This window comes from Coregonus lavaretus (assembly GCF_964263955.1).
Source record: "Coregonus lavaretus genome assembly, chromosome: 23".
Lineage (NCBI taxonomy): Eukaryota > Metazoa > Chordata > Actinopteri > Salmoniformes > Salmonidae > Coregonus > Coregonus lavaretus.
This window is the reverse complement of record NC_140010.1, coordinates 4,354,374-4,426,462: the sequence shown is the minus strand read 5'-3', so window position 1 is coordinate 4,426,462 and position 72,089 is coordinate 4,354,374. Positions and strand designations below refer to the sequence as shown.

The 72,089-nt window shown below is 43.0% G+C and overlaps 3 protein-coding genes across 7 annotated transcripts in view; all 3 read right to left on the bottom strand.

Moving 5' to 3' along the window:
* The window catches only part of LOC311150626 (epidermal growth factor receptor substrate 15-like 1), a 45,778-nt gene extending 38,193 nt beyond the window's left edge, over positions 1-7,585 (bottom strand). For all 4 annotated transcript variants that reach the window (XM_084188113.1, XM_084188114.1, XM_084188112.1 and 1 more), the window contains exons 1-6: positions 7,471-7,585; positions 6,707-6,748; positions 5,395-5,484; positions 2,476-2,523; positions 2,289-2,384; positions 1,755-1,826 (exon numbers count right to left, since the gene is read on the bottom strand). In XM_084188113.1, the coding sequence (XP_084044239.1) occupies positions 1,755-1,826; positions 2,289-2,384; positions 2,476-2,523; positions 5,395-5,484; positions 6,707-6,748; positions 7,471-7,497 (375 nt within the window). In that variant the 5' untranslated portion in view covers positions 7,498-7,585. The remainder of the gene's footprint in view (positions 1-1,754; positions 1,827-2,288; positions 2,385-2,475; positions 2,524-5,394; positions 5,485-6,706; positions 6,749-7,470) is intronic.
* A 6,316-nt stretch (positions 7,586-13,901) lies between these two features.
* On the bottom strand, positions 13,902-21,479 carry LOC311150428 (calreticulin-like). 2 transcript variants are annotated; one of them, XM_084187911.1, is made up of 9 exons: positions 21,294-21,479; positions 20,573-20,677; positions 19,590-19,793; positions 19,085-19,179; positions 18,748-18,957; positions 18,151-18,264; positions 16,230-16,373; positions 15,378-15,470; positions 13,902-15,097 (listed from the first exon to the last, which is right to left on the bottom strand). In XM_084187911.1, exons 1-9 carry the CDS (start codon positions 21,379-21,381, stop codon positions 14,891-14,893), a joined length of 1,260 nt encoding a protein of 419 aa, XP_084044037.1. In that variant the 5' UTR covers positions 21,382-21,479; the 3' UTR covers positions 13,902-14,890. The 2 variants fall into 2 exon arrangements, with proteins under 2 accessions (XP_084044037.1, XP_084044036.1); XM_084187910.1 differs by having other exon boundaries at positions 20,573-20,674.
* A 9,634-nt stretch (positions 21,480-31,113) lies between these two features.
* LOC311150776 (retinal homeobox protein Rx1-like) lies at positions 31,114-55,228 on the bottom strand (the record flags this gene model as incomplete). The annotated part of the gene is made up of 3 exons (XM_084188304.1): positions 54,952-55,228; positions 52,138-52,394; positions 31,114-31,608 (listed from the first exon to the last, which is right to left on the bottom strand). Exons 1-3 carry the CDS (start codon positions 55,223-55,225, stop codon positions 31,114-31,116), a joined length of 1,026 nt encoding a protein of 341 aa, XP_084044430.1. The 5' UTR covers positions 55,226-55,228.
* Positions 55,229-72,089: the final 16,861 nt, after the last annotated feature.

Here is a 72,089-nt window from a genome sequence, read left to right as displayed (position 1 = left end):
TTATTATTATTAAATAATTCGCTCATTCAATATATCAAAGATCAAATGGCTATGGTAGGCTACAAATCATTTTATTTAGCTGAAGCAAAGCCCACAAATTTACTTCAGGAAATTTACTTTTTTCAAGTTTAGTCATTTACAGAGTGGCGCAGTGCTCTAAGGCACTGCATCGCAGTGCTAGCTGTGCCACTAGAGATCCTGGTTCGAATCCAGGCTCTGTCGTAGCCGGCCGCGACCGGGAGACCCATGGGGCTGCGCACAATTGGTCCAGGGTAGGGGAGGGAATGGCCGGCAGGGATGTAGCTCAGTTGGTAGAGCATGACGTTTGCAACGACCAGGGTTGTGGGTTCGATTCCCACGGGGGGCCAGTATGATTTTTTTTTAAATAATGTGTGCACTCATAAGAGCGTCTGCTAAATGACTAAAATGTAAAAATAAAAAAAAATCTTGGCTACCTTATTGAGTTGCAATGTCGCATACATTGGATGCCCAAATCAACTGGCAAAATCTACAAAACAAGTTCAAGCTACATAATACAAAAGAAAGGCGGCATCTAATCTTTTTTCATAAAATTACTGTTTGTGATTCACAAATTATTTAGATTTACCGCGATTGAACCAAATCCCAGCTAATACAATGGTGAAGTGAATCGTTAGTTTAGTCAAAAAATAATCATTTAAATGAATCATGAATAGTTCAAAAAAGTATGACCTTATTCGCAAGTGTCGGTGGAAAGTGTTTTGGGACATGACGAAAACATGACTACATGCTAATAACAGCTAAACCCGTTAACTAGACGGTAGAAGATATGTTTTGAATTGGCTTCCTAGTCAGTCTGCTCTATCATAGTTTATAGGATAGGCCTACCTGCTGTAATGGCCTACTGTCTGTCTCTCCTTGGGAAACGGCCCACTCGTCTCACATACATGCATGTGATGCGTGCAAAGTGACATTACGATGCTGGCTGATATGTTGATTTTTATTTTATTTATAAAATAAAATAAACTGTGCCTAAATAAATTACATTAACAAAAATTCTGAAATTCATTTCCATTACTTTTCCAAAACATTTTTGATTTTATAATTTTCCAGGCATGGCAAACACAATACAAAAATTCCATGACTTTTCCAGGATTTTCATGACCGTAAAACCTGGTTCAGTCTCCTTTCCACCAGACACTGGGAGTTGAATTCACCTTTCAGCAGGACAACAATCTAAAACACAAGGCCAAATCTACACTGGAGTAGCTTACCTAGAAGACAGTGAATGTTCAGTTTTGAATACCAAGAAGACAGTGGACGACTTACAGTTTGGACTTAAATCTGCTTGAAAATCTATGGCAAGACTTGAACATGGTTATCTAGCAATGATCAACAACCAATTTGACAGAGCTTGAAGAAAATGTTTACAATCCAGGTGTGGAAAGCTCTCAGAGACTTACCCAGAATGACTCAATGCTGTAATCACTGCCAAATGTGATTGATTCTAAGACGTATTGACTCAGGGGTGTGAATACTTATGTAAATTAGATATTTTTGTATTTCATTTTCAAAAAAATTGCTACAATTTCTAAAAACATGTTTTCACTGTCATTATGGGGTACAGTGTGTAGATGGGTAATCCATTTTTAATTCAGGCTGTAACACAACAAAATGTGGAATAAGTTATAGGATATGAATACCTTCTGAAGGCACTGTATATCTATCTATCATTGATTGATTCATTTCTATGTACAACAGATATGAATGCTCACCCTAACAGCCCAGTGGGAATCAGATGAAGATGTACTTAGCGATGTGCTGAGCGACGGAGTATTTGTGTCTCTCTGCAACAATACAAATTCAACTTAGATTGTATCAATAAAGACCACAATAAATTAACCTATATGATGACTGAGATTACCCCCAATGAAGATTAGCTAAACAGAGGGGTATCAACGCCAGCTAACTTTAATAAACAACCAGAAATAACTGTTGATTTTCTGATACATGAAGAAAGCTAAACTTAGACATCTATTTTTTTTGGTCGTTTGCGTCAATTAGACCATTCCTATTTCAAGCTTAACCTTCTAAAACAAAGTTATTTCAGAATATTTAGGCAGGTTAGCTGGCTAACTCATTCATCCTGCTTTGTAGTTTACCCCTCTGGCCATTGCTGAAATGATTGAGAAGATAAAGTGCAAGTTTCTACACGCGTTTTAAAACATAATTATACATACGATTACTGCAAACACATGTTCCCTACGAGGACGATATAGTTGGTGGCAAGTAAGTAGAGTATCACTCACAAACTTTGGTGCTGCTAGAGTCTGGTTGAGGTTGTTGAGACTGATGTCGTTGCCACCCTGAGCTGAGGCCACCAACCTCAACGCTACAAAGAAACCCTGTGAGGAACAGAGAAACTGGTCAGTGTTTCATGTGGGAAATCATTAATTAATTGGTAGTAAGAAGTAATATAAGTTCATTTTTATTTACCCGTTTGTCCAAGAAGCCCTTCCTTTCTGGATCGGCCAAATCCCAGATCTGAAAATATATATGAGTCAATATCACTATGAGGTGCCTTTGGTGTCCTCATCAGACTCACTCAGTCATCATGAAAATGTAGCAGAATAATGAAAGTCTGAGGTCTTATTATAAGTGGCCAAACATTTGCACACATATCAGTAGAATGATAAGTCTCTAAAAAAGTGTTTCCTTCATTTTATTAAATTTTTTTCATTGGATGTCCGTGATTTTGGCATGTCCCACACACTGCTCTGCTAACTACAGTGTGTGGAATAAGTGGTTAAATGATACTAAATCCAAAAATTGTTTACATGGTTTTACTGTCCACAATAAGTTATTTGATAAAACAAGTAATTTTGATCATGTATATTGTATTTTCATAATCATATTGAACATTTTGCATGTGTCCCTGAAATTGCTGTCCACCCTGTCATTATGGGGTAACTGCCCCTTTAAGAAACCCACTGATGTTTTCAGTGACATCACTACGAGCATTTTGTCTTTCTTCAATGAAGGCTGAAGCAGTGTCTAGTTGCAGAGTAAGTATTTACACTTATGTTTCATAATTTTCATCATATTATGTGTGTAGTTGGATGTTGTCAAGCTTAACATGTCCACTCTGTCATAGTGAAATATCAATTGATAGAAAAACCTATCAGAACTTTGAAATATATTTGTAAAACAGTACACAGTCAGCTTGCTAACTGTAGTATGTTGCTAAGTGAAGGTCCACCATGTGCTCATTAAATGCTAACATTAGCCAAAAATGTCCACCCTGTCATTGTCCACCCTGTCAGCAAGCCTTCCATGACAGGGTGGACATGGTTCATGACAGGAAGGACATGTGCATAGTTTAGGCCACATACTGATAATGTTACACATATTACAACAGCTATTACACACATTTTATAACAGTACATGCTATACATAGTAAGAATGGACAATATGGACAATTTTTTTGGCGATATCGGTATCAGCAAACCTAGTTTGATAATGCAAGCCTAGTTTACCGGGACTGCCAATTAAAGTGTGTAAGGGAACATTTTGAATCGTCTTTTTCAAGGAATGAGATCAAAAGGAGCTGAGATAGCAAGGAGATATCGGGAACGTCGTGATGCTGACCCAGACAGAAGAAGAAAGTACCTTGAGAAAGAAAGGGTCAAATGGGAAAAAAGACAGAGAGACTGGAAAGAAGAAGGGTGTCAATGAGCTCAGTGAGAGAGAGAAGAGGGCAAAAAGAAAGAAATGGAGAGAGGCAAAAGTCAAGCCAGAGCCAGAAACAGGGCCAGTGCTTTGCTACAGTCAGAATCAAAGCCTGAGGTACCTGCAATAGCTGCCATAAAAGGCACTATGAGAATCCACCAAGCTATCAGTCTGACACCCGGCCAAATGAAATACAGAGACATTTCATGTCTGTGTAAAAGGGAGGAAGGTGTTTTGGACTGCCCCTGCTTTAACCTTCAAGAGGTCACTCTAGCTAATGTTCCTGTTTCATCTGACAAGTCCCCAGCATGTGGAAAGACACCAGATAATCCTAGGAGACCAGAAATGATTGAGGTAAAGCACATTGGAGAGTGGTGCGTTGTTAATTATGACAATGAAGCATACCCAGGTATCATCATGGATGCAGAAGGGCACAGTGTGAAAGTTAAGTGTATGCAACGCCATGGCATAAACAAGTTCAAATGGCCAAGTCTTTGGGACGACATCTGTTGGTACCATGACTGGCAGGTACTTTGCCTAATACCAGAACCACAGGCTCTGAACAAGCGCTCTGTACAGATTGAAGTGTCTGCATGGAAGTATGTGGAACAGCAACTGCAGAACTGAGCCATGTCTCTGCAGAAAGGGAGAGACTGTTTGGAGATGCGTCCAAGTGATCTTTCTGTAATATTCTGTTTTTTCAAATCAACTGTTCTCCACTTAAAAAACATTTTTCTTCTTGTTCTACAGTTGAATGTTTGACTTTCACTGTGCAGAATGATGTACAGAGTTTAACGCTAGAAGGCCACATTAATGTCTCATTTTGGGCATCTTTATTCAGTGGCTGCATGCAGGTAGAGTGGATCCAAAACAGTCTGTTCAACTTGTAATTTCCCCCTACATGGGAAAAGGCATTTTTTACATCATTTTCTTGCATTGTTCCTTGCATTTATGAGGCCATTCAATGACATTTCACAACGTGTCCACCCTGTCATGCCCAGGGTCCACCCTGTCATGTCACTGTCCACCCTGTTATTTTCATGTTCTATGAAAATAAACAAATTATTTTCACAAGTTAGCAAAATCTTTTGTGTGATTCCTTTATAAACAAATGAGGGCCAAACAGTATTGTTTGAAAGTTTGACCAGATATCTTTTTTGTTAGATTTTATTTAGAAAAGAAAGTGCAACTCTCGCAGATTTTATAGAGAAACAAATAGTTTGCCATAATTTCATTATTATCCAAATACTTTTCCCATAAACTAAAATATATTGTTGAGAAAGTGACTAAATAGTTTTCTGAAAATGTACGTTTTATAATCACTATGTAATTACAATGTATTTATTCTGCTTTGAAATTGTCCATGACAGGGTGGACATATTTTGCTGTTTGCATGTAAATTGTCTGCTTGCAGTTAATTTATAAAAAGTGTGGGAGCTTGACCAATATGCATTTCTAACAGCATAACATATACTTAATACAATGAATATGAGGTTCAATGGAAAATCTCAGCTTTTTGGGGGGGAAATGGGGAAGTCTCAAAGGCACCTTATGGTGATATTGACCCATATATATATTTTTTAAATATGGTGTAACTGTACTGTATGTAGTTGGAGCCTAGAAGTCTGCAGTTTACTGAGTGTGTGGTGTGTGTGTGTGTGTGTGTGGTGTGTGTCTCCTACTCACCTTTCCTAAGGTACTGTCTGAGAGTCCTGATTTCTTCAGGAACTGAGCAGCATCTGCAGCTCCTACTGTCCCTGTGTTTCCCAGATCCACCTTCAAAGGGGGAATGGAAGTAATGTAATCAGCTGGCTGTGCTTCTGTATTACTGCCACTCCGACCTGCATTACACTACATTGGAACTGCAACATTATAACTGCAACATTTATGGGGTGTAAACGATTAAACGTTGGGATCCTTAACGTTAACAAAAATCCCTAACCGAAAAACCATGTATTTTCCCCCAATTAATTATAAATCACAGTTTAGTTATAACAAAACATTATTTTCCGTGTTATAGCCAAATAGGCTATAAAGGCCTGGGGAAGTTGTGCAATTCAAATAAAACCAGAGAGGAAGAGGCGAAATGTAGGCTACTTGGTGAATTTGCAATGCATGACAAGACATTGCAAGATGCAGATTACCAAAACATATGAGCATGCTTCTGTCTCTCTCTCCCTGGCGCTGGCATGCCTGCTCGGTCTTCGCTAATGATGCAAGTGTGTGTTCAGTCTTCGGTCTGTTGCGTGTAGAATATCCTAGCCTATTCATGGCACCGACGTTTTAGGGCCAGTCTTGCGAGCACAGGGTAGCCTACTTAGTTTTGGTCTCATATGAAATGACAGTAGCCTGTATCGATTACGATTTTCAGACATATTGGGATGTGGCCCCTTGAAATCGCCTCGGCTACGGCATGTTTGATTGTCTGTTGGGGTAGGCTACACTACGGTTTTTAAAATGCCGACACCAAACCTTCTCTGGTGATATGAACGGACATTTTACTTGTCTGTAAAGGAATGCCGCTTCTTCACTAGGCAACCAGAACCGTCAATCAAATAATCTCCAACTGCTGCGCGCAAAGGTACAGACCTGATGCGGCACTTTTTTTCATTGTCTGAAAAGTTATCAATTGTCGCTATCGACATGTTACTGTAGCTGCGTTCTATGTCTGTAAAGGGTTGAAGTAGATAACTTAATTACCCTGACCTGGCGGTCAATTATAGGTAATAGGACCATTATTCTGCATTGTAAATTGACGTGGAATTTTAAGATTTTTTCTTATCGTTTTAATGGAAAACCGATTTTAAAAGATGCCCGTTTAAACCCTAAGCAAGATTGTCACGTCCCTAATTGGAACTGCAATGTAATGCATTGTAGAACGAAGGCGCAGAATGGCTAGCTTCTGTAGAGACATACGCATTAAATGTCAATGTATTGGGTAACAAACAAAAAAACATGAATGGCACAAATTATCATTCATTCAGCGGTGGACATTTACCTGTCTGTAGTAGACTTCGTAAACTGGGTTTCCACTCGATAACTACAGAGAAATCAAGAAAGGTCAGGGGAGATGTAGTTTTTAAAAAAAGCACGTTTTACTTACACAATTTGGGCGTACTACATTCAACACATTTAGGAAAGACTTGAAAGATGTAGCCTATATGCTGTCACGGGTGAAGTCATAGTGAATCGACAGTCTAAATCTGTGTCACTGTCAGTATGAAGTGGTTTCAAGTCTGCCATAATCATCTCTAACTGGAGCAACCCACATTACTTGTAATAAAATTGAGCAAGTCAATAGCCATAAGAAACAGTGTGAACAGTGAAGATTAGGAAGATCAACAATGAAATGACAGCTGAGCTAACAAACACTACTGCAGTTCAACTTTTGGTGACTTGCTAACAAGCTAACTCCAAAAAGACTAGTAGCTAATTGTTTGACAGTGTTACTGACACAACTACGATAGTGAACATTGTCAATGTGATTCGGGATATTAGCTAAATATAGCTACAGCTAGCTAGATAGCAATCACTTAGCTAACACAACTAGCTACATTGTCGGCTTCTTTCCTGTTGGCGAAAATGCTAACAGCTAGCTAGATAGCTAACAAGGGGACCTGCATCAATCTTTGACCTCTCGGCTGATGGCTACCATATAATTCAATCACTTTCAAGATTTGTGAAACACTAGCTAATGTACACCATTTAACCATAGCAAAAAACATCTGGAAAGTAAGATGTTTGGTAAGTAGTTGGAGTTACCTGGGTGAGAGTCATGAGCGCCGCCATGTTTCCTGCTGTCTCGAGAGCGCGCACACCCTTGAAGCTACAACGCGCCTCAACACTGACAGCTCGACATTGTTGACATCAGTGGTGTGGAGGAGCGTGAATGCATGGCGAGGGAAAACCTGTTCTTTTCAGTAACACCGAGGGAAAAAAAAGAATAGAATAGAACTACCTACACCCTTTTCTATTGCTCACCCTTTTCTATTCATTTTTTCCATTGTTATAAAGTGTCTGAAAAATCTGTTGGCAAATAAATTATGGTCATTAAAGAACACAGACATTCAATAAATGGGAATAAACACTCAAGGTGGATAACCTATTGCCGAGGCATTTTGCTTACTTACTGTACTCATTATTCAACAGGGGCACTATTGTTATAATTTATTGTCTGTCTTTATTACCGTTTTTATTATTGCTTTGGTGCTATTTTCACATGTACAGTACCAGTCAAAAGTTTGGACACACCTACTCATTCCAGGGTTTTTCTTTATTTTTAGTGAAGACATCAAAACTATGAAACAACGCATATAGAATCATGTAGTAACCAAAGAAGTGTTAAACAAATCAAAATATATATTTTCTATTTGAGATTCTTCAAGGTAGCCAAGCTTTGCACACTCTTGGCATTCTCTCAACCAGCTTCATGAGGTAGTCACCTGGAATGCATTTCAATTAACAGGTGTGCCTTGTTAAAAATTCATTTGTGGAATTTATTTCCTTCTTAATGCGTTTGAACCAATCAGTTGTGTTGTGACAAGTTAGGTGTGGTATACAGAAAGCCCTATTTGGTAAAATACCAAGTCCATATTATGGCAAGAACAGCTCAAATAAGCAAAGAGAAATGACAGTCCATCATTATTTTAAGTCATGAAGGTCAGTCAATACGGAACATTTCAAGAATTTTTAAGCGCTATGATGAAACTGGCTATCATGAGGACCGCCACAGGAATGGAAGACCCAGAGTTACCTCTGCTGCAGAGGATAAGTTCATTAGAGTTAGCTGCACCTCAGATTGCAGCCCAAATAAATGCTTCACAGAGTTCAAGTAACAGACACATCTCAACATCAACTGTTCAGAGGGGACTGTGTGAATCAGGCCTTCATGGTCGAATTGCTGCAAAGAAACCACTACTAAAGGACACCAATAATATGAAGAGACTTGCTTGGGTCAAGAAACACGAGCAATGGACATTAGACTGGTGGAAATCTGTCCTTTGGTCTGATGAGTCCAAATTTGAGATTTTTGGTTCCAACCGCCGTGTCTTTGTGAGACGCAGAGTAGGTGAACGGATGATCTCCGTATGTGTGGTTCCCACTGTGAAGCATGGAGGAGGAGGTGTGATGGTGTGGGGGTGCTTTGCTGGTGACACTGTTGGTGATTTATTTAGAATTCAAGGCACACTTAACCAGCATGGCTACCACAACATTCTGCAGCAATACGCCATCCCATCTGGTTTGCGCTTAGTGAGACTATCATTTGTTTTTCAACAGGACAATGACCCAAAACACACCTCAAGGCTGTGTAAGGGCTATTTGACCAAGAAGGAGAGTGATGGAGGGCTGCATCAGATGACTTGGCCTCCACAATCACCCGACCTCAACCCAAATGAGATGGTTTGGAATGAGTTGGACCACAGAGTGAAGGAAAAGCAGCCAACAAGTGCTCAGCATATGTGGGAACTCTATAATCTAAAATATATTTTAATTTGTTTAACACTTTTTTGGTTACTACATGATTCCATATGTGCTATTTCATAGTTTTGATGTCTTCACTATTATTCAACAATGTAGAAAATAGTAAAAATAAAGAACCCTTGAATAAGTAGGTGTGTCCAAACTTTTGACTGGTACTGTATGTGATGAATTTCATTAGTACAAAATTACAAAACTACAAACTGGTAACACTTGTAACGCAGCCAGTCATACATAATATATCTTTCATTGTGCGTTAATTTTGTTTGTAGACATCTTTCACCACACAACCATTGATCCAAAATATACGTTTACTGTGAAATATAATGACTACATTGGTTTAATCACCAAAACACAACATAATGATATCTTATCAATTTAGTTATTTTAACAACCATTTCATCCAATAGCAAAACATTTAAGATACATGTTTCAAAACTGCCCTTTGAATGTAGTATGCTACAGTACTGTAAACTACAGTACATTACAGAGTTTTCAAATTAGGCAATACACTTGCACTACCCATTCAAATTGACTGAACATCAAATGTATTTGTATTTGTTATGGATCCCTATTAGTTCCTGCCAAGGCAGCAGCTACTCTTCCTGGGGTCCGGCAAAATGAAGGCAATTATACATTTTTAAAAACATTACAATACATTCATAACAGATTTCACAACATATTAAGTGTGTCCTCAGGCCCCTACTCTACTACCACATATCCACAACACAAAAATGTGTAAGTGTGTGTATAGTGTGTATGTTATCGTGTGTTTGTATGCATGTGTCTGTGCCTATGTTTGTGTTGCTTCACAGTCCCCGCTGGTCCGTAAGGTGTATTTTTATCTGTTTTTTAAATCTAATTTTACTGCTTGCATCAGTTACTTGATGTGGAATAGAGTTCCATGTAGTCATGGCTCTATGTAGTACTGTGCGCCTCCCATAGTCTGTTCTAGACTTGGGGACTGTGAAGAGACCTCTTGTGGCATGTCTTGTGGGGTATGCATGGGTGTTCGAGCTGTGTGCCAGTATTGCAAACAGACAGCTCGGTGCATTCAACTACCTGTTGTAGTGGTGTAGTCAATCTCTCCTCCACTTTGAGCCAGGAGTGATTGACATGCATATTACTTATGTTAGCTCTCTGTGTACATCCAAGGGCCAGCCATGCTCCCCTTTTCTGAGCCAAATTTAATTTTCTAAGTCCCTTTTTGTGGCACCTGACCACACGAATGAACAGTAGTCCAGGTTCAACAAAATTAGGGCCTGTAAGACCTGCCTTGTTGATAGTGCTGTTAAGAATGCAGAAAAGCGCTTTATTATGGACAGACTTCTCCCCATCCTAGCTACTGTTGTATCAATATGTTTTGACCATAACAGTTTACAATCCAGGGTTACTCCAAGCAGTTTAGTCTCCTCAACTTGCTCAATTACCACATTATTCATTGCAAGATTTAGTTGAGGTTTAGTGTTTAGTGAATGATTTGTCCCAAATACAATGCTTTTAGTTTTTGAAATATTTAGGACTAACTTATTCCTTGCCACCCATTCTAACTAAGCGCAGCTCTTTGTTAAGTTTTGCAATCATTTCAGTCGCTGTGGTAGCTGACGTGTATAGTGTTGAGTCATCCGCATACATAGACACACTGGCTTTATTCAAAGCCAGTGGCATTTCGTTATTAAAGATTGAAAAAAGTAAGGGACCTAGACAGCTGCCCTGGGGAATTCCTGATTCTACCTGGATTTAGTTGGAGAGGCTTTCATTAAAGAACACCCCCTGTGTTATGTTAGACAGGTAACTCTTTATCCACAATATAGCATGGGGTGCAATACCATAACACATACATTTTTCCAGGAACAGACTATGATCGATAATGTCAAAAGCTGCACTGAAGTCTAAGAAAACAGCCCACATAATATTTTTGTCATCAATTTCTCTCAGCCAATCATCAGTCATTTGTGTAAGTGCTGTGCTTGTTGAATGTCCTTCCCTATAAGCGTTGCAAAGAAAAAGCCATATCTCATACTGGCCAATAAAAATAAAAGATTAAGATGGGCAGTCTGAGATATGGCTTTTTCTTTGCAACTCTGCGTAGAAGGTCAGCATCTCGGAGTCGCCTCTTCACTGTTGACGTTGAGACTGGTGTTTTGCGGGTACTATTTAATGAAGCTGACAGTTGAGGACCTGTGAGGCATCTGTTTCTCAAACTAGACACTCTAATGTATTTGTCCTCTTGCTCAGTTGTGCACCGGGGCCTCCCACTCCTCTTTCTATTCTGGTTAGAGCCAGTTTGCGCTGTTCTGTGAAAGGAGTAATACACAGCGTTGTACGAGATCTTCAGTTTCTTGGCAATTTCTCGCATGGAATAGCCTTCATTTCTCAGAACAAGAATAGACTGACGAGTTTCAGAAGTTATTTGTTTATGGCCATTTTGAGCCTGTAATCGAACCCACAATTGCTGACGCTCCAGATACTCAACTAGTCTCAAGAAGCCCAGTTTTATTGCTTCTTTAATCAGCACAACAGTTTTCAGCTGTGCTAACATAATTGCAAAATGGTTTTCTAATGATCAATTAGCCTTTTAAAATGATAAACTTGGATTAGCAAACACAACGTGCCATTGGAACTCTGGACTGATGGTTGCTGATAATGGGCCTCTGTACGCCTATGTAGATATTCCATTAAAAATCAGCCATTTCCAGCTACAATAGGCGGCAGGTAGCTTAGTGGTTAAGAGCGTTGTGCCAGTAACCGAAAGGTCGCTGGTTCTAATCCGCGAGCCGACTAGGTGAAAAATCTGTCGATGCGCCCTTGAGCAAGGCACTTAACCCTAATTGCTCCTGTAAGTCGCTCTGGATAAGAGCGTCTGCTAAATGACTAAAATGTAAATGCAATGACAGTTGAGGACCTGTGAGGCATCTGTTTCTCAAACTAGACACTCTAATGTATTTGTCCTCTTGCTCAGTTGTGCACCGGGGCCTCCCACTCCTCTTTCTATTCTGGTTAGAGCCAGTTTGCGCTGTTCTGTGAAAGGAGTAATACACAGCGTTGTACGAGATCTTCAGTTTCTTGGCAATTTCTCGCATGGAATAGCCTTCATTTCTCAGAACAAGAATAGACTGACGAGTTTCAGAAGTTATTTGTTTATGGCCATTTTGAGCCTGTAATCGAACCCACAATTGCTGACGCTCCAGATACTCAACTAGTCTCAAGAAGCCCAGTTTTATTGCTTCTTTAATCAGCACAACAGTTTTCAGCTGTGCTAACATAATTGCAAAATGGTTTTCTAATGATCAATTAGCCTTTTAAAATGATAAACTTGGATTAGCAAACACAACGTGCCATTGGAACTCTGGACTGATGGTTGCTGATAATGGGCCTCTGTACGCCTATGTAGATATTCCATTAAAAATCAGCCATTTCCAGCTACAATAGGCGGCAGGTAGCTTAGTGGTTAAGAGCGTTGTGCCAGTAACCGAAAGGTCGCTGGTTCTAATCCGCGAGCCGACTAGGTGAAAAATCTGTCGATGCGCCCTTGAGCAAGGCACTTAACCCTAATTGCTCCTGTAAGTCGCTCTGGATAAGAGCGTCTGCTAAATGACTAAAATGTAAATGCAATAGCCATTAACGTCTACACTGTATTTCTGATCAATTTGATGTTACTTTAATGGACAAAAAAAATTGCTTTTCTTTCAAAAACAAGGACATTTCTAAGTGACCCCAAACTTTTGAACGGTAGTGTGTCATACTTATGTCAAATCATAATAGTCATTATTATAGTAGTACATTTGAGTGTATATCATACATATGTTTCTACTTTACATACATGTTAATTATGTAGTTCTCAAAATCTGTAGTAGACAAACCAGTTTACATGTAAAACCTATAGGTTTACCAAACGTTTAAGTGATCATCAATTAGGAGCAGTTGGATTAATAGTAAAATGTATTTTAACAAAAGAGAGAAGGGAATCGTATCAAAAGTAATGTGAGCGTTGCATTGTGAAAGGCAATTACTTTATATGAACATGTATTGCAATGTGAAACTACATTTGGTGAAAAAGTTACTATAGATTTTGTGTGTTGTACTTAAGTCAATTGAAAATGTGCTTAGTTTTGAAACTGCCCTTTTGATCTGTTTTGAGTTTTGTACTAAGTTGTGAAAATATACCACCTACTTGTGAAAGTTGCACCAAAGCGATAAAAACTATTCTCCAGTGTTATTAATTGTGTTGTCGCCCCCATGTGGCAAAATGTTTAAATTATTTTTGATTAATCTAAATCGGTTCATCACGTCAGACCATTCTCTTTAGATTATTATTCCTACACAGAGCGTCTATGTCAAACAATATTTTCTGTATAATGTGTAGGGGGTCAATGATAAGACCGCATAGTTAAATTATTTTAATAAAACTTTGGTATCAATAACAATGTTATAAGACAAGTGTGCATTCCTAGGTGACATTGCCGTACAACATGGGGTTGACCTGACCGCAATTAGATGTGTGGTGTCCAACAGGCCCTTGGCATTGTTAGGATGGAATGCCATTCAACTATAACCTAAACAATCTCCACACTTTCAAGGGGGAAAAAAAAGGAACATTTGCAAATAAAATATTTGAAATTCAAAGCAGGGAAAAATTATTGACAATCACAGCGTTGAACAGGAGGGATAATTGATAAATTACTAATCTTTCACAATATTCATCAAAACGCAAAGAACCCAACTTTGTTTTAATGGCCACGCAAGTAATCTCATTGAACACACATGGAAACAAACAGTAAAGATCAAGGAAACGGTAGGGAAATTCAGTGCGAAACAAATTGATGTAATGAGAATACAGTACAATAATGATGAGCTCATTTGAATGACAAGAAGATCCAGGTCTATGAGATGGCATGTTATGAAATCTGTCCCACTTAAAAAAAAAATAAAAAAAACATTCAGTGGTATAAGAACACATTTATTTCCAAACGATGACAACCAGTGACTTTGTGAATAACTGTAGAGCGGTGAACGTCTTGGTGAGTTAAGATGATTTGGAAGAAATGGCAGAGTAGATGATAGGGGGAATATAGCAATGGGGGGGGAATATAGCAATGTTACACAGTTCAACAGTAATGGACTGCTGGTAAACATAAAGACACTGAACATATTAGCCAATCAACCATGACATACTGGATTGGAAGGAGCTATGAATGTCATATCTGGATAGGGGGGAAAATAAAAACGTACAAACTGATGTGTGAATCACTTGAAGTCCAATATCACCCACTCTCTGCATCCCAAATGGCACCCTATCCCCTATATAGTACACTACTCACCAGAGGCCCTGGTCAAAAGCAGCGCAGTATATAGGAGATAGGGTGCAATTTGGGATACACACACTTCAGTAAAGCTTGTAACCTGAGATGGGGCCCGTTGGCTTCTCAGGGGATGGATGCATAGCAGCCATGATAACTCCCTGGTTACTTGTGCCAGAGTGGGACCGACACCCTCAAATCGCAAATCAACCCCTAGCTCCTACCCCATAGGCACTTGTGTAGATCTCAGAGGATTGGATCATTGGCAGATCCTCTGTTAGGTCAGATGGAATTGTAGCCAAATTGTGGACACCCTTCTGGTTCTCTGAGATCTACACCATGGACTAGGACAGTGGTTAGGGGTTGAATTGGGATTCAGAGACAGACGCTCTGTCCAGGCCACCCTATAGCTCATCTTTCCCTGGAGCCTCCTCTTCCTCAGTTCCTTCCTCTGGCGTCTCTTCCTCCTCACCCTCCTCTTCACCTTCCTCCTCACCCTCCTCTTCACCTTCCTCCTCACCCTCCTCCTCAGTGGCTTGTTCTTTGTTTTTCCCTTCCTCCTCTTTACGTTTCTTGTCGTCTTCCTCCCGTTTCATTTTCTTCTCTGGCTCCTGCGGCAGGTAGACAATAAAGAGGGGTGTTAACAGTAGATGCACTAGTATTGACAGTGAACTGGAAGCCATTTTGTGGTAGTTGGCATGTTCGTCATTTCTCCTGAAGCCCAGCACTAGGACACACCGATTCAACTAATCAAGGAGTTGATGAATTGATTCAGGTGTGTTAGTACTGGGAATGTACAGTACACTCCTGTGTGAGTGACCGACAGGTAAACACTCATAGGAGAACAGCGGAGAGGGCCATCCAGTTAAACACAGTATAGTTATTACATACCTTAGTAACACCCCATGTCTCAGCTCCAAACTCCTCTGCTTCCTTCACATCATCTGTGATCAGGAAGTTGTCAAAGATTGTGCCAGATTTCACCTGAAAAAAGATAAAACACCAACATCATGAGTTTATCTGATCAGATGTATTGTTTTATCTACATTGATAACATTTTACCTGACCAGGAAAAGGCTCTACTATCTACCATTAGCATTACTCTAGATAGTCATAGGGCCAGAAGGGTATACTACAAAGGAAGCTAGATCTACTCTGGGTCCTTTGATAAGCCAGAAATAACCACTAATGTTCTGGCTCACTAATAAAGCTAAACTTCGATGTGTGTTTTTTGGTTGAGTCAGCTAGATCGTTCCCATTTCAAGCTTATCTTAAAAAAAGAAAAATATTTTTAAAAAAAGACAAAAAAAGCTGGTCCCGTGTAGCTCAGTTGGTAGAGCGTGGCGCTTGCAACGCCAGGGTTGTGGGTTCGATTCCCACGGGGTGGGGGGGCAGTATGAAAAATGTATGCACTCACTAACTGTAAGTCGCTCTGGATAAGAGCGTCTGCTAAATTACTAGAATGTCAAATGTAATTCACCCTGCTTTGTAGTAAGCCAACTGAAGCTTGCTAGCTTTAGAAGACCCTGAGTTGATCTAGCTTCCTTTGTAGTATACCCCTCAGGAGTTTCTTGGCAAGGTCACATGGTCAGGTAAAACTTGTGAACGTACAAATATAAAAGTTTCTCACAGGTGTCCACCATTGAGATGCATATATTTTATTAAATATATCATATTAGAAATACGTAGCATCTATGTACAATATATGATGTTCTATTTCAATTCTGCGGTGTGCAGTCTCACCTGCCACAGATCCAGACCCAGGACACTGATGTCATCAAACTTGTAGATGGTAGAGTCAGCGGCGTACTCTGGGTTATCGATCTCAGGATGGACCCAGGCTCCTTTGTAGTTGGGGTTGTCAATCTGCTTGGGCTTCCACTCTCCCTGAGGACACAATGCAAGGTTGTTGCTTTTAAAGGTCTTAGCCATTGTTTTAAAGGCGCATTCTCCCTGCACCTTAGCCCAGGGCTAAGGAAGATTTTAGCGAGTGTTCACACTTGCATATTTTAAAAAGTGGGCTAGCATTAACCATTGCCCAGGGCTAGCCCCAGAAACACGGTGCCAAAATAGCCAGTGTGAAACAGGGTCAAGAACAATGCCTAGAATGCTCACTGTCCAATCACAAAAGCTGCACTGAAATTTATTTGAATATGCAGCTGATGCCTGTAATGTGTTCTGCACTATTTCATCCATGCAAAAACATTGGTTGCTACGCCTAACAAAAGTGGTTGCTATGCAGGCTGGCTAATGTCTTCTCACTTAGCCAACTAAAGCTACAAACTCTACAGCTGGAAGGGCAGCAAACACTCCATTTGTCTGTTTTCATAGGTTTTATATTGACATTTAATTGGATATAGTCACGATAAGAATATTGTTGCAGGATTTTGCCTGGATCAGAAAAGTTGCTCTCGTTCTCCGTGTACAGGGGCGAGATCGCATTTCAAAAGTGAAACATTGTTTCCGAGGTCAGACAGCAAGGCTTATACAAACCATCACTGTTGGAAATCAAATGCTAGGCCAGAAGCAAGAGGAAAATCGGGTTAATAAATGTCTTATTGCTTGTAACATTCGTCGCGTGTCAGAGATAAGGTAGCCTAGCGGTTAAGAGCTTTGGGACAGTAACTGAAAGGTTGCTGGTTCGAATCCCTGAGCTGACTAGGTTAAAAAAAAATCTGCCAATGTGCCCTTGAGCAAGGCACTTAACCCTAATTGCGCCTGTAAGTTGCTCTGGATAAGAGCGTCTACTAAATGACTGAAATGCCAAATAAAAATGTTGGTCGCATGTTGCGTTTGTCCGTTAGCCCAGGGCTTTGGAATACGTGTGAATACTTAGCCCAGGGCTAAATCTTGGCCCAGGGTAAAAAAAATGCTTGTGCGAACACAGGCTAAGCTAGCCCCTGGGGCTAAGAACAATGCAGTGTGAAAAGGCCTAAAGAGTCTTCCTCAACTTGCCTCAGCCAGTTGCACAACATAAAGGTTATTGTTTAAGTCTCTGACACCATTTTAAAAGCCTTCTTTTTTTTTTTTTTTTTTTGGGTTACAGTAGCCAGTTTTGCAACATAAACGGTCCGAATTGTGTGGCATTATTTCAGGACAACTTCCTCCATTCCACAAAAACTGAATGGCAACACAAGCTGTTGCAAAAATGTTGCTAGAACTTCCCTTTCAAGAATAACACGTTTCTCCAACGTTGCGGTCTTGAATCCCGCTCTGGTTAAGCACGTCGCATTGACAACGTAGCTGAAAACACACTCCTCTTGGTTCAGTTTGATAACACATCCCCTCCGTAGGCTAGTATAGTGTTTCTCAACTAAGTGGTCCTCTGTAGCGCAATTGGTAGAGCATGGCGCTTGTAACGCCAGGGTAGTGGGTTCGATCCCCGGGACCACCCATACGTAAAAATGTATGCACACGACTGTAAGTCGCTTTGGACAAAAGCGTCTGCTAAATGGCATATTATTATTATAACTAATGTCCTTGAGTACCACCCATCGGACATTTTTGCCCTAGCCCCACACTAGAACACCTGATTCAACTACTTATATCAAGCCTTTGATCAGTTGAATTAGGTGCACTTGTGATGGGCAAGAAGACTGGAGTTGAGGAACACTGGTATAGTCTGATCACCCCCCCCCCCCACCCAGCCCAGCTTAACACACACCTTGTACTCTGGGTTGGGGATCACAGGAGGCTCCCACTCTCCATCCATGTCCTCGTCCCAGTCGTCAGGCTTCTTAGCATCAGGGTCAGGGATGTTCTCAGCCACATCCCAGTTCTGGAAGAATACAACACAGCCATTTACTACTACAGTACAGTACAGCTTACTGAACCAGTCCTGGACACATAGCTTACAATATAATCACTTCCTGCTATGGCACGTCGAGGTCAGCCTCACTACATCATGGTCAAACAGTAATACTATAGACTTGGAGTAAAATAGGTGTCGGTACTCAGTTTGGTCACTGGTACTGTATATATTTAGGTGCAGGAGCTCCACAATACTTTTGAGCTAATATTCTATGAGAGGAACAGGAGCTCAAGCAGTAGAACATTTGAGGTGCCTGTAATCAACTCCGGTTAGCTCCTGCCCAAGTCAAGCACTGACTATAGTAATAATGAGGCATCCGTCCTCTACTTTCTTTTACTGGGTGTATTTTACAGTAAAGTATATTCATATGATCTAAATGCAGTTTAAATAAAGTTGGATTTGATCTGAATAGGTTTGGTGCCTAGTGGTGTTTAAAGACAGCGGTTGTACCTCTGGCTTGGTGTCTTCAGCGTCGTCCATCTTGGGGCGGTCGTCCCAGTCCTCGGGCTTCTTGGCCTCAGGGTCCTTGATGGTCTTAGCTGGCAGGAAGTCCCAGTCCTCCTCCAGAGTGCCTGACTCCACCTTCTCGTTATCAATCTTCACCTCGTAGGTCTGGTTTGGGTTCAGGATCAGTGTGTACAGGTGGGTCAGCTCATCATCCTGAAGAGGGGGAGAGAGATCGCTTAGGTTAAAGTAGGTGTGTGAGAGGGAGTCAGACGGGGAGAGAGATGGTAATCATGTTATGGACTTTTCCCAGAGGCCAGAAGACTCAAAATGAGCACCTTACCTTGCACTTGACTTCCTTCTTGATGAGATGATTCTTGCCCTTGTAGTTGAAGATGACGTGGACCTTCTTGGTGCTGTAGCCACAGATGTCAGGCCCTGTACAGGTTTCAGGACAGAATATGAGCAAAGTAGCACTATAGGCCTTGCATCCAAACCTTCCATCCAATCACCACCAAGCTTTTCTATATAAATGAGTCATTGTCACACACAACAGTCCTGATGTTCCTGCCCAGGTAGTCAGACCAGGAAATAAACCTACTCATAGGCTACAACAAGCACCCAGAGTTTTCCCTGGCATGTCACAACGTGTTCCAAGTCAGGAAAAACACCGGTGTGTATTCACTAACCAAACGGAAGCAAATGGGACAAAATGGGGCGGGACCTACCTGAATATGTCCAATAGAAATGCTTGTTTATGTTGCAAAATGTTTGGCTACAGTTTTCTATGATGTGCACTAATGAACGCACCCCAGGGTCCTGCCCATAAGACCAGACAGAGTACCTACCGAACATGATGTAGTACTGGGAGTCTCCGTGCATCTCAGCCTGGTTCAGGGTGGAGGGGAACACCTTAACGTAACCACCGCCACAGTCGATTTTCTGCTCGTGTTTCACAGTGAACTGGATCACCAGAGTCTTTCCCTCGTTGCTGAAGGGCTCGAAGCGGGCCGACGCGGCATAGAAATGGGCGTCCTGGCTGGTCTGGAGACCTGGGGACACAGCCAGAGCGACGCATGATGAACACTGATTAATACTCACTGTATCACAGTCATAATGACACCAAAGTCGCAATACACCCTAACAGCAATTATCAGTATCCCAGATAACAGAACAAGTTCATTGACCTCAGCCATACAGCAGGTCGCAGGATTGTGGTAAATTCCATCAACTCAGGAAGTAAACTGAAGTACATTGAAAAGCACTGAGCATAATTGTAATTTCAGATTACTTCCTAAATTGACCCCAACCCCAGCAGGCAATAAGGAAACTGACCCAGCAGGCAATATGGAAACTGACCCAGCAGGCAATATGGAAACTGACCCAGCAGGCAATAAGGAAACTGACCCAGCAGGCAATAAGGAAACTGACCCAGCAGGCAATAAGGAAACTGACCCAGCAGGCAATAAGGAAACTGACCCAGCAGGCAATAAGAAAACTGACCCAGCAGGCAATAAGGAAACTGACCCAGCAGGCAATAAGAAAACTGACCCAGCAGGCAATAAGGAAACTGACCCAGCAGGCAATAAGGAAACTGACCCAGCAGGCAATAAGAAAACTGACCCAGCAGGCAATAAGGAAACTGACCCAGCAGGCAATAAGGAAACTGACCCAGCAGGCAATAAGGAAACTGACCCAGCAGGCAATAAGGAAACTGACCCAGCAGGCAATAAGGAAACTGACCCAGCAGGCAATAAGGAAACTGACCCAGCAGGCAATAAGGAAACTGACCTAGTAAGGTCAGCGACCCAGGGGCCAATCAGGAACTAACCTTTGTCCTTCTCAGCATCTCCATAGAAGTTACCAGCTGTCAGTTTCCACTCTCCGTAGTCTGCCTTGTGCTTGGAGTCCAGCCAGCGAGTCTTCCAGGCATCTGCTGAAAGATACACCAAACAATGAACTGTCAGAATCCTCAAAAATGAAGAGCACAGTGACTGATATCACCTTACAGTGTATAATATGGCATATAAGGCCTTCTCCATCTCAAACACAGTAATTGTACAGTACAGACTATCTGATAGGTGCAAAAACACTATTCCTTTCAGTTTTGATTAAAGGTGTCACTAGCCACTTCTCTGATGACATACACAAAAACAAATGTTACAATCGTCTTGATGATTAGTTATAGTGAGTAAAACGTTACAAATGGAGCCCATGAATCTGGCTGAATAGACCACTGGCTGAATAGACCTAACTAGATAACTAAGCTAACGTGACTGTAGTTAGCTAACTAGTTAGTTAAGTAAGTCTGCAAATGTTACATTGTCAAAGCTAACTTCTCCACATTCTTTCAATATGTAGCAATATAACTAGCATTAACATGGGAGTAATCAATTTGCAACAAAATCTGCAGTATAAAGTTAAATTGAAGAGAAGGCAGTGTGACATCACATTTACAGGTCCATCTTTGAAACTCGTGCATGGCCTGAGTAAGTAGGTTAGCTAGCTAACGTTTCTAGACGAGGGTGGAATGAGAAATAAAACGAACTTACCTCCATCAAGGAATTGTTCTTGAAAGTAAACGGTAGCATGCACAGAAAGTATGGACAGAATTATCGCGAATGATCCCAAGGCCTGCATTTTGACTGCCTCAAGCTTCAACGTTGTCTTCAAAAGAGACTCTTGAAGGAAATGTCTTGTGATTTCATTGAATGACACAAGGAAGGGAAAATGATTTCGGAATTGCTCGAGTGAACAGATGTCTGCCTCTCATTGGTTCAAACGTTGTCAGCCTAAACCAATCAGGTGAGACCACGAAACACTCGCTCTGTCATTCCTCTTCCGGGGAACTCATTTCCGCTGAACCAGTGGTAAATTGTTTTGACTTGATAGTACACAGTTTATGTCAAAATTGAATTTTCATAGAAGGTTAGTAGAACTTACGTAGCAAGTTAGGATAACTTATGCAGCAGGTTAGGAGAATTAACATAGCAGCTTTGGAAAAGGGTTAGGGTTAGCTCAAATACAAACATTTCTAACTTTTAAAGTCAGATTCATGATCAGATTGAGCGGTATTCGCAACTTGTGAAATTGTATATCAATTCATTCTTATCAAATTGTAAAGTTGTAAAATTGGCCTCACACCTCACTCTTATTGTTGCATCAGTTGAATCTACCTTAAAATGAATGATCAACATAGAAGCATTGCTTTTTTCTTGTTATTTTTCTTATTTTTCTTATTATTACCCCCCCCCCCCTTCGGAGGACAAAAATAACTATGTGTATGTATGCATGTACAGTACCAGTCAAAAGTTTGGACACACCTACTCATTCAATGGTTTTTCTTTACTTTTACTATTTTCTACATTGTAGAATAATAGTGAAGACATCAAAACTATTAAATAATACATATGGAATCATGTAGTAACCAAAAAAGTGTTAAACAAATCAAAATATATTTTATATTTGAGATTCTTCAAATAGCCACCCTTTGCTTTGATGACAGCTTTGCACACTCTTGGCATTCTCTCAACCAGCTTACATGAGGTAGTCACCTGGAATGCATTTCAATTAACAGGTGTGTGCCTTGTTAAAAGTTAATTTGTGGAATTAATTTCCTTCTTAATGTGTTTGAGTCAATCAGTTGTGTTGTGACAAGGTAGGGGGGGTATACAGAAGATAGCCCTATCTGGTAAAAGACCAAGTCCATATTATGGCAAGAACAGCTCAAATAAGCAAAGAGCAATTTCAGTCCATCATTACTTTAAGACATGAAGGTCAGTCAATACGGAATATTTCAAGAACTTTTCTTCAAGTGCAGTCGCAAAAACGGACCTTCATGTCTTAAAGTAATGATGGACTGAAATTGCTCTTTGCTTATTTGAGCTGTTCTTGCCATAATATGGACTTGGTCTTTTACCAGATAGGGCTATCTTCTGTATACCCCCACTACCTTGTCACAACACAACTGATTGGCTCAAACACATTAAGAAGGAAATTAATTCCACAAATTAACTGAATGATCATTTCTCTACCATAAGCCGCCTCCAACATCGTTTTAGAGAATTTGGCAGTACGTCCAACCGGCCTCACAACCGCAGACCACGTGTAACCACGCCAGCCCACGACCTCCATATCCGGCTTCTTCACCTGCGGGATCGTCTGAGACCAGCCACCCGGACAGCTGATGAAACTGAGGAGTATTTCTGTCTGTAATAAAGCCCTTTTGTGGGGAAAAACACATTCTGATTGGCTGGCCCTGGCTCCCAAGTGGGTGGGCCAGGCTCCCCAGTGGGAGGTGCACCCCTGCCCAGTCATGTGAAATCCATAGATCAGGGCCTAATTCATTCATTTCAATTGACTGATTTCCTTATATGAACTGTAACTCAGTAAAACCGTTGAAATTGTTGCATGTTATATTTATATTTTTGTTCAATAATAATATGTAAAATGTATATGTAAAGTGCATTCGGAAAGTATTCAGACCCCTTGACTTTTCCACATTGTATTACGTTACAGCCTTATTCTAAAATTGATAAAATTATTTTAATTCCTGATCAATCTACACACATTACCCCATAATGACAAAGCGAAAACAGGTCTTTAGACATTTTAGCTAATTTATATATTTTAAAAAAACCTTTACATAAGTCTTCAGACCCTGTGCTATGAGACTCCAAATTGAGTTCAGGTGCATACTGTTTCCATTGATCATCCTTGAGATGTTTCTACAACTTGAATGGAGTCCACCTGTGGTAAATTAATTTGATTGGACATGATTTGGAAAGGCACACACCTGTCTAAATAAGGTCCCACTGTTGACAGTGCATGTCAAAGAAAAACCAAGCCATGAGGTCGAAGGAATTGGCCGTAGAGCTCAGAGACAGGATTGTGTCGAGGCACAGATCTGGGGAAGGGTACCAAAACACATCTGCAGCATTGAAAGTCCCTAAGAACACAGTGGCCTCCGTCATTCTTAAATGGAAGAAGTTTGGAACCACCAAGACTCTTCCTAGAGCTGGCCAACCGGCCAAACTGAGCAATCGGGGGAGAAGGGCCTTGGTCAGGGAGGTGACCAAGAAACCGATGGTCACTCTGACAGAGCTCCAGAGTTCCTCTTTGGAGATGGGAGAACCTTCCAGAAGAACAACCATCTCTGCAGCACTCCACCAATCAGGCCTTTATGGTAGAGTGACCAGACGGAAGCCACTCCTCAGTAAAAGGCACATTACAGCCCGCTTGGAGTTTGCCAAAAGGCACCTAAAAACTATCAGACCATGACAAACAACATTCTCTGGTCTGATGAAACCAAGATTGAACTCTTTGGCCTGAATGCCAAGCATCACATCTGGAGGAAACCTGGCACCATCCCTATGGTGAAGCATGGTGGTGGCAGCATCATGTTGTGGAGATGTTTTTTAGCGGCAGGGACTGGGAGACTAGTCAAGATCGAGGGAAAGATGAACGGAGCAAAGTACAGGGAGATATTTGATGAAAACCTGCTCCAGAGCGCTCAGGACCTCAGACTGGGGTGAAGGTTCACCTTCCAACAGGACAACGACCCTTAGCACACAGCCAAGACAATGCAGGAGTGGCTTCGGGACAAGTCTCTGAATGTCCTTGAGTGGCCCAGCCAGAGCCCGGACTTGAACCCAATCGAACATCTCTGGAGAGACCTGAAAATAGCTGTGCAGCGACACTCCCCATCCAACCTGACAGAGCTTGAGAGGATCTGCAGAGAAGAATGGGAGAAACTCCCCAAATGTAGGTGTGCCAAGCTTGTAGCGTCATACCAAAGACTTGAGGCTGTAATCGCTGCCAACGGTGCTTCAACAAAGTACTGAGTAAAGAGTCTGAATACTTATGTAAATGTTATTTTTCCGGGCTCTTTTTTTATACATTTGCAAATATGTCTAAAAACCTGTTTTTGCTTCGTCATTATGGGGTATTGTGTGTAGATTGATGAGGGGAAAAAACGATTTAATCAATTTTAGAATAAGGCTGTAACGTAACAAAATGTGGAAAAAGTCAAGGGGTGTGAATACTTTCCGAATGCACTGTATATGTAGCAAAAAAGCTGTAGAACCATTGCTTTACTAATGTCACTGCGTTATAATATCTTTGTTTTCAAATGAATGTAGCCTACAGTACAAGTTTTTGTCAACTGGAAACATTTTTGACAAGCATCCTAGATGGTGTTAGTCTTTCCCCTCAATCTGTTTGGGTGCGTGTGTGTTCCTCTCTGACTGACACAGTGAACATCTCCACAGAAGACAAGTAAACTGGCGTCAGCCATCAAATCGCAAATTATGTCAACGCACACACACTGAACACACACACACACACACTGAACACACACATGCTGAACACACACACACTGAACACACACACACACTGAACGAACACACTGAACACACACACTGAACACACACACACACTGAACACACACACACTGAACACACACAGACACACACACACACACGCACACACTGAACACACACACACACTCACACTGAACACTCACACTGAACGTTCAGAGGCCAGAACCAGTGAGTGTCCCTTTGAAAAGCATTCGTAATCAAACCACATGAATCACTCTCCTTTCCCTTATTATTTCCAGCGTGGAAAATGTCCTCTGTCAGTCCTGTTAACTGCAGTCTTGAGGACCACTGAGGCACCGCCAAGCACAACAACATTACAATAATAACACATCATTAATGTGGCTGGTTAGTAGTTACAGGTGTTCTGTTCTGGTACATCTCCACATAGTGACTTAGGGGCTACATGGGGAATTGGGATGACGGTGGGTAGTTTAAATAAATCACAAAGTATGGATTGCATTCACTCCCTTGTCCATAGATTGCTTTCAAGGTAAGAAAACAAATATGTAATATGTAGAATAGCTGAGCTATCCCTTTAATGTTGGGCAAGTACCAAACGCCCCCCTGAAAGGAATGTATTACACTACATTAAAACAGGTGGCAAGCCATAGTTGTATCTCAGTTTGATATAATAAAATCAATATATAACTCATCACCCATAACTCTACTTTGACAAGTTACTGACCCAGAAGGGACCTTCCATCTGTCCTCCTGAACTATGGAGAGATCACACACACACACACATTACTCCGCTACAGTGACCCACACATGGTATACCCCTCCCCCATGTCTCCTGACACCCCTGGGGAGGCCTGGTGGAGTGGAGCTTCATCTGCCTAACAGGCTGGCAGGTCTCCATGCACCAGGCTGCAGAGACACAACAGCTCGCTGCTCCCTCCCAGCCCTGATCCCAACCCGTCCGTTCCTGCCAGGGCTGACATGGTGCCATTGTCCAGCAGACACACTCGTTACCAGCATCAAGTCATGTTCAGAGTAGCCTAGAGAGTCGCACATTGGAAAAGAAAATAAACAAGTTGCTGGGAGGAACTTCTTGTCACAGTGTTTTCTAGTGTATCTTTATTACAATCAATCAAAGAACATTGAATCTAAATACAACAAAAATAATAACAAAATGTCAATAAATGAATTCAAGGTATAGCACAGCATGAACTGCATTAGAAACAGAGAATCAACTTGAACAGTACTGAAATTACTTGAATGTAAACAGTACATTGAGTTGACAAAACATTAAGAACACCTGCTCTTTCCATGACATAGACTGACCAGGTGAATCCTGGTGAATGCTATGATCCCTTATTGATGTCACTTGTTAAATCCACTTCAATCAGTGTAGATGAAGGGGAGGAGACAGGTTAAAGATGTTTAAGCCTTGGGACAATTGAGACATGGATTGTGTATGTGTGCCATTCAGAGGATGAATCAGCAAGACTAAATATTTGAGTGCTTTTGAATGGGGTATGGTAGTAGGTGCCAGACACACCGGTTTGTGTCAAGAACTGCAACTCTGCTGGGTTTTTCACGCTCAACAGTTTCCTGTGTGTATCAAGAACGGTCCACCACCCAAAAGACATCCAGCCAACTTGGCACAACTGTGGGAAGCATTGGAGTCAACATGGGCCAGCATCCGTGTGGAATGCTTTTGACTCCTTGTAGGGGGGGGGGGTTGTGTTACAGCAACTCAATATTATGAAGGTGTTAATGTTTTGTACACACAGTGTATATTAGACAATGTTTAACAAATATTTATAATTGATTTCTGGGGTATTTTTCCAGTAAAAAAAAACATTTTCTTTGGCTTTTACTAACCACTATATCCCACAAAAGTACAAAATGCACTCCTATGTGGAGGAATGTATCAAGAAATAACCCATAACTTATTTATTTTTTGATATAAAATCAAATGTTGATTTCCGTATTTCTGTTATTTTTCCAGATATACTGTAACTCCATGAGAGGGCCCATCCATGGTTTGGTGGGTTTTACGAGAAAAATAAGGTAACCACACTCTATTGCTCTGATGCAAAACATTTAATACTAGTTAACCAATGTTTCAACAGCAAGGTGCCTTAATAAGGATTTCTGGTTGAAGGCAGTCAAACAGGAAGTAAATTAACAAAGGGTTCTCAATAAACTGAAAATGTAGAAGCTGTGTTTAAAGTTTATGTTTTTATGTTTGATTTTTTATTCAAATCACCTCAATTGACTGCCTTCCATTTGAATTGACCCCAACCCTGTTCTGGTGGATTTTATGACCATTAGTTATTTTAGCCTCTAAACCTCCCTGGCCGTTAGTCCAGACTCTAAACCTCCCTGACCGTTAGTCCAGCCTCTAAACCTTCCTGACAATTAGTCCAGACTCTAAACCTCCCTGACCGTTAGTCCAGCCTCTAAACCTCCCTGACCGTTAGTCCAGCCTCTAAACCTCTCTGACCGTTAGTCCAGACTTTAAACCTTCCTGACCATTAGTCCAGCATCTAAACCTCTCTGACCGTTAGTCCAGCATCTAAACCTCCCTGACCGTTAGTCCAGACTCTAAACCTCCCTGGCCGTTAGTCCAGACTCTAAACCTCCCTGACCGTTAGTCCAGACTTTAAACCTTCCTGACCGTTATTCCAGCCTCTAAACCTCCCTGACCGTTAGTCCAGCCTCTAAATCTCCCTGACCGTTAGTCCAGACTCTAAACCTCCCTGACCGTTAGTCCTGCCTCTAAACCTCCCTGACCGTTAGTCCAGCCTCTAAACCTCCCTGACAGTTAGTCCAGCCTCTAAACCTCCCTGACCGTTTGGTTCCAAGAGCTTCAGACCAAGAGGAGGATCAATAGTCCTGAACAATGAATCAGTCGACCCACTGAAGTGTTACATCAGACAGGCAGGCTGCTCTCATTCTGGGGCTACACACACACAGACACACACACACACACACACACACACACAGTCTTGCGCAGCTAACCTTGTGAGGACATACAATTCAGTCCCATTCAAAATCCTATTTTCCCTAACCCCTAACCCTAAACCTAACCCGTACCGTACCCTTACCCTAACCCTGATCTTAACCCCAACCCTAACCCTAACCCTAACCTTAACCCAAAAACCTATCCTTAACCCTAACACTAAACCTAAACCTAAACCTAAACCTAGCTCCTAACCCTAACCCTAAACCTAATTCTAACCCTGACACTAATTCTAACCTTAACCCTAAACCCCCTAGAAATAGCATTTGACCAACAACCAACATAATGTCCCCAGTTGGTAAACATTTTCTTGGTTTACTATTCTTGTGGGGACTTCTGGTCCCCACAAGTATAGTTAAACACGTCCACACACACACACACACACACACACACACACACACTCAGTCTGTGACCCATCATTTCCGAACAACCATAATGCATAGAAAGAACACCCTTTTGAATTTCCTGTGCCCTATAGTAACTGCTGCCACTTAAAGGGGCAATCAGCAGTTGCTACATCCATTTTTTGACTTATACACTGAAGATATGTACCCATTGATTCTTGAAGAATATAACTTATAAATGCCTCATGAGCTTAGTTCAACTGTCGTAGCCCATCAGAACCCAAAATATAAACTTGTTTTACTCCAATGTTTGTAAACAAAGTCAATGTAAACAAACACTATTTAGCCTCAAAACATGGTTAAAACTTCCATAGCTCTGTCTATGAATTTGAGAGTGGTTACATTTCTCCAGCCCCATACCTCTGAAACAGGGGCGGGGAAAATGCTTTGTTATTGATTGTACTGCTGATTGCCGCTTTAAGCCATGTAAAAACAGAACATCACAATAAGAATAGACTGCCTGCCTCCCCTGTTGTCAACAATACATCAAGGAGCAGCACTAACTAATACGATGTGTTAGAAGGATTTATACAGTACAGTGCATGACAGACTACTAAATGTGTGGTGGTGCACATGATTGGGTTCAGTTTAGACAATTTAGGAAGTAAACTGACATTTCTATTAAAATTTTCCTCAATGCTTTGGAATTTCGGAAATTTGGAATTGGCTGAATTGAAATGGAGTTAACCCCAACGCTGTATACCACCACACATTTAGTAGTCTGTCAGGCATTGTACTGTATAAATCCTAGTCTGGTGTATTTATGAACAGAAACGAATAACCTAGCAGCATCTCTGTAAAGGAGTGGGGGAGGAAAAGATGAGGAGGAAAGGAAAGGAATGGAGGAAAAGAGGAAAGGAAAGGATGAAAGGAGGAAATTAGGAAAGGGAATGAGGAAAGGAGGAAATTAGGAAAGGAGAGAAGGAAAGGATGAAATTAGGAAAGGAAATAAGGAAATTAGGAAATTAGGAAAGGGAAGGAGGAAAGGGAAGGAGGAAAGTGGGAAAGGGAAGGAAAGGAGGAAAGGAAAGGAAAGGAAAGGAAAGGAGGAAAGGAAAGGAGGTGACTGACTGTATCAGGCCTTGAATAGGGTCTAAGGGCTTGTCCATCAATTGTTAACCTGTTAAAAACATTTAATTAGGTGTTAAGTGGTACGGTTGTCTGACCAAATTAGCAGGCGTGACAGATTACCCAAGATAGAGGATTTTCTCAACCTTCATCCGCCAGGACTGAGTCTTCTGAGGACATTTCAGGTGTCACTGCCTCAGCTCATGTTGCCTCATCTAGGCCAGGAGATTTCCCTGGTCAGGTCATATTGCCTCATCTAGGCCAGGAGGATTTCTTACTGTAGTCAGGTCACATGGTCAGGAAAACTCCTGGCCCTAATATGGAATTCAGCAGCATTAGATGTCTCTCCTGTCCCTTTCCACTGATAGGGGGACATATTGGTCAACAATCCAGCCATCCATCGCAAGACCACTAGAGTGCGAGCTCAATTGAATCCGGAGTATAAATCGATCATCAAAGCTTGATGATAAATTGATCATCAGTGATCATCAGTTCTGTCTTCACAAGTCACTCAAGGTGCCCCCCCATTAATTTGACATCCAGGAAAATAGAGACCATCCTTTATACAGAACGTCTTTGTTTTGTGATCACAATCACATGTGCTGAAGTTGACCATCCTTTATACAGAACATCTTTTTTGGTTGTAATTTTGGGTAGAGCTGCATGTGCGACATAACTCCACCAGTCCTAATGTTTTTTTAATCAATTGGTATATTTGAGTTTAACCACAATATTTGTTGCATTATTTGTTCTGTCGTTTCTGGAGGATTAAATTGAAATTGCAACCAACTTTCTATGGCTTGTTTTAGAAATAGTGATATTTGGGAGATGATTTCCTTTTCAAATAACTGAAAGTGAGAGGTTGTAATCTGAATAAAGGGAAAAAGGCCATTCTTGAACATGGGTGAGACAATCTTACTAATTTGCTAGAGAACTAGTTCGGATTTTGTATGGGCGGCAGGTAGTTTAGTGGTTAAGAGCGTTGTGCCAGTAACCGAAAGGTCGCTGGTTCTAATCTCCGAGCCGACTAGGTGAAAAATCTGTCGATGTGCCCTTGAGCAAGGCACTTAACCCAAATTGCTCCTGTAAGTCGCTCTGGATAAGAGCGTCTGCAAAATGTAAATGTATGACTGAAGCTTTTAGTGATAGGTCTAATGCTTTAATATTGAATAATTTCTGTCCTCCGAATTCATATTCATTATATAAATAGGCCCGTTTAATTTTGTCTGGCTTGCCGTTCCAAATAAAATGGAATCTTTTTTTCTCATGTCATTATAACAATGGGATATGTATTCCGAGTATATCCACATCACAATCAGACCATCTTATTGGTAAACTACATGGTAATGAAAAAATTGTATATTTAAGTGATCCAATACATAATATAGTACATTTATCATAATTTGGTTGTAATCCAGAAAGGTTAGAAAATGTATCTAGATCCTTATGAGGCTGTGGAGGGATTCATGTTATACAGAACGTCCTTTTGTTTTTGTGATCACAATCACGTGTTGACAGCCTTCATACAGAACATTTCCTCTCCATTGGATCACATGTGCTGCCAGGTTTTATCCAAGTACTGAATGTGCTCCTTAGCCTTCATCCTCAGCGCTGCGATGCTGGAGCTACGTTCCACTTCCTCATGCATAGGGTAGTTATCATTGAAGCTGGGGGGACACTGGTAGGGAGGCGGTGCCATTGACTGCGTGCTTTGCCTCCCCTGCATTCCTTGCACCATCCCCTGGTGCACCACGCCATGTACTGGGGGGCTGTTGAGGAAGCTGTGGGAGTGGGAGGGGTAGGAAGGCTGAAGGTGAGGGCCCTGCCCTGGGGCCCTGTAGCCGGGGATAGTGTGCATGGGGGTGGCACTGGACATGGGCGAGGCCAGCCAGGGGTCCAGGGGTAATGGGTTGGACAGGGGCCCCATGTTGGAGGGCATGGGCGGTCGGTTGAAGGACAGCATGGAAGAGTCGTGTAGCTTCAAGGAGCTGGAGTCCATCTTCTCCTGACGTCTCCACTTAGCCCGACGGTTCTGGAACCACACCTGGACACGGACAGAGAAGATACAGTCGTATTAGTCTCCACGGTAACAAGATTACACTTTGACTCAGTTATTTTCACTTGAAAATGTATGCCAAACAAAGTTTAACAAACCATACAACTCTACAGTGCCTTCAGAAAGTATCCATACCCCTTGACTTATTCCACATTTTGTTGTGTTACAGCCTGAATTCAAAATTGATTAAATTGTATTTCTTCTCTCACCCATCTACACACAGCACCCTATAATGACAAAGTTATTATTTTTATTATTTTTATGTTTGCACATTTATTGAAAATGAAATATCTCATTCACATAAGTATTCACACCACTGAGTCAATACTTTGTAGAAGCACCGTTGGCAGCGATTACAGCTGTGAGTCTTTCTGGGTGTCACGAATGTCGGTGGAATGCGGTAGGCCAGAGTCAAGCACAGGACACAAAATGAGATGAAGAACCACTTTACTGAGTAGTAAAGAAATACAAGCAAAACCCTCCAAAACAACAAAGGAGGAGCAAAACCTGCTCACAAAATGACACTCGTACAATCAAATAAACATAGAAACATATAACATAGAGTGGCAGCAGCTTGTACTCCGGTGACGATGAATGCCGAAGCCTGCCCGAGCCAGAAGGAAGGGCAGTCTCGGCAGAATCCGTGACAGTACCCCCCCCCCCCCTCCCCCGACGTGCGGCTCCAGCCGTGCGTCGACACCGGCCTCGGGGACAGCCAGGAGGACGCGGTGTTGGGTTCCTAGCAGGATATCCCTCCTAGGAACCCAGCACCGCTCCTCCGGACCGTACCCCTCCCACTCCACGAGATACTGCAGGCCCCCCATCCGACGCCTCGAATCCAGGATGGAACGGACCGAGTACGCCGGTGCCCCCTCGATGTCCAGTGGGGGCGGAGGAACCTCCCATATCTCAGACTCCTGGAGTGGACGAGCTACCACCGGCCTGAGGAGAGACACATGAAACGAGGGGTTAATACGATAATTAATAGGAAGCTGTAACCTATAACATACCTCGTTCAATCTCCTCAGGACTTTAAATGGGCCCACAAACCACCTACCCAACTTCCGTCAGGGCAGGCGAAGGGGCAGATTTCGGGTCGAGAGCCAGACCCGGTCCCCCGGTGCATACACCGGGGCCTCACTGCGGTAGCGGTTGGCGCTCGCCTTCTGACGCCTGATGGCCCGCTGCAGGCGTTCATGTGTAGCGTCCCAGGTTTCCTGCGAGCGCCGAACCCACTCGTCCACAGCAGGTACCTCGATCTGGCTCTGATGCCAAGGTGCCAGGGCCGGCTGATAACCTAACACACACTGGAAAGGCGTAAGGTTAGTGGAGGAGTGGCGGTTGGAGTTTATAGACATCTCTGCCCAGGGTAGGAAAACCGACCACTCCCCTCACCGGTCCTGGCAATACGACCTCAGAAACCTACCCACCTCCTGGTTAATTCTCTCCACCTGCCCGTTACTCTCGGGGTGAAAACCTGAGGTAAGGCTAACCGAGATCCCCAACCGTTCCATGAACGCCCTCCAAACCCTTGAGGTGAACTGGGAACCCCGATCAGACACTATATCCTCAGGCACCCCGTAGTGCCGGAAGACGTGTGTAAAAAGGGCCTCAGCAGTTTGTAGGGCCGTAGGGAGTCCGGGCAGAGGAAGGAGGCGACAGGACTTAGAAAACCGATCCACAACGACCAGGATGGTTGTGCTCCCTCTTGAGGGAGGTGGATCAGTCATAAAATCCACCGATAGGTGGGACCACGGTTGTTGTGGAACGGGTAGGGGTTGTAATTTCCCTCTGGGCAGGTGTCTAGGTGCCTTACACTGAGCGCACACCGAGCAGGAGGAAACATAAACCCTCACGTCCTTGGCTAAGGTGGGCCACCAGTACTTCCCACTAAGACAGGTCACTGTATGACCGATGCCAGGGTGACCAGAGGAGGGTGACGTGTGAGCCCAATAGATCAAACGATCACGGACCTCCAGCGGTACGTACTTACGACCCTCTGGACACTGGGGAGGAGAGGGTTCGCTACGTAACGCCCGCTCGATGTCCGCGTCAACCTCCCACACCACCGGTGCGACCAGAAACGACGCCGGAAGTATGGGAGTGGGCTCCACGGAACTCTCCTCCGTGTCATACAGTCGGGACAGAGCATCTGCCTTAGCATTCTGGGAGCCCGGCCTGTAAGAAAGGGTGAAAACAAAATGGGTTAGAAACATGGACCACCTTGCCTGGCGAGGGTTTAACCTCTTCGCCGCTCGGATGTACTCCAGATTGTGGTGGTCAGTCAAAATGAGAAAAGGGTGTTTAGCCCCCTCAAGCCAATGTCTCCACGCTTTCAGGGCTTTGACCACCGCCAACAACTCCCGGTCCCCCACATCATAGTTGCGCTCCGCCGGGCTGAGCTTCTTCGAAAAGAAAGCACAGGGGTGGAGCTTGGGTGGCGTGCCCGAGCGCTGAGAAAGTACAGCGCCTATCCCAGCCTCGGATGCGTCCACCTCAACCGTGAAGGCCAAGGAGGGATCCGGATGAGCCAGCACTGGAGCCGAGGTAAACAGGTCCTTCAGGCGACTAAAAGCCCTGTCCGCCTCAGCTGACCACCACAGATGCACCAGTCCCCCCTTCAGCAACGAGGTAATGGGAGGCGCTACCTGACCAAAGCCCCGGATAAACCTCCGGTAGTAGTTGGCAAACCCCAAGAAACGCTGCACGTCCTTCACCGTGGTTGGATTCGCCCAATTACGCACGGCCGAAATGCGGTCACTCTCCATCCTCACCCCAGACGCGGACATGTGGTACCCTAGGAAGGAGATGGACTCCTGAAAGAACAGGCATTTCTCTGCCTTAGCATACAGGTCATGCTCCAACAGTCTTCCAAGCACTTTACGCACCAGGGACACATGCTTGGCCCTTGTAGTGGAGTATATAAGTATGTCATCAATATACACCACTACCCCTTGTCCGTGCAGGTCCCTGAAAATCTCATCCACAAATGATTGGAAGACTGATGGAGCATGCATTAACCCGTATGGCATGACAAGATACTCATAATGTCCAGAGGTGGTACTAAATGCCGTCTTCCACTCATCTCCCTCCCAGATACGCACTAGGTTGTACACGCTCCTGAGATCCAATTTTGTGAAGAAGCATGCCCCGTGCAATGATTCCGTCATACTAGCTATCAGGGGTAATGGATAGCTGTACTTGATGGTAATCTGATTTAAGCCACGGTAATCAATGCACGGGCGTAAACCACCATCCTTCTTCTTAACAAAAAATAAACTAGAGGAGACAGGTGAAGTGGATGGCAGAATGTATCCCTGTCTCAGAGACTCTGTGACATGTCTCCATAGCCGCCCTCTCCTCCTGAGACAAAGGATACACGTGACTCCGGGGAAGTGCAGCTCCTACCTGGAGATTTATCGCACAATCCCCCGGACGATGGGGTGGTAATTTAGTCGCCCTCTTTTTACTGAAGGCGATAGCCAAATCGGCATACTCAGATGGAATGTGCATGGTGGAAACCTGGTTTTGACTTTCCACCGTAGCTGCCCCCAAGGAAACTCCTACATACCTCCCTGAACACTGACCGGACCATCCCTTGAGAGCCCTCTGTTGCCATGAAATCGTGGGGTCATGAATGGTTAACCAGGGAAGTCCCAACACCACAGGATACGCAGGAGAATCAATCAGATAGAGGCTAATCCTCTCCTCATGACCCCCTGCGTCCTCATAAGAAGTGGAGTGGTGACCTCCCTGATTATGCCTGACCCTAACGGGCGACTATCTAATGCATGCACAGGGAAAGGTTTATCAACAGACACAGTAGGAATCCCTAAACTACGAGCATACTGGCGATCAATAATATTCCCAGCCGCGCCTGAATCTACTGGCGCCTTATGCTGGGAATGGGGGGAAACTTCTGGAAAAACAATATCTATACACAAATTAGCAACAGGAGGCTCTGGGTGAGTCGGGTGCCTACTCAGCTGAGACGGTCGACCAGTGCCCTGCCTGCTGCCTCGACCTCCTGAGGATCCTCCCCAGCACCGACCAGCAGTGTGTCCTCTGCGGCCACAGTTGGTGCAGGGGACGGTCCCTCTCCCCGTCTCCCTAACCGCAGCACCTCCGAGCTCCATGGGGGTAGACTCGGAGGTGCTGGGGGATGGAATGGACGGCCCCCGATCAGAACGTCCGCGGGCTGCCAACAGGTTATCCAACCTGATGGACATGTCCACCAGTTGGTCCAGGGTGAGATCGGTGTCCCTGCAGGCCAGCTCCCGACGGACATCCTCCCTTAAGCTGCAGCGATAATAGTCGATCAGGGCGCTCTCATTCCATCCCGCGCTGGCTGCTAAAGTTCTGAATTCCAGCGCAAACTCCTGCGCGCTCCTCATCTCCTGTCGTAGGTGGAACAGACGTTCACCCGCCGCTCTCCCCTCTGGTGGATGATCGAATACCGCCCGGAAGCGGCGGGTGAAATCCTCGTAGCGGATAGTGCTTGCGTCTATTCCTCCCCACTCGGCGTTGGCCCATTCCAGCGCCTTCCCCGATAGACAGGAGATGAGGGCGGACACGCTCTCGTATCCCGAGGGCGCCGGGTGAATGGTGGCCAGGTAAAGCTTGACCTGGAGGAGAAATCCCTGGCACCCGGCAGGTGTTCCGTCATATGCCCTCGGGAGCGAGAGCCGAATCCCACTGGACCCAGATGGCGAAGCGGTGACCAGTGTTGTAGGTGGGTGAGTGGTTGGAGATGGTGACGGGATACCACCTTTCTCCCATCGTTCCATTGTCTGGAATACTCGTTCCATGGTGACCCCGAGAGTCTAAATCATTAATTCCTGACGTTGGACTCGTTCCTCCATCGTCTCGGTTACTCCGGCTGCTCCTGCTGACTCCATAGTGGTGCGTGTTTCTGTCACGAATGTCGGTGGAATGCGGTAGGCCAGAGTCAAGTGCAGGACACAGAATGAGATGAAGAACCACTTTACTGAGTAGTAAAGAAATACAAGCAAAACCCTCCAAAACAACAAAGGAGGAGCAAAACCCGCTCACAAAATGACACTCGTACAATCAAATAAACATAGAAACATATAACATAGAGTGGCAGCAGCTTGTACTCCGGTGACGACAAATACCGAAGCCTGCCCGAGCCAGAAGGAAGGGCAGTCTCGGCAGAATCCGTGACACTGGGTAAGTCTCTAAGAGCTTTCCACAACTGGATTGTGCAACATTTGCCCATTATTATTTTCAAAATTATTCAATGTCTGTCAAATTGGTTGTTGATCATTGCTAGACGACCATTTTCAGGTCTTGCCATAGATTTCCAAGTAGATTTAAGTCAAAACTGTAACTCGGCCACTCAGGAACATTCCCTGACTTCTAGGTAAGCAACTCCAGTGTAGATTGTAAGTTGCTCTGGATAAGAGCGTCTGCTAAATGACGAAAATGTAAATGTAAATGTAGATTTTAGGTCATTGTCCTGCCGAAAGGTGAAGTCATCTTCCAGTGTCTGGTGGAAAGCAGACTGAACCAGGTTTTCCTCTAGGATTTTGCTTAGCTCCATTTCATTATTTCTTTATCCTGAAAAACTCCCCAGTCCTTAACGATTACAAGCATACCCATAACATGATGCATACCCAACTCTTTTTACTGTCGTTTAGGTTAGTATTGTGGAATAACTAAAATGTTGTTGATCAATCCTCAATTTTCTCCTATCACAGCCATTAAACTCTGTCACTGTTTTAAAGTCACCTCCTGGTGAAATCCCTGAGCGGTTTCCTTCCTCTTCTGCAACTGAGTTAGGAAGGACGCCTGTATCTTTGTAGTGACTGGGTGTATTGATATATAATCCAAAGTGTAATGAATAACTTCACCATGCTCAAAGGGATATTCAACGTCTGCTTTTTTTTTTTTACCCATCTACCAATAGGTGTCCTTCTTTGCGAGGCATTGGAAAACCTCCCTGCTCTTTGTGGTTTAATCTGTGTTTGAAATTATAATAATAATAATAATTCACTGCTCGACTGAGGGATCTTACAGATAATTGTATGTGTGGGGTAGAGAGATGAGGTAGTCATTCAAAAATGTCATGTTAAACACTATTATTTCACACAGAGTGAGTCCATGCAACTTATTATGTGACTTGTTAAGCACATTTTTACTCCTGAACTTATTTAGGCTTGCCATAACAAAGGGGTTGAATATATTGACTTAAGATATTTCAGCTTTTCGTTCAGCTAAACATTTCTAAAAACATAATTCCACTTTAACATTATGGGGTATTGTGTTTAGGCCAGTGACAAAACATCTAAATTTAATCCATTTTTAATTCAGGCTGTAACACAACAAAATGTGGAAAAAGTCAATGGGTGTGAATACTTTCTGAAGGCACTGTATGCACAAGGGCTACATTTAACAATTTCCACAAAAAAATGTAAAAAAAAAAACAAATTTAGTGGAAGAACTGTGCAGATGGAAACTTTGGTGAGGGAATTATGGTAAAATCCCCCGTCAGGTTTTTATCAAATCAAATCAAATTTTATTTGTTGCATACACGTGTTTAGCAGATGTTATTGCGGGTGTAGCGAAATGCTTGTGCTTCTAGCTCCGACACTGCAGTAATATCTAACAAGTAATATCTAACAATTTCACAACCTATACCCAATACACACAAATCTAGTAAGGAATGGAATTTAAGAATATATACAGTGGGGAGAACAATTATTTGATACGCTGCCGATTTTGCAGGTTTTCCTACTTACAAAGCATGTAGAGGTCTGTAATTTTTATCATAGGTACACTTCAACCGTGAGAGACGGAATCTAAAACAAAAATCCAGAAAATCACATTGTATGATTTTTAAGTAATTAATTTGCATTTTATTGCATGACATAAGTATTTGATCACCTACCAACCAGTAAGAATACTGGCTCTCACAGACCTGTTAGTTTTTCTTTAAGAAGCCCTCCTGTTCTCCACTCATTACCTATATTAACTGCACCTGTTTGAACTCGTTACCTGTATAAAAGACACCTGTCCACACATTCAATCAAACAGACTCCAACCTCTCCACAATGGCCAAGACCCGAGAGCTGTGTAAGGACATCAGGGATAAAATTGTAGACCTAAACAAGGCTGGGATGGGCTACAGGACAATAGGCAAGCAGCTTGGTGAGAAGGCAACAACTGTTGGCGCAATTATTAGAAAATGGAAGAAGTTCAAGATTACGGTCAATCACCCTCGGTCTGGGCCCCCTGCAAGATCTCACCTCGTGGGGCATCAATGATCATGAGGAAGGTGAGGGATCAGCCCAGAACTACACAGCAGGACCTGGTCAATGACCTGAAGAGAGCTGGTACCACAGTCTCAAAGAAAACCATTAGTAACACACAACGCCGTCATGGATTAAAATCCTGCAGCGCACGCAAGGTCCCCCTGCTCAAGCCAGCGCATGTCCAGGCCCGTCTGAAGTTTGCCAATGACCATCTGGATGATCCAGAGGAGGAATGGGAGAAGGTCATGTGGTCTGATGAGCTAAAAATATAGCTTTTTGGTCTAAACTCCACTCACCGTGTTTGGAGGAAGAAGCAGGATGAGTACAACCCTAAGAACACCCTCCCAACCGTGAAGCATGGAGGTGGAAACATCATTCTTTGGGGATGCTTTTCTGCAAAGGGGACAGGACGACTGCACCGTATTGAGGGGAGGATGGATGGGGCCATGTATCGCAAGATCTTGGCCAACAACCTCCTTCCCTCAGTAAGAGCATTGAAGATGGTTCGTGGCTGGGTCTTCCAGCATGACAACGACCCGAAACACACAGCCAGGGCAACTAAGGAGTGGCTCCGTAAGAAGCATCTCAAGGTCCTGGAGTGGCCTAGCCAGTCTCCAGACCTGAACCCAATAGAAAATCTTTGGAGGGAGCTGAAAGTCTGTTTTACCCAGCGACAGCCCCGAAACCTGAAGGATCTGGAGAAGGTCTGTATGGAGGAGTGGGCCAAAATCCCTGCTGCAGTGTGTGCAAACCTGGTCAAGACCTACAGGAAACGTATGATCTCTGTAATTGCAAACAAAGGTTTCTGTACCAAATATTAAGTTCTGCTTTTCTGATGTATCAAATACTTATGTCATGCAATAAAATTCAAATTAATTACTTAAAAATCATACAATGTGATTTTCTGGATTTTTGTTTTAGATTCTGTCTCTCACGGTTGAAGTGTACCTATGATAAAAATTACAGACCTCTACATGCTTTGTAAGTAGGAAAACCTGCAAAATCGGCAGTGTATCAAATACTTGTTCTCCCCACTGTACATATACAGTTGAAGTCGGAAGTTTACATACACTTAGGTTGGAGCAGGGGTGGTGTGTTCATTAGGGCGATATGGGCGACGCACTGCCAAACGGGAAAAGGAAGGGATTTTTTTTCTAATCAATTATATCACGGCAACAGTAGTTATCAGTGTTCTAATCTAGACGTCTGATCTGCCACTAAATGTCCAATCAGGCTAAAGTCGTGCTTCAAATGGCCCCGCCCCTTTTGGGGCGATTTCAGTCAGGTTGAAAATCGCCCAAGAAGTCTCTCATAGACTCTCATGTAAAATCTTTTTTTTTCAAATATCAGAGCTTTCAATACAATCTCTATGGGTTCCGGGAGGGCTTGCACTTACGCGCTTTCGTCATACGTAACATAACCATGAACGTAACTAAGAAAAGAGCGGGTAGCAGCGTCAATCAATTCACGTACTACTGTCAAGATGGCTAGCGTTCAGTGCAACTCGATTGTCTCTTTGAAAGAAGTTCCTTTTTGTCGGCGAACAAATCAAGATAAATTGGCAACGAAACAATTAGGACCTCCCAGACCAAATTTAATAATTCAACAGGTTTCTACTAAAGGGGGAAAGTCCTACACCAGAGGATTTTCCAAAAATTGGTACGAACGAAAAACCTGGCTAGCAGGCTGCGATGTAGCTAATGCAGTCTTCTGCTACCCCTGCTTACTCTTTCACCCTGAAGGCGGCACGGCAGACAGCACCACTTGGACAGCGACTGGTGTAACGGACATGCACCATTTTTCAGAAAAGATTAAGAAACATGAGCTGTCAAAGTCCCACATGGATAGCTGTTTGAGATTGTCTGCTTTGGGGAGAGTGAACATTGCCACTCAACTGGATGAGGGATACAGGCTAGCTGTCCGCCGCCACAACGATGAGGTTAGCAAGAACCGCCACATCCTCAGCCGGCTAATCCAGTGTGTGAAGTTTTGCGGAGTGTTTGAGTTAGCTTTGCGAGGCAAAGATGAAACTGAGGGTTCCACCAACCCTGGTATTTTTCTTGGACTTGTCAACTTTGTGGCACAATTAGATGAGGTGTTTTATGGAAATGCATATTGTTTATGCAGTGTTGAGGAATGTGAAAGAACACCCTTGATTATTTTTACTGTGATAACTTATTTTGCTTTTGTAAGCCAACACTTTTGAGATCAGTCAATAAATGCTTCTGGTATTGACTTATATGCTGCCCCTGTCTTCATGTTGTTGCTGGACATATCTTTTTTAAAATGTGTGTAGGTCACCTAAATCATCAGAAAAATTGCCCCCGCTGAGAATTTTTTCAGGAGCCGCCACTGGGTTGGAGTCATTCGAACTCGTATTTCAACCACTCCACAAATTTCTTGTTAACATGCTATAGTTTTGGCAAGTTGGTTAGGACATCTACTTTGTGCATGACACAAGTCATTTTTCCAACAATTGTTTACAGACAGATTATTTCACTTATAATTCACTGTATCATAATTCCAGTGGGTCAGAAATTTACATACACTAAGTTGACTGTGCCTTTAAACAGCTTGGAAAATTCCAGAAAATGATGTCATGGCTTTAGAAGCTTCTGATAGGCTAATTGACATCATTTGAGTCAATTGGAGGTGTATCTGTGGATGTATTTCAAGGTCTACCTTCTAACTCAGTGATTATTTGCTTGACATCAAGGTGAAAATCAAAAGAAATCAGCCAAGACCTCCGAAAAAAATGTGTAGACCTCCACAAGTCTGGTTCATCCTTGGGAGCAATTTCCAAACACCTGAAGATACCACGTTCATCTGTACAAACAATAGTACGCAAGTATAAACACCATGGGACCACGCAGCCGTCATACCGCTCAGGAAGGAGACACTTTGGTGCGAAAAGTGCAAATCAATCCCAGAACAACAGCAAAGGACCTTGTGAAGATGCTGGAGGAAACAGGTGCAAAAGTATCTATATCCACAGTAAAACAAGTCCTATATCGACATAACCTGAAAGGCCGCTCAGCAAGGAAGAAGCCACTGCTCCAAAACTGCCATAAAAAAGCCAGACTATGGTTTGCAACTGCACATGGGGACAAAGATCTGTCAAGGCGTCAGTGTAATGCGGTAGGCGAAGTCAGGCGCAGGACACAAAGCTAATCAAATGGCGTACTTTACTTGTCGGTAAAATGAATGAACAACAACCTCCACGCAGGGAGGGAACAAACCCGCACACTAACGACAGCCGAAACATGAACAAACACACACAACACACAGTGTGAGACAGAGGGTTAAATAGGGATGACATAACTACATGATGGGAAATAGGTGTGACCAATAAAGACAAAACAAGTCGAACATAGAAACATGGATCGGTAGCAGCTAGTACTCCGGTGACGACGAACGCCGAAGCCTGCCCGAGCAAGGAGGAGGGGCAGCCTCGGCTGAATCCGTGACAAGATCATACTTTTTGGAGAAATGTCCTCTGGTCTGATTAAATTAAAATAGAACTGTTTGGCCATAATGACCATCGTTATGTTTGGAGGAAAAAGGGGGTGCCTTGCAAGCCGAAGAACACCATCCCAACCGTGAACCACGGGGGTTGCAGCATCATGCTGTGGGGGTGCTTTGCTGCAGGAGGGACTGGTGCACTTCACAAAATAGATGCTATCATAAGGAAGGACAATTAAGTGCATATATTGAAGCAACATCTCAAGACATCAGTCAGGAAGTTAAAGCTTGGTCGCAAATGGGTCTTCCAAATGGACAATGACCCCAAGCATACTTCCAAAGTTGTGGCAAAATGGCTTAAGGACAACAAAGTCAAGGTATTGGAGTGGCCATTACAAAGCCCTGACCTCAATCCTATAGAACATTTATGGGCAGAACTGAAAAAGCGTGTGTGAGCAAGGAGGCCTACAAACCTGACTCAGTTACACCAGCTCTGTCAGGAGGAATGGGACAAAATTCACCCAACTTATTGTGGGAAGCTTGTGGAAGGCTACCCAAAATGTTTGACCCAAGTTAAACAATTTAAAGGCAATGCTAACAAATACTAATTGAGTGTATTTAAACGTCTGACCCACTGGGAATGTGATGAAAGAAATAAAAGCTTAAATAAATCATTCTCTCTACAATTATTCTGACATTTCACATTCTTAAAATAAAGTGGATATCCTAACTGACCTAAGACAGGGAATTCTTACTAGGATTAAATGTCAGGAATTGTGAAAAACTGAGTTTAAATGTATTTGGCTAAGGTGTATGTAAACTTCCGACATCAACTGTATGGACAAGCAATGACAGAGCGGCATGGACTAAGATACAGTAGAATATTATAGAATAGAATGCAGTATATACATATGAGATGAGTAGTGCAAGATATGTAAACATTATTAAAGTGACTAGTGTTCCATTTCTTAAAGTGGCCAGTGATTTCAATAGGCAGCAGCAGCCTCTAATGTGCTAATGATGGCTATTTAACAGTCTGATGGCCTTGAGATAGAAGCTGTTTTTTATTCTCTCGGTCCCAGCTTTGATGCACCTGTACTGACCTCGCCTTCTGCATGATAGCAGGGTGAACAGGCAGTGGCTGTTGTCCTTGATTATCTTTTTGGCCTTCCTGTGACATCGGGTGCTGTAGGTGTCTTGGAGGGCGGGTAGTTTAACCCCGGTAATGTGTTCGGCAGACCCCACTACCCTCTGGAGAGCCCTGCGGTTGCGGGCGGTGCAGTTGCCATATCAGGCGGTGATACAGCCCGACAGGATGCTCTCAATTGTGCATCTGTAAAAGTTTGTGAGGGTTTTAGGTGCCAAGACACATTTCTTCAGCCTCCTAAGGTTGAAGAGGCTCTGTTGCACCTTCTTCACCACACTGTCTGCGTGGGTGGACCATTTAAGTTTGTCAGTGATGTGTACGCCAAGGAACTTGAAGCTTTTCACCTTCTCCACTGCGGTCCCGTTGATGTGGATAGGGGGGTGCACCCTCTGCTGTTTCCTGAAGTACACAATCATCGCCTTTGTTTTGTTGACGTTGAGTGAGAGGTTATTTTCCTGGCACCACACTCCCAGAGCCCTCACCTCTTCCCTGTAGGTGGTCTCGTCATTGTTGGTAATCAAGCCTACTACTGTTGTGTCGTCTGCAAACTTGATGATTGAGTTGGAGGCGTGCTTGGCCACGCAGTCCTGGGTGAACAGTGAGTACAGGAGGGGGCTGAGCACGCACCCTTGTGGGGCCCTACTGTTGAGGATCAGCGAAGTGGAGATGTTGTTTCCTACCTTCACCACCTGGGGGCGGCCCGTCAGGAAGTCCAGGACCCAGTTGCGCAGGGCGGGGTTCAGACCCAGGGCCTCGAGCTTAATGATGAGCTTGGAGGGTTTTATGGTGTTGAATGCCGAGCTATAGTCAATGAACCGCATTCTTACATAGGTATTCCTCTTGTCCAGATGGGATAGGGCAGTGTGCAGTGTGATGGCGATTGCATCGTCTGTGGATCTATTGGGCCGGTAAGCAGCTTGAAGTGGGTCTAGGGTGACAGGTAAGGTAGAGGTGATATCTCTCAAAGCACTTCATGATGACAGAGGTGAGTGCAACGGGGCGATAGTCATTTAGTTCAGTTACCTTTGCTATGTGACAAGGTTTACCAAAAACTCTTAAATATCTGCTCCAAATTAATATGAAAAGATGTCTGCAGAAATAATGGGGTGTCAGCTATGACATGGCACCTTGAGTTTGAAAAATCTATTTTGGTTATTGAACTACACTAAGTGAAGAGGATTTACACATGGAATTACGGTAACGGAATTACATCATGGGACCCTGATCTGTATTACACAGAAATCCATAATTATATCCATTCTCCTCATGTTTCAGCAGTTAGGACATCACAATACAATACAGCACAGTAGAGCAGAGCAGAGTTCAGTAGGATTCAGTACAGTACAGTACAGTGGAGTAGAGTTCAGTACAGAAGAGTACAGTACATTAGAGTTCAGTACAGTAGAGTTCAGTACATTAGAGTACAGTACATTAGAGTTCATTACAGTTTAGTGGAGTTCAGTACAGTACAGTAGATCACAGTTCAGTACAGTAGCGTTCAGTACAGTACAGTAGAGTTTAAGTACAGTAAAGTACAGTAGAGTTCAGTACAGTAGAGTTCAGTACAGTAAAGTACAGTAGAGTTCAGTAGAGTAGAGTTCAGTACAGTTTAGTAGAGTTCAGTTTAGTAGAGTTCAGTACAGTAGAGTTCATTACAGTTTAGTAGAGTTCAGTACAGTACAGTACAGTACAGTATAGTACAGTACAGTTCAGTACAGTATATACAATATACTATACTTTACTGTACATTTTTTAAATGTACTGCACTGTACCTCTACTCACTGTACAGTATAGTGCTGTTCTGTCCTGTACTGTACTGTACTGTCCAAACTTGTGAAACATACAGTACCAGTTTGGACACACCTTCTACATTGTCGAATAATAGTGAAGACATCAAAACTATGAAATAACACATATGGAATCATGTAGTAACCAAAAAAGTATTACACAAATCAAAATATATTTTATATTTTAGATTCTTCGAAGTAGCCACCCTTTGCCTTGATGACAGCTTTGCACACTGTTGGCATTCTCTCAGCCAGCTTCATGAGGAATTCTTTTCCAACAGTCTTGAAAGGGTTCCCACATATGCTGAGCACTTGTTGGCTGCTTTTCCTTCACTGTGCGGTCCAACTCATCCCAAACCATCTCAATTGGGTTGAGGTCGGGGGATTGTGGAGGCCAGGTCATCTGATGCAGCACCATCACTCTCCTTCTTGGTCAAATAGCCCTTACACAGCCTGGAGGTGTGTTGGGTCATTATTGAAAAACATATGATACTCCCACTAAGCGCAAACCAGATGGGATGGCATATCGCTGCAGAATGCTGTGGTAGCCATGCTGGTTAAGTGTGCCTTGAATTCTAAATAAATCACAGACAGTGTCACCAGCAAAGCACCCCCACACCATCACACCTCCTCCTCCATGCTTCACGGTGGGAACCACACATGCGGAGATCATCCATTCACCTACTCTGCGTCTCACAAAGACACAGCGGTTGGAACCAAAAATCTGAAATTTGGACTCATCAGACCAAAGGACAGATTTCCACCGGTCTAATGTCCATTGCTCGTGTTTCTTGGCCCAAGCAAGTCTCTTCTTATTGGTGTCCTTTAGTAGTGGTTTCTTTGCAGCAATTCGACCATGAAGGCCTGATTCGCGCAGTCCCTTCTAAACAGTTGATGTTGAGATGTGTCTGTTACTTTTATTTGGGCTGCAATTTCTGAGGCTGGTAACTCTAATGATCTTATCCTCTGCAGCAGAGGTAATTCTAGGTCATCCTTTCCTGTGGCGGTCCTCATAAGAGCCAGTTTCATCATAGCACTTGATGGTTTTTGTGACTGCACTTGAAGAAACTTTCAAAGTTCTTGAAATTTTCCAGATTGACTGACATTCATGTCTTAAAGTAATGATGGACTGTAGTTTCTCTTTGCTTATTTGAGCTGTTCTTGCCATAATATGGACTTGGTCTTTCACAAAAGAGGGCTATCTTCTGTATACCACCCCTACCTTGTCACAACACAACTGATTGGCTCAAACGCATTAAGAAGGAAAGAAATTCCACAAATTAACTTTTAACAAGGCACACCTGTAAATTGAAATGTATTCCAGGTGACTACCTCATGAAGCTGTTTGAGAGACTGCCAAGGGTGTGCAAAGCTGTCATCAAGGCACATGGTGGCTACTTTGAAGAATCTCAAATATAAAATATATTTTGATTTGTTTAACACTTTTTTGGTTACTACATGATTCCATATGTGTTACTTCATAGTTTTGATGTCTTCACTATTATTGTACAATGTAGAAAATAGTTTTAAAAAATAAAGAAAAACCCTTGAATGTGTAGGTGTGGCCAAACCTTTGACTGGTACTCTACGTTTATGATAGGTTCGGATTTGGTCCAGTCCGGTCCGTCTGTGGACGTTAACATCAAGGCCAGCGTGGACTGACTATATTTCAACTACTTTTCAACGTCCAAGAACGTCCGGTGTCGGTCGGTACTCAGTGGGTGAGGATGCTGGTTAAAGTAAATGGAAAGAGAGGAGGCTCATGGGTAGGTGTCAATAAGAGCTGGGAGAGGTGACGTTAACTGGAGTGAGAGAGAAAGGCCCTAGTTTAAAAAATCCAGTAGAAGTTCCTATCAGATTTTGGAACCTATCCTATAGGATTTTATCAAAATGTAGCTGGTTGTCTTCAGCAGGTTGTCCTCCAACGAGTGATCTAAACAATATTTCCTGTTTCCTGTTTGGTTTTTGAGTTGTGTTCGTTTCAACAGCGCATACAACCTGATTTCCCCACTAATCAATATGAGTGATTAATTGCCACTTGTCAAAACAACATAATTTTTGGAGCATGTGCAGTTTATAATGAAGTAATATGATCAGATTGCTATTGTGGCACATGTATGTGTAGGTAGTACATTTTATGTTTAGGTTTTCAATATATCACAAACTGTTTATTGATTTGGACACTTGAAAACCGTGTTTTGACATTGGGCTATTTATCAATAGTTATTATCAACGGGAAGCAGCAACAGCATCATGTTCAACTAATGTTTTAGGAATATAGATGGAACTTAACATTACTTAATTAGGTAAAAACTGCTGAATGAGTCCAAAAACGTGATTCATTTATTTTGATGATCTACTAGAAATCATGAAAACAGGGTTGCCTATAATAAGGCACATATATATTTAGCGATAACAAACAACAACAAATATTTATCATCTGTGGTTTATCGTGGTGTCACGCCCTGACTCAGGGGACTTGTATTTGTTGAGTCAGGGTGTGTATTTTCTGTGTCGTGTTGTGCTATGTCGATTTTCTATGTTTAGATCTAGAATGTGTAGATCTATGTTGGCCTGTGTGGTTCCCAATCAGAGGCAGCTGTTGCTCGTTGTCTCTGATTGGGGACCCATACTTAGGCAGCCTTTTGGCACCTGTTAGTCGTGGGATCTTGTTCCGTGTATGTTGTGTTGTGTTGTGTTGTGTTGTGTTGTGTTGTGTTGTGTTGTGTTGTGTTGTGTTGTGTTGTGTTGTGTTGTGTTGTGTTGTGTTGTGTTGTGTTGTGTTGTGTTGTGTTGTGTTGTGTTGTGTTGTGTTGTGTTGTGTTGTGTTGTGTTGTGTTGTGTTGTGTTGGACTTCACGTTTCGTTTCATTTGTTATTTTGTCGTTGTGGTGTTTATTCTATATAAATAAACATGTACGCATTTCACGCTGCGCCTTGGTCCGTCCCGTCTGTATACGATCGTGACACGTGGTTTACACCCCCCTAGTAGGGTCCAGCCGTAGGGTACTCCCCTTACACCCCCCTAGTAGGGTCCAGCCGTAGGGTACTCCCCTTACACCCCCCTAATAGGGTCCAGCCGTAGGGTACTCCCCTTACTCCCCCCTAGTAGGGTCCAGCCGTAGGGTACTCCCCTTACACCCCCCTAGTAGGGTCCAGCCGTAGGGTACTCCCCTTACTCCCCCCTAGTAGGGTCCAGCCGTAGGGTACTCCCCTTACTCCCCCCTAGTAGGGTCCAGCCGTAGGGTACTCCCCTTACTCCCCCCTAGTAGGGTCCAGCCGTAGGGTACTCCCCTTACTCCCCCCTAGTAGGGTCCAGCCGTAGGGTACTCCCCTTACTCCCCCCTAGTAGGGTCCAGCCGTAGGGTACTCCCCTTACACCCCCCTAGTAGGGTCCAGCCGTAGGGTACTCCCCTTACTCCCCCCTAGTAGGGTCCAGCCGTAGGGTACTCCCCTTACACCCCCCTAGTAGGGTCCAGCCGTAGGGTACTCCCCTTACTCCCCCCTAGTAGGGTCCAGCCGTCCCCTTACTCCCCCCTAGTAGGGTCCAGCCGTAGGGTACTCCCCTTACTCCTATGTAATTAGCCTTACTTTGGCGTCATCCTAAACAAACTACCAACGTTTTCAGAAGCCTCACTTGTCGCTATTAGCATACTTGGCTGTCACAAAAACACATTATTTGCATGATACTTATTCTGCCACTAATTTTTTTACCCAACCTGCTAACACTGAAAGTAAAGATAGTAAAGCAGTCGCATTATACTTACGTCACTGTTTGTTTACCCCTAGATTCTTCACTGGTTAGCTGATGTTAGCTGGCTGGCTAGCGGGAGAAGTTAATCTCTATCTAATTGGCTTGTTTTAGATATGTCGCGTAACTACTTCCAGTCTGCCTACCCTTGAATGATCTCGGTATTTACAAAAGTTGTAAGTTGTTGGCGTGCCTATCTGTCCTTTCAAATTTAACTTGTCGGAGTCCAGCTGGGGAGACAAAATACCAAATGGCCCAAACCAAAGTAGCCTTTTTTTCCCAACTCATCCTCGATCCACCAGGACTGAGTCTTCTGAGAAAATTTCAGGAGTCACTGCCTCAGCTCATGTTGCCTCATCTAGGCCAGGAGATTTCCATGGTCAGCTCATGTTGCCTCATCTAGGCCAGGAGATTTCCCTGGTCAGCTCATGTTGCCTCATCTAGGCCAGGAGATTTCCCTGGTCAGCTCATGTTGCCTCATCTAGGCCAGGAGATTTCCCTGGTCAGGTCATATTGCCTCATCTAGGCCAGGAGATTTCCCTGGTCAGCTCATGTTGCCTCATCTTGGCCAGGAGATTTCCCTGGTCAGGTCATATTGCCTCATCTAGGCCAGGAGATTTCCCTGGTCAAGTTGATTCTTGTTGGTTTGCCTATATGTCCTTTCAACTTCAACTTGCCGGAAACCAGCTGGGGAGACAACCCTACCAAATGGCCCAAACCAAAGTAGAACTAGGTGATATCTACACCTACTTGGTGGAATTTCCAGGTTTGCATAAATATCCAAACGCTGAAGAATATTATAGCTGTTATTTGGACGGATACAGCTCACTAGTCCTTACTACAAGCTAAGTAGCAAGCTTTATGCAAAGCGACTTACCGGTGATGAAGTGCTTGGATACACATAAATGTAAGCAAGCATTTCACTGTAAAGTCTACACCAGTTGTATTCGGCGCATGTGATAAATACAAAATGTATTTGATTTGATCGAGTAACCAACGCTTTCCATCAGCATCATGGAGTAATAGCCTGAAACCATGAGGTTCATCTAACCTGGTCCTTGGGCAGTTTATGAAAATTAATTTGGTGGTGTTTTCTCCTACTATTGTTGAAACATAACAGCAAAACAACACAACAGCTTTTCGGCATCTTAAAAGCAGGGTTAGCTAGCTATTGAAGAAAGTCTGTTGGAATCGGCTCTTTTGCTGATAATCGTGACGTACATTCTATCTTCTTCTTCTTCTTCTTCTTCTTCTTCTTCTTCTTCTTCTTCTTCTATGGTATATTGGCGATTGCACAATTTAATGTGCATCCCGCCACCTACTGTGAGGGATGGAAACAGGATTCCCCACAAAAACTACCAAACGACGAAAAGAAAACTACCAAACTACCAAATGTTTTAAATAAACTAAATCAAACAACTTTACTGTTAAATAATAAACAGATCTGATCCCTACGCAGGGCGGGCCGTCGTCCGGCGCCAGTTCCCCTTGCAAGTCTTCAGATGTAAAATACTTAGGTCCCAAAAACCTTTATCAAAAAACAACCGGACCGACAGACTTTCTTATTTTTCTCCATTCGCCCAGCGGGTCAGATGCCGGGCACCAACCAGTAATTTCTCCAAAACTAAATACAAGTGTTGATATTAGTTGGCAGATGTCACGAATACAGCCGAGGCTGCCCCTCCTCCTTGCTCGGGCAGGCTTCGGCGATCGTCGTCACCGGAGTACTAGCTGCCACCGATCGATGTTTCTGTGTTACACTAGTCTTGTCTTTATTAATCACACCTGTTACTCATTATGCTTATATGTGTCCCTATAATTACCTCTGTTTTCCCTCCTGAGTTTGTGCGTGATTGTCCGTTGTCTTACGTCGTTTGGTGAGCTGTTGTTCTGCTCTTCCCTGCGTGGAGGGTTTGTTATGGTTTACTTTTGTTTAGTAAATCAATTAATTTTCTCAGTTCTGTGTCCTGCGCCTGATTCCGTTTCACCACTTCACCCAGACGTTGACAGCAGGGGTCTTTAGTCAACATTATTGTGTTTTGATACATTTCTGATACCTTTTAATACTTTTCTGGTAGATGTTTTCTAAGACCCCTTTTCCATCTGTTTATTCAGAAATCAAAGCATTTTCTTATGCCTCATTTTTAAGATGGAAAATAGATGTAAAATGTATCTATGCCTTTATTTTCCCAAAAATATAGACTCTTAGCTTTCATTTGACACCCAATTTGATATGCTGCTATGAACTTCACATTGGTGCTCATGGGATCCTTTTCGATGGAAATGCCCAGTGATCGCTCAGAAGTCTACACTACAATGTATTGTAATAGTAGTAAAAACAGTATTTGTAGTAGTAGTAGTAGTAGTAGTAGTAGTAGTAGTAGTAGTAGTAGTAGTAGTAGTAGTAGTAGTATCAGTAGCAGAGTAAACAGTAGAGGAGTCAGTAGCCTAGTATAAGTCAACAGGAATGTACACAATTATATCATTATTGGAGTGGGCAGTGTATTTATGTATTCAACCTTTACTGTATCATACCAGGAAAAGACCTTGAGGTAAAAAACAAAAAAAAACTATTTTGCTAGGGGGGCCTGGCTGTATGATGAGTGTGTAGTAGTAGTAGTAGTAGCAGTAATAATAATAATAATAATAATAATAATAATAATAATAATAATAATAATAGTAGTAGTAGTAGTAGTAGTAGTAGTAATAATAGTAGTAAAAATATTAATAGTAGTAGTAGTATTAGTAGTAGTAGTAGTAGGAGTAATAATAGTAGTAATAGTAGGAATAGTAGTAGTAGTAATAGTAATAGTAATAGCAATAGTAGTAGTAGTGGTATTAATAGTATTAATAGTATTAATAGTAGTAGTAGTGGTAATAATAGTAATAGTAATAGTAGTAGTAGTAGTAGTAGTAGTAGTAGTGCCTGTGCTAATTCTAGTCTAGTGATAGTAGACAGCAGGAGGCTACATACCTGGACAGTATTATTAGTGTATAGTGATATTAATAGTAGTACTTGATAGGCAGAGGCTTCAAGCAGTATAATTAGTACTCATTAATTGGTACTGGTAGTAGTAGTTAGCCAGAGGTGCCATACCTGTACGCGGACCTCTGGGAGGTTAACCTTCATGGCCAGTTCCTCTCTGCTGTAGACGTCAGGGTAATGGGACTTCTCGAAGGCCCGCTCCAGCTCATGGAGCTGGTAGGTGGTGAAGGTGGTGCGGTTACGCCGGTGCTTCTTCTTGGGGTGGTCTTCCTCTAGAGGCTCAGGTAACTTCCCCCTGTCGCTGTCCAACCCCTTCTGGAGGTCCCCGAGATGCCCATCACACTTATCACTGGAGAAAATACCTGACTCTGAAGGTAAACAGTAGAAAATGATTTTGTCATTAACCTTTTTGTTCATCCGGCAGTGCCAGTTCTGCTTACTGTACCAAATGTGGTCTTCCACATGGCTAACATTCCATGTTTGAAGAAAGGCCTCTCTTTAACATGGTTAGAAAGGTAGAGTATTCCCTTTGGTGTAAATGGTGTAAGGTATTGAATATGCTGTTCGATGCGAACAAGTGTATTTCAACACTAACGTGCTACTTAAGATACAGTTGAAGTCAGAAGTTTACATACACTTAGGTTGGAGTCATTAAAACTATTTTTCAACCACTCCACAAATGTCTTGTTAACAAACTATATTTTTGGCAAGTCGGTTATGACATCTACTTTGTGCGTGACAAAAGTAATTTTTCAAACAATTGTTTACAGACAGATTATTTCACGTATAATTCACTGTATCACAATTCCAGTGGGTCAGAAGTTTACATACACTAAATTGACTGTGCCTTTAAACAGCTTGGAAAATTCCAGAAAATGATGTCATGGCTTTAGAAGCTTCTGATAGGCTAATTGACATCATTTGAGTCAATTGGAGGTGTACCTGTGAATGTATTTCAAGGCCTATCTTCAAACTCAGTGCCTCTTTGCTTGACATCATGGGAAAATCAAAATAAATCAGCCAAGACCTCAGAAAAAAAATGGTAGACCTTCACTAGTCTGGTTCATCCTTGGGAGCAATTTCCAAATGCCTGAAGGTACCACGTTCATCTGTACAAACAATTGTACGCAAGTATAAACACCATGGGACCACGAAGCCGTCATACCGCTCAGGAAGGAGACGCGTTCTGTCTCCTAGAGATGAACGTACTTTGGTGCGAAAAGTGCAAATCAATCCCAGAACAACAGCAAAGGACATTGTGAAGATACTGGAGGAAACAGGTACAAAATTATCTATATCCACAGTAAAACAAGTCCTATATCGACATAACCTGAAAGGCCGCTCAGCAAGGAAGAAGCCACTGCTCCAAAACCGCCATAAAAAAGCCAGACTACGGTTTGCAACTGCATTTGGGGACAAAGGTCGTACTTTTTGGAGAAATGTCCTCTGGTTTGATGACACAAAAATAGAACTGTTTGGCCATAATGACCATCGTTATGTTTGGAGGAAAAAGGGGGACTTGCAAGCCGAACAACACCATCCCAACCATGGAGCACGGGGGTGGCAGCATCATGCTGTGGGGGTGCTTTGCTGCAGGAGGGACTGGTGCACTTCACAAAATAGATGCTATCATGAGGAAGGAAAATTATGTGGATATTTTGAAGTAACATCTCAAGACATCAGTCAGGAAGTTAAAGCTTGGTCGCAAATGGGTCTTCCAAATGGACAATGATCCCAAGCATACTTCCAAAGTTGTGGCAAAATGGCTTAAGGACAACAAAGTCAAGGTATTGGAGTGGCCATCACAAAGCCCTGACCTCAATCCTATAGAACATTTATGGGCAGAACTGAAAAAGCGTGTGCGAGCAAGGAGGCCTACAAACCTGACTCAGTTACACCAGCTCTGTCAGGAGTAATGGGCCAAAATTCACCCAACTTATTGTGGGAAGCTTGTAGAAGGCTTCCTGAAGTGTTTGACCCAAGTTAAACAATTTATGTAAACTTCTGACCCACTGGGAATGTGATGAAATAAATAAAAGCTGAAATAAATAATTATCTTTACTATTATTCTGACATTCCATATTCTTAAAATAAAGTGGTGATCCTAACTGACCTAAGACAGGGAATTTGTACCACTATTTTTACTGAGTTTAAATGTATTTGGCTAAGGTGTATGTAAACTTCCGACTTCAACTGTAGATATTGCAACAGAGCCTAAAGGCAATGCAAGCTGCACGCCTCTTCTCTCTCGGCGTGTGACGTCATATTGTCTTTCACTGCATTCCTCAGGCCAAGTAATCCCATGCGGACAGATGCCACCTGTTCAATCCGAGTGTCCACGTGTGCCCTGGGCTGGCCAGCTCTAATCTACACAAATACTTTACTTAGCTTCTCCATTCACCCAAGTACCAGATCTTATTTTCTAAGAAAACTGGGTGAGGTTGAAGCCCTACTTAACGTGGTTAATGGATGGTAGATCCCATCAGAGTTTGTTAATTAATTAATCCAATCAATTGAGATTATCATCAGATCATTGCCTTGGTAACAAGCGTGCGAGGGAGGCAGCAAAAGTGGTCTCCTTAATTCACTATGCTGTAATGTTACAGTGATAGATAATTGCTATGTCATGCCAGTATTGTTCTAGGAGAAATACTCATTACAACAAGTATAAAGGTAGAAATGTAAAGTCCAGCATTGTAGTTATGCTGTTCTAGTCTCTGAATCTTTGCCGAAAATGAGAACCTGAGCACAGTGTGCTTTCAAATGTCCCTGCCTTTCCTCCTGGATGAGGTTAGCACAGTGTGCTTTCAACTGTCCCTGGACCATGCCTTTCCTCCTGCATGAGGTCATTGAACATAAGTCATTGAATATGTGAATTAAATGATGTAATAAATGCAATCAATCAATTAAAACCAGTGTACTGACCCTGGAAGGCAGAGTGCTGTGTGCTGTCCCCCAGGCTGGCCAGGTTTCCGTAGGGGTCTGACTGGACCTGCTTCCCCTGGTGGTCCTCCAGGCACTCAGTGGCCACATTATGGACCCCCACTGGGGTCAGCAGGGGGTCCTGGTCCTTGCTGAAGCCCAAGATCACATCGATGCTGTGGACCCGGCCTCCTCCGCTAGACCCCCCTCCCTTCAGCATGTCATGGTAGTTGTCTGGTGACAGGCGGCCGTCGTCCACCATTCCCAAGGTATCCATTGACAAATGCACCCAGAGGAGCCCTCAGGGAGCTGGATATGTCTTCCTACTTCTGATGGGGTACCCTCAGATACCCTCAGATATAGTTGGACATGTGACAGACAGACAGCAGTACAGGTTGACACTTCTCACATAGGGATTATATCAAGAGAGAGCAAGCCAGAGCAGAATTGTTTGCTGCTGTCAAAGACCACGTAGATGGGAGGGGAGGGGGAGGGGTGGGGGGGTGGGGGCAGATCGTGTCCTTGGATTTCCTGTCGGTCTGCAAAACAGAGTTTGGAGAGTTAGACATGTTGGTCTCATCAACACACTACTTGCTGAACTGACAGTTTGGTTGTGAAAGTGCATATTCATATGCCACTTGTTAGTATTGACATAATGGTTATAATGTTACTTCAGTAACAAGTAATTCCCCTTTAGTTGGAAAACTGTGGACATGTTTGTCGTTGATATGCATAATTCACATCTGACATTCCTGACCGTTCTTCATTCTTCATGATCCATGCATGACTGAAAGCAACCAAACCTCAACTTATTTTCTGTATCATTATTAATGCACACTTCTGCACCAGTTTGGATGAAAATGTATTTTTCAGCTGAATATTTTTGACTTAAGGATCAAAATCTGACTCATGCATTAGTAAAGGATTGTATGTTTTTTTTTAAATGAAAGAGCGTATATTGATGTATGTAATTTCTTGAAATAAATATGTTTACAAACAGTACACATTTTCTGGTTATGTCACGACTTCCGCCTCCCCTCCTTGTTCGTGCAGGTTTCGACGTTCGTCGTCACCGGCTTACTAGCTGCTGCCGATCCATTTATCATCACTCCACTTGTCTTGTCTAATTAATCACACACACCTGGTCCTTATCCCCAATTAGTCATTGTATAAGTGTACCCTCTGCTTCCTTGTCTGTGTGGGCGATTGTTTGTTGTGAGCTGTGTGTAGCTCGGTTGAGCTACCCTTACCTTGTTGTTGCCAAGGTAGATATTTCCCCTGTGCCTGAGTTTTGTTGTCGCATGCTTGCGCAACTGTTTATCGACGGAATACATTTTTTGGATGCGTATTACTCTCCTGCGCCTGACTCCTTCTATCACACGCATCACATATTCACCCACCCGCTATGGAGTCAGCGGGAGAAGAGCGCATGCCTGGAGTCGTGGCACGGGTCCAGGAGCACTCCACAATGCTGGCCAGCTTGGGGGAAGCGATGGATCGGGTTCTTCAGGTAGTCCAACGTCTGGAGAGGAACAGACCCGATCTGTCGAGACCAGCTGGCCAACCGGATCCAGCCACCTACACCCCAGCACCAGGAGGGATCCAGATATCCCGACCACGGGCGTTTGAGGGGACAGCGGCGCTGTGCCAGGGATTCCTCCTCCAATTGGAGCTTTACTTCGCCAGCATCAGGCCGGCACCGTCGGAGCGGGAGAAGGTGTCCGTCCTCATTTCCTGCCTCTGTGGGAAAGCCCTGGAGTGGGCCAACGCGGTGTGGAACGAGGGAGGAGCCGCGTTGGAGGACTACAGGGAGTTCGCTCGCCTCTTTCGGGCGGTATTCGACCACACGCCCGAGGGACGAGAGGCGGGTTAGCGACTGGTCCACCTGAGGCAGAGGACGAGGACCGCGCAGGACTTCGCATTGGAGTTCCGGACGCTGGCAGCGGGGTCCGGGTGGAACGAATGGGCCCTGATCGACAATTTCCGGTGCCATCTGCGGGAGGACGTCCGACGGGAGCTAGCCTGCCGGGACACCGTGTTGTCCTTCGATAAACTGGTGGACATGGCCATTCGGTTGGACAACCTGCTGGCAGCCAGAGGACGTCCTGGTAGGGGTCTGCCCGTTTCCACCCCGGAAGACTCGGACCTCGAGCTGGGTGGAGCCGCCGGCCGAGAGAGCGGAGGAGGACAGCGACAGTGCCACTCTGGTGGCACGACGGGACATTTCACCACACATCGTAGTCAACGTTCTTTTGGGCCTGGAGGCGGCAGGCAGGGCACTCTCACATCACCCCAGGTATCGAACACCCACACTCGTTCAGAGCCCTCTGCTGCGCACTGTAAAATACTTGTCTCCTTTCCAGAGCACATTCGCACACCATATAGGCATTTCATTAGTTCCCCTATCCATTCCACGCCCCATCAGAGCACTTGATAGTCGACCATTAGGGTCCGGGTTGGTTAAGGAAGTTACTGCACCAGTCACCATGATTACCCAGGAGAATCATTGTGAGCAGGTGACTTTTTCCATTATTGAGTCTCCTGCTTTCCCTGTGGTGTTAGGTATCCCTTGGCTAGCACTCCACAACCCCACCTTCTCACGGCCGCAGAGGGTTCTCACGGGGTGGTCGCGAGAGTGTCAGGGTAGGTGTCTAGGTGTTTCCGTTGGTGCAACCACGGTGGAAAGTCCAGACAGTACCTCCACTGTGCGCATTCCCCCTGAATACCTAGATTTGGCGCAAGCGTTCTCTAAAACGCAGGTGACTAAATTACCACCTCATCGGGTGGGGGATTGTGCGATAAACCTCCGGGTAGACGCTGTACCTCCCAGGAGTCATATATAACCCCTGTCACAGGCTGAAACGGTGGCTATGGAAACATATGTCACCGAGTCCCTGCGCCAGGGGTATACAGTGGGGGAAAAAAGTATTTAGTCAGCCACCAATTTTGCAAGTTCTCCCACTTAAAAAGATGAGAGAGGCCTGTAATTTTCATCATAGGTACACGTCAACTATGACAGACAAATTGAGGAAAAAAAATCCAGAAAATCACATTGTAGAATTTTTAATGAATTTATTTGCAAATTATGGTGGAAAATAAGTATTTGGTCACCTACAAACAAGCAAGATTTCTGGCTCTCACAGACCTGTAACTTCTTCTTTAAGAGGCTCCTCTGTCCTACACTCGTTACCTGTATTAATGGCACCTGTTTGAACTTGTTATCAGTATAAAAGACACCTGTCCACAACCTCAAACAGTCACACTCCAAACTCCACTATGGCCAAGACCAAATAGCTGTCAAAGGACACCAGAAACAAAATTGTAGACCTGCACCAGGCTGGGAAGACTGAATCTGCAATAGGTAAGCAGCTTGGTTTGAAGAAATCAACTGTGGGAGCAATTATTAGGAAATGGAAGACATACAAGACCACTGATAATCTCCCTCGATCTGGGGCTCCACGCAAGATCTCACCCCGTGGGGTCAAAATGATCACAAGAACGGTGAGCAAAAATCCCAGAACCACACGGGGGGACCTAGTGAATGACCTGCAGAGAGCTGGGACCAAAGTAACAAACCCTACCATCAGTAACACACTACGCCGCCAGGGACTCAAATCCTGCAGTGCTAGACGTGTCCCCCTGCTTAAGCCAGTACATGTCCAGGCCCGTCTGAAGTTTGCTAGAGTGCATTTGGATGATCCAGAAGAGGATTGGGAGAATGTCATATGGTCAGATGAAACCAAAATATAACTTTTTGGTAAAAACTCAACTCGTCGTGTTTGGAGGACAAAGAATGCTGAGTTGCATCCAAAGAACACCATACCTACTGTGAAGCATGGGGGTGGAAACATCATGCTTTGGGGCTGTTTTTCTGCAAAGGGACCAGGACGACTGAACCGTGTAAAGGAAAGAATGAATGGGGCCATGTATCGTGAGATTTTGAGTGAAAACCTCCTTCCATCAGCAAGGGCATTGAAGATTAAATGTGGCTGGGTCTTTCAGCATGACAATGATCCCAAACACACCACCCGGGCAACGAAGGAGTGGCTTCGTAAGAAGCATTTCAAGGTCCTGGAGTGGACTAGCCAGTCTCCAGATCTCAACCCCATAGAATATCTTTGGAGGGAGTTGAAAGTCCGTATTGCCCAGCGACAGCCCCAAAACATCACTGCTCTAGAGGAGATCTGCATGGAGGAATGGGCCAAAATACCAGCAACAGTGTGTGAAAACCTTGTGAAGACTTACAGAAAACGTTTGACCTGTGTCATTGCCAACAAAGGGTATATAACAAAGTATTGAGAAACTTTTGTTATTGACCAAATACTTATTTTCCACCATAATTTGCAAATAAATTCATAACAAATCCTACAATGTGATTTTCTGGATATTTTTTTCTCATTTTGTCTGTCATAGTTGACGTGTACCTATGATGAAAATTACAGGCCTCTCTCATCTTTTTAAGTGGGAGAACTTGCTTAATTGGTGGCTGACTAAATACTTTTTTTCCCCACTGTATATACGTCCCTCCACTTCACCCGCCTCTCCGTGCATTGACTATCGACCACTGAACAAGGAGACGATTAGATTTAGTTATCCTAACCCCCTCATTCCGTCAGTGGTTGAGTCATTGCATGAAGCGCGCTTCTTCACTAAATTAGATCTCAGGAGTGCGTACAACCTGGTGCGTATCTGAAAGGGAGATGAGTGGAAGACAGCATTCAACACAACCACAGGGCATTATGAATATCTGGTGATGCCCTATGGTTTGATGAATGCTCCCTCAGTCTTCCAGTCCTTTGTGAACGAGGTGTTTCGGGACATGCTTGGTCGCGGTGTAGTGGTCTACATCGATGACATCTTGGTGTATTCCGCTACGCGCGCCGAGCATGTGTCCCTGAGGAGAATCAACATATAGGTAATTACTCCCCCCTGATTACCATATTAACCCCTCGTTTCATGTGTCTCTCCTCAGGCCGGTGGTGGCTGGTCCGCTCCAGGAGTCTGAGGTGCGGGAGGTCCCTCCACCTCCTTTGGACATCAAGGGGGCGCCGGCGTACTCTGTCCGTTCCATACTGGATTTGAGGCGCCGGGTGCTGGGTCCCGGTGAGGGATATTCTCGATCCCTCTCTGTTGAGGGACTTTCATCATCGCCATCCGACTCACCCTGCTCCGTGTCCTCCTGGCCGTCCCCGAGTCCGGTGTCGGCGCGCTACTGGAGCTGCGCGTCAAGTGGGGGGTTCTGTCACGAATTTAGCCGAGGCTGCCCCTCCTCCTTGCTCGGACAGGTTTCGGCGTTCGTCGTCACCGGCTTACTAGCCACTACCGCTCCATTTATCATCACTCCATTTGTCTTGTCTTGTCAATCACACACCTGGTACTCATTCCCTCATTAGTCTGTGTATAAGTGTTCCCTCTGCCCCCTTGTCCTTTGTGAGTGATTGTTCATTGTGAGAGTGAGTAGCTCGGTTGAGCAACTCTTTCCTTGTATGTAGCCAAGGTGCTAGTTTCGTTTTGACGCTTGCTGCGCTTTATTAATGTACACTGAATAAACTCTGGATTTCTGTGTTTTACTTCCTGCGCCTGTCTCCGTCATTCACACATCATCACACAGACTGCAATGAAATGAAATGAAGAAATATCTTAACAATAATGGTATCTTCAACAAGTAGATGTAATTAAGTAGTAATAGTACTATCAACTCAAACTAAGTAGTGATAGTACTATCAACTCAAAATAAACAGCAATATCACTATCAACTCAAAATAAACAGCAATATCACTATCAACTCAAAATAAACATCACTATCAACTCAAAATAAATGTAGCTCAATTGGTAGAGCATGGCGCTTGTAACGCCAGGGTAGTGGGTTCGATCCCCGGGACCACCCATACGTAAAAATGTATGCACACATGACTGTAAGTCGCTTTGGATAAAAGCGTCTGCTAAATGGCTTATTATTATTATATTATAAACAGCAATATCACCATCAACTCAAAATAAACAGCAATATCACTAGCGGCATTTGTAAATGCCCTTTCCCACCTGGACAAAAGGAACACCTACGACATACCATAGGTACAGCAAATTTCCTTATTGTATGGGACACCTTTAAATGTGCCTTTAGAGGCCATGCAATTCAGTACTCATCTTGAAAACAAAAGCATTTTAGGTCAAAAGAGTTTATACTAACAAAGGAAATAGAAAGTCTAACAGAACAGATAGATGGCAATAAAAACTGTAACATAGAGGCTCAGAATAAATTAGAGGAAAAACAAAAAGAAATGGAGAAACTTATTCTAGAAAGATCAAGTGTACTATATTATAAAAATAAAGCAAACTGGATGGAATATGGGGAAAAATGCAAAAGGAACACCTACGTGAGAATGCTATTCATTGACTGCAGCTCAGCGTTCAACACCATAGTGCCCTCAAAGCTCATCACTAAGCTAAGGACCCTGGGACTAAACACCTTCCTCTGCAACTGGATCCTGGACTTCCTGACGGGCCGCCCCCAGATGGCAAGGGTAGGTAACAACACATCTGCCACGCTGATCCTCAACACGGGGGCCCTTCAGGGGTGAGTGATCAGTCTGTGTGGTGCCAGGATAACAACCTCTCCCTCAACGTGATCAAGACAAAGGAGATGATTGTGGACTACGGTTAAAAGAGGACTGAGCACGTCCCCATTCTCATAGACGGGGCTGTAGTTGAGCAGGTTGAGCGCTTCAAGTTCCTTGGTGTCCACATCACTAACAACTACCCAGACTATTTGCATTGCCACCCCCCCCCCCCCCCCCCCCCCCCCCCCTCTTTTAGGCTGCTGCTACTTTCTGTTGAGTATCTATACATAGTCACTTTAACTCTACCTACATGTACATATTACCACAATTACGTCAACTAACCTGTGCCCCCGGACATTGACTCTGTACCGGAACCCCCTGTATATAGCCTCGCTACTGTTATTTTACTGCTGCTCTTTAATATTTATTTTATGTATTCTTTTACTTATCTATTTTTTACTTAACACTTATTTTTCTTAAAACTGCATTGTACTTACCTCTGTACAGGTAGCTTAGTTATGGTACACGCATCCTCTTCCAATGCTGAGCCGTGAGTTGTGGCTCCTCCGTTGTGGCTCCTCTGACAAGTTGCAAATGACAGCGGAAGGGAGTTCCGTTAACTGTGCACCTGCTCCTCCCAACCTCCCCGGATTAAGTCCTTCAAAGTCTGCAACGATAACTACTAAGTCTTGAAACACAATGAAGTTCCTCCCTCTGGCCAAAGCCGCTGTCTGTTTGACTGTTCAGTAGATACTGGGGCAATGGAAGTAAAACCAAAGTGTTTAAGAGGTTTATTAATTGGAATCCTTCCCCTTTAAGAATGACTGGCAGTTGTTTTCTGGTCAAGTAATTGCTGAAAATGTGGCCTGTATTCAGACCACAGAGGGAGGCCTCGGCTAATGAAGGCTTGACAAAACTTTCTTTCAGAAATCTATTGTTTAAAAGATAATGGTTCTTGTAATCCCTTCATTACACACAATATATGAGAGAAAAGACAGAGATATACAGAGCTGTAGTATGCTTTGGCTGGACATAAACTGGCCTGCACAGGAAAGACATGAAGCAACTTCATTCTAATAAACCCTTGTCTTAGCACTTGTGGATTGTGAAAAGAAAGCTAGGAGAAATTAACAATGAGTATGCGTACATGTGTACTAATAATTTTATTTTTCCTCGAAAATGACAATACCCTGAGTACGGCATGAGTCTATATAAATACAGTGGGGAAAAAAAGTATTTAGTCAGCCACCAATTGTGCAAGTTCTCCCACTTAAAAAGATGAGAGAGGCCTGTAATTTTCATCATAGGTACACGTCAACTATGACAGACAAATTGAGAATTTTTTTTCCAGAAAATCACATTGTAGGATTTTTTAGGAATTTATTTGCAAATTATGGTGGAAAATAAGTATTTGGTCACCTACAAACAAGCAAGATTTCTGGCTCTCACAGACCTGTAACTTCTTCTTTTAGAGGCTCCTCTGAGAGGCTGGGTCTTTCAGCATGACAATGATCCCAAACACACCGCCCAGGCAACAGTGTGTGAAAACCTTGTGAAGACTTACAGAAAACGTTTGACCTGTGTCATTGCCAACAAAGGGTATATAACAAAGTATTGGGAAACTTTTGTTATTGACCAAATACTTATTTTCCACCATAATTTGCAAATAAATTCATAAAAAATCCTACAATGTGATTTTCTGGATTTCTTTTCTCATTTTGTCTGTCATAGTTGACGTGTACCTATGATGAAAATTACAGGCCTCTCTCATCTTTTTAAGTGGGAGAACTTGCACAATTGGTGGCTGACTAAATACTTTTTTTCCCCACTGTATATACTTTTTTAAGGAACCTGGAAAAAATGCTGTTTCAACTTAAAAATAGATTTAAAAAAATAGATACCACACTGATGTAAAATGTTAAGCTGTAGAATCTTATAACAATGTATGGAATATTGTATTACCTAGTTAAATTATTGCCTCACTTACCACAACATATGTCAGTGTTATGTTAACATCAGTAATTAACTTAATTATCTTAAGTTCATGGCACCAAAGTAACATTATATAAAAAACATGGCACTCTCTCTATCACTTCTCACTCTCCATTCCAAGGGCAGGCTCTTGATTCTGGCACAGCTTTTCTGAACCCTGATATGGCTTGCTTCCATTATGGTGTGTATGCTGCACAGTTGGAGCTAGAAACATAAGCATTTCGCTACACCCGCAATAACATCTGCTGAACATGTGTATGTGACTAATAACATTTGATTCGATTTATAACATGGCTTTATTCGGCTCTAGCCAGGCTGGTTAGGGTTAGGGATATGGTTAGGGTTAGGGTTAGGGTTAGGGTTAGGGTTAGGGTTATGGTTAAGTTTATGGTTAGGGTTATGGTTAGGGTTATGGTTAGGGTTATGGTTATGGTTATAGCTTTATTCTGCTCTAGCCAGGCTGGTTAGGGTTAGGGTTAGCGTTAGGGTTAGGGTTAGGGTTAGGGTTATGGTTAGGGTTGTGGTTAGGTTTATGGTTATAGCTTTATTCTGCTCTAGCCAGGCTGGTTATGGTTAGGGTTAGGGTTAGGGTTAGGGTTATGGTTATGGTTAGGGTTATGGTTATGGTTAGGGTTAGGGTTATGGTTATGGTTATGGTTAGGGTTATGGTCAGCCCTTGTTTGAGTACTTTGTTTTAAAGTTAGGATATAAGTGAAATTAGCGATGCTTTACGTCCACACTAATACTTCTATATGATACCGAATACGGCAATACTTTGTTTCTTTTCTATATACAGTACCAGTCAAAAGTATGGACACACCTACTCATTCAACGGTTTTTCTTTATTTTGACTATTTTCTACGTTGTAGAATAACAGTGAAGACATCAAAACTATGAAATGACACATATGGAATTATGTAGTAACCAAAAATATATTTATATTTGAGATTTTTCAAAGTAGCCACCCTTTGCCTTGACGACAGCTTTGCACACTCTTGGCATTCTCTCAACCAGCTTCACCTGGAATGCTTTTCCAACAGTCTTGAAGGAGATCTCACATATGCTGAGCACTTGTTGGCTGCTTTTCCTTCACTCTGCGGTCCAACTCATCCCAAACCATCTCAATTGGGTTGAGGTTGGGTGATTGTGGAGGCCAGGTCATCTGATGCAGCACTCCATTACTCTCCTTCTTGGTCAAATAGCCCTTACACATCCTGGAGGTGTGTTGGGTCATTGTCCTGTTGAAAAACAAATGATAGTCCCACTAAGCGCGAACCCGATGGGAAGGTGTATCGCTGCAGAATGCTGTGGTAGCCATGCTGGTTAAGTGTGCCTTGAATTCAAAATAAATCACAGACAGTGTCACCAGCAAAGCACCCCCACACCATCACACCTCCTACTCCATGAGTCACGGTGGAACCACATATGCGGAGATAATCCGTTCACCTACTCTGCGTCTCACAAAGACACGGCGGTTGGAACGAAAAATCTGACATTTGGACTCATCAGACCAAAGGACAGATTTCCACCGGTCTAATGTCCATTGCTCGTGTTTCTTGACCCAAGCAAGTCTCTTCTTATTATTGGTGTCCTTTAGTAGTGGTTTCTTTGCAGCAATTCGACCATGAAGGCCTGATTCACACAGTCTCCTCTGAACAGTTGATGTTGAGATTTCTCTGTTACTTGAACGCTGTGAAGCATTTATTTGGGCTGCAATCTGAGGTGCAGTTAACTCTAATGAATTTATCCTCTGCCGCAGAGGTAACTCTGGGTATTCCTTTCCTGTGGCGGTCCTCATGAGAGCCAGTTTCATCATAGCGCTTGATGGTTTTTGTGAATACACTTCAAGAAACTTTCAAAGACCTTGACATTTTTCGGATTGACTGACCTTCATGTCTTAAAGTAACAATGGACTGTCATTTCTCTTTGCTTATTTGAGCTGTTCTTGCCATAATATGGACTTGGTCTTTTACCAAATAGGGCTATCTTCTGCATACCACCCCTACCTTGTCACAACACAACTGATTGGCTCAAACGCATTAAGATGGAAAGAAATTCCACAAATTAACTTTTAAGAAGTCACAACTGTTAATTGAAATGCATTCCAGGTGACTACCTCATGAAGCTAGTTAAGAAAATGCTAAGCGTGTGCAAAGCTGTCATCAAGGCAAAGGGTGGCTACTTTGAAGAATCTCAAATATAAAATATATTTTCATTTGTTTAACACTTTTTTGGTTACTACATGATTCCATATGTGTTATTTCATAGTTTTGATGTCTTCACTATTATTCTACAATGTAGAAAATAGTAAAAAATAAAGAAAAACCCTTGAATGAGTAGGTGTGTCCAAACTTTTGACTGGTGCTGTATATATATATTGTACGCATATGCACATAATTATGTTTTTAAATAACCCCATTTTTTAAGAGTTACCTTCCTTATGTAAAATGTGAAGTTTTATGAGCTTGTGTATTTTAATGTATGGAATATTATTACCGGGCTTTATTATCTCAATTTCCTGAGATGACACGAAATAAGTTGATGTTAAGTTAGCATCATTAGGTTATATTTAGGGAGGTGTTTTGTCCCAGGGTCCTTAGCATCATTAGGTTTGGCCTCCCAGCCTTAATCCCTTGGCACAGGTGGAATGGGCAAGACCTACATTGCTCCTAGGGCCTGTCTCCTCCTATCTCCCTGCTATGGATTTCCCTGGAGCCAGCTGGCCGGCCTAAAGCTGAGGAAGCTAAATGTCACAAAAATCAACCATAACCTTAATGAGCCTAAGGACTTCACCTCTCACGACTTCTTTCGAAGCTGCCACCTCTCCTTGTTCGGGCAGGCTTCGGCGTTCGTCGTCACCGGCCTTCTAGCCACTGCCGCTCCTCATCTCATCATTCCATTTGTTTTGTCTTGTTTATTACACACACCTGGTTCATATCCCCTCATCAGTACCTGTATAAGTGTTCCCTCTGCCCCCTTGTCTTTGTGTGTGATTGTTTATTGTGGAGAGTAGTGAAGCTCGGTGGAGCGCCTTGTATTTTCTATTCTCCGGGATATTTCCCCGTGTGCCTTGTATTTTCCAGTGCGCCTGTTTTGCGCACTAGAGTGTTTTGACGCGTTACTGCGTACCTCTGTGGTTGCGGATTAAAGCCTGTTATTCACATTCCTGCGCCTGACTCCTTCAACATCACCTCATCACATCACCGGAGAGTTGCTCTGATGTTATCTATCCAAATATAAGTTTAAGAAGTTCGAAACAGAACATCCAGCATTGAGAAACGTACAGGACCATGTGAAATGTGTATCCCTATGCCTGCCCACTGCGATATCATGTTTTGGTAAAGAAAGGTATATTTCTGACAGCTCTCCTGATGCTGTGTGTTTACGGTTGCCCTCAAACAGGAGTATGCCTTTAGTAGGGGTGTAATTGAATTAGTAGACAATAAAAACAAGATACTGTTAATAGTTCGGTGATATAAAAAGTCTTATTTTCTTGCTGAAATATCATACATGGGGAGGTTACTGAATGCATGAATAAAAAATAAAATAATTTGATTTGTACAAATAATGTTCATTACTAGTCCTGGATGAGAGATCACGTTGCCAGGGGACGAGTTTCCTGGGTTTCCTAGATCCTTCTTGGTGTTCCATTATTTCTCTCAAATGTTGTGCACAAATTTGTTTACATCCCCGTTAGTGTGCATTTCTCCTTTGCCAAGATAATCCATCCACCTGACAGGTGTGGCATATCAAGAAGCTGATTAAACAGCATGATCATTACACAGGTGCACCTTGTGCTGGGGACAATGAAAGGCCACCGTAAAATGTGTGGTTTTGTCAAGTTTTGAGGGAACGTTCAATTGGCATACTGACTGCAGGAATGTCCACCAGAGCTGTTGCCAGATAATTGAATGTTCATTTCACTACCATAAGCTGCCTCCAACGTCGTTTTTGAGAATTTAGCAGTACGTCCAACCGGCCTCACTTTAATAACATTTACATATCTTGCATTACTCATATCTTATGTATGTACTGTTCGATACTATTCTACTGTATCTTAGTCCATGCCGCTCTGTCATTGCTTGTCCATTTATGTACATATTCTTAAATTCCATTCCTTACTAGATTTGTGTGTATTGGGTATATGTTGTGAAATTGTTAGATATTGCTTGTTTGATATTACTGCACTGTCGGAGCTAGAAACACAAGCATTTCGCTACACCCGCAATAACATCTGCTAAACACATGTATGTGACCAATACATTTGATTTGATTTGATTTTGACAACCGCAGACCACGTGTATGGCGTTGTGTGGGAGAGCGGTTTGCTGATGTCAACGTTGTGAACAGAGTGCCCCATGGTGGCGGGGGGTCATGGTATGGCAGGAACAAGCTACGGACAACGAACACAATTGCATTTTATCGATGGCAATTTGAATAAACAGAGATACCATGACAAGATCCTGAGACCCATTGTGAAGCCAATTTTTTTTAAGGTATCTGTGACCAACAGATGCATATCTGTATTCCTAGTCATGTGAAATCCATAGATTAGGGCCTAATGAATTTATATCAATTAACTGATTTCCTTATATGAACTGTAACTCAGTTCATATAAGGAATCTTTGAAATTGTTGCATATTGCGTTTATATTCTTGTTCAGTATAATTAAACCTTTGTTTCCGATGTGGCTAACTTTCCTGATGAACGTGGTACCTTCAGGCCTTTGGAAATTGCTCCCAAGGATGAACCAGACTTGTGGAGGTCTACAATTTTTTTCTGAGGTCTTGGCTGATTTCTTTTGATTTTCCCATGATGTCAAGCAAAGAGGCACTGAGTGTGAAGGTAGGCCTTGAAATGCATCCACAGGTACACCTCCAATTGACTCAAATGATGTCAATTAGCCTATCAGAAGCTTCTAAAGCCATGACATCATTTTCTGGAATTTTCCAAGCTGTTTAAAGGCACAGTCAACTTAGTGTATGTAAACATCTGACCCACTGGAATTGTTATACAGTGAATTATAAGTGAAATAATCTGTCTGTAAACAATTGTTGGAAAAGTTACTTGTGTCATGCACAAAGTAGATGTCCTAACCGACTTGCCCAAACTATAGTTTTTTTTGTGTTTTTTGTGTTTTTTTTAGGGGGTAGATCAGCTTTAATATTGCAGATAGATTGTAACTTCCATCAATGTAATTGTCTGCATCACTTCCAACCCCCCATATATGTTCTTTTTTTTCTCGCATATATATATACAGTGGGGAGAACAAGTATTTGATACACTGCCGATTTTGCAGGTTTTCCTACTTACAAAGCATGTAGAGGTCTGTAATTTTTATCATAGGTACACTTCAACTGTGAGAAACAAAAATCCAGAAAATCACATTGTATGATTTTTAAGTAATTAATATGCATTTTATTGCATGACATAAGTATTTGATACATCAGAAAAGCAGAACTTAATATTTGGTTCAGAAACCTTTGTTTGCAATTACAGAGATCATACGTTTCCTGTAGGTCTTGACCAGGTTTGCACACACTGCAGCAGGGATTTGGCCTACTCCTCCATACAGACCTTCTCCAGATCCTTCAGGTTTCGGGGCTGTCGCTGGGCAATACGGACTTTCAGCTCCCTCCAAAGATTTTCTATTGGGTTCAGGTCTGGAGACTGGCTAGGCCACTCCAGGACCTTGAGATGCTTCTTACGGAGCCACTCCTTAGTTGCCCTGGCTGTGTGTTTCGGGTCGTTGTCATGCTGGAAGACCCAGCCACGACCCATCTTCAATGCTCTTACTGAGGGAAGGAGGTTGTTGGCCAAGATCTCGCGATACATGGCCCCATCCATCCTCCCCTCAATACGGTGCAGTCGTCCTGTCCCCTTTGCAGAAAAGCATCCCCAAAGAATGATGTTTCCACCTCCATGCTTCACGGTTGGGATGGTGTTCTTGGGGTTGTACTCATCCTTCTTCTTCCTCCAAACACGGCGAGTGGAGTTTAGACCAAAAAGCTCTATTTTTGTCTCATCAGACCACATGACCTTCTCCCATTTCTCCTCTGGATCATCCAGATGGTCATTGGCAAACTTCAGACGGGCCTGGACATGCGCTGGCTTGAGCAGGGGGACCTTGAGTGTGCTGCAGGATTTTAATCCATGACGGCGTAGTGTGTTACTAATGGTTTTCTTTGAGACTGTGGTCCCAGCTCTCTTCAGGTCATTGACCAGGTCCTGCCGTGTAGTTCTGGGCTGATCCCTCACCTTTCTCATGATCATTGATGCCCCATGAGGTGAGATCTTGCATGGAGCCTCAGACCGAGGGTGATTGACCGTCATCTTGAACTTCTTCCATTTTCTAATAATTGCACCAACAGTTGTTGTCTTCTCACCAAGCTGCTTGCCTATTGTCCTGTAGCCCATCCCAGCCTTGTGCAGGTCTACAATTTTATCCCTGATGTCCTTACACAGCTCTCTGGTCTTGGCCATTGTGGAGAGGTTGGAGTCTGTTTGATTGAGTGTGTGGACAGGTGTCTTTTATACAGGTAACGAGTTCAAACAGGTGCAGTTAATACAGGTAATGAGTGGAGAACAGGAGGGCTTCTTAAAGAAAAACTAACAGGTCTGTGAGAGCCGGAATTCTTACTGGTTGGTAGGTGATCAAATACTTATGTCATGCAATAAAATGCAAATTAATTACTTAAAAATCATACAATGTGATTTTCCCAATTTTTATTTTAGATTCCGTCTCTCACAGTTGAAGTGTACCTATGATAAAAATTACAGACCTCTACATGCTTTGTAAGTAGGAAAACCTGCAAAATCGGCAGTGTATCAAATACTTGTTCTCCCCACTGTATATACATACATATACACATACATACATATATACATACATACATATCCTTTAAAAATATATATATTTCCCTTTATTACTTTCCAACCCTACAAGTGAACAACAATGCTAGTGAACAACAATGCTTAGGCCTCTACTTCATGCTTATACATACTATATACATTTTATGACACAGTCACTAATTATATTTTGTTTGTTTTTACTCCTGAACTTCCTCCGATCATTTTCATGATGTCGATCTGGTATGCTTCTATATGCCATATCTTTCTAACTGTGCTCTTTCACAAAAGCTCACAATATATAACCTATATACTTATTATGGACACAGCATGTTTTACACTAGTTATCTTGTTGTTATTAGTTGTTGTTATTAGTCCCATCCTTCAACTCCATTCAACACCTCCCATCTATCTCTTAACACCATCCATTTTTTTTTTATTTTATTTCACCTTTATTTAACCAGGTAAACCAGTTGAGAACAGGTTCTCATTTACAACTGTGACCTGGCCAAGACAAAGCAAAGTAGTGCAACAAAAAAAACAACACAGAGTTACATATGGGGTAAAAAAAAACATAAAGTCAGAGATACAACAGAAAATATATATACAGTGTGTGCAAATGTAGCAAGTTATGGAGGTAAGGCAATAAATAGGCTATAGTGCAGAATAATTACAATAGTATTAACACTGGAATGCTAGATGTGCAAGAGATTATGTGCAAATAGAGATAATGGGGTGCAAAAGAGCAAATTAAATAACAATATAGGGATGAGGTAGTTGGGTGGGCTAATTTCAGATGGGCTGTGTACAGGTGCAGTGATCGGTAAGGTGCTCTGACAACTGATGCTTAAAGTTGTTGAGGGAGATAAGAGTCTCCAGCTTCAGAGATTTTTGCAATTCGTTCCAGTCATTGGCAGCAGAGAACTGGAAGGAATGGCGGCCAAAGGAGGTGTTGGCTTTGGGAATGACCAGTGAGATATACCTGCTGGAGCGCAGACTACGGGTGGGTGCTGCTATGGTGACCAATGAGCTAAGATAAGGCGGGGATTTGCCTAGCAGTGATTTATAGATGGCCTGGAGCCAGTGGGTTTGACGACGAACATGTAGTGAGGACCAGCCAACAAGAGCGTACAGGTCACAGTGGTGGGTAGTGTATGGGGCTTTGGAGACAAAACGGATGGCACTGTGATAGACTACATCCAATTTGCTGAGTAGAGTGTTGGAGGCTATTTTATAAATGACATCGCCGAAGTCAAGGATCGGTAGGATAGTCAGTTTTACGAGGGCATGTTTGGCAGCATGAGTGAAGGAGGCTTTGTTGCGAAATAGGAAGCCGATCCTAGATTTAACTTTGGATTGGAGATTCTTTATGTGAGTCTGGAAGTTGAGTTTACAGTCTAACCAGACACCTAGGTATTTGTAGTTGTCCACATACTCTAGGTCAGACCCGTCGAGAGTGGTGATTCTAGTCGGGTGGGCGGGTGCTAGCAGCGTTCGATTGAAAAGCATGCATTTAGTTTTACTAGTGTTTAAGAGCAGTTGAAGGCTACTGAAGGATTGTTGTATGGCATTGAAGCTCGTTTGGAGGTTTGTTAACACAGTGTCCAATGAAGGGCCAGATGTATACAAAATGGTGTCGTCTGCGTAGAGGTGGATCTGAGAGTCACCAGCAGCAAGAGCGACATCATTGGAACAGAGGACCAGAGGAACAGAGGAGGATTAGAATAAGGATACGGCTAA

Excerpts from the sequence above, each read along its gene's own strand:
- LOC311150428 (XM_084187911.1), bottom strand. The coding sequence starts at position 21,381 with ATGCAGGCCTTGGGATCATTCGCGATAATTCTGTCCATACTTTCTGTG. Across the intron at positions 19,794-20,572 it reads AGATGCTGAGAAGGACAAAG|GTCTCCAGACCAGCCAGGAC; the intron begins GTTAGTTCCTGA and ends CTGTGTCCCCAG. Across the intron at positions 18,958-19,084 it reads AGAAGGAAGTCAAGTGCAAG|GATGATGAGCTGACCCACCT; the intron begins GTAAGGTGCTCA and ends CCCCCTCTTCAG.